Source organism: Mixophyes fleayi, chromosome 8, assembly GCF_038048845.1.
Source record: "Mixophyes fleayi isolate aMixFle1 chromosome 8, aMixFle1.hap1, whole genome shotgun sequence".
In the NCBI taxonomy this organism is placed as follows: Eukaryota; Metazoa; Chordata; class Amphibia; order Anura; family Limnodynastidae; genus Mixophyes; species Mixophyes fleayi.
Window position 1 is genome coordinate 31,908,304 of NC_134409.1, and position 72,089 is coordinate 31,980,392.

The 72,089-nt window shown below is 40.7% G+C and overlaps 1 protein-coding gene across 2 annotated transcripts; it reads right to left on the bottom strand.

The window, feature by feature from the left end:
• Window positions 1-12,237: 12,237 nt before the first annotated feature.
• Window positions 12,238-42,756, bottom strand: SOAT1 (sterol O-acyltransferase 1). 2 transcript variants are annotated; one of them, XM_075182309.1, is made up of 16 exons: window positions 42,514-42,756; window positions 37,440-37,575; window positions 27,380-27,438; window positions 26,462-26,610; window positions 25,651-25,710; window positions 24,375-24,482; window positions 22,432-22,714; window positions 22,260-22,338; window positions 21,473-21,554; window positions 21,102-21,147; window positions 18,954-19,083; window positions 18,746-18,843; window positions 17,961-18,059; window positions 17,660-17,795; window positions 15,837-15,982; window positions 12,238-15,642 (listed from the first exon to the last, which is right to left on the bottom strand). In XM_075182309.1, the coding sequence occupies exons 1-16, from the start codon at window positions 42,520-42,522 to the stop codon at window positions 15,586-15,588; spliced, it is 1,677 nt and encodes a 558-aa protein (XP_075038410.1). In that variant the 5' UTR covers window positions 42,523-42,756; the 3' UTR covers window positions 12,238-15,585. The 2 variants fall into 2 exon arrangements, with proteins under 2 accessions (XP_075038410.1, XP_075038409.1); XM_075182308.1 differs by lacking the exon at window positions 42,514-42,756 and adding an exon at window positions 37,738-37,797.
• Window positions 42,757-72,089: the final 29,333 nt, after the last annotated feature.

Sequence of the window (72,089 nt, forward strand, 5' to 3'; positions counted from 1 at the left end):
GCTCCGATTTGTAGATGGGTAGAGATAGGAGGGGTCTCTCTCCCCCTCTTCCACCCTTCCAGTCGGGGTCCCCCAGGGCTCTGTCCTTGGACCCCTACTATTTTCACTATACACCTCTTCTCTGGGTGAACTCATCAGCACCTTCGGCCTCAAGTACCACCTTTATGCTGATGACACTCAACTCTACCTTTCTTCTCCTGATCTCTCTCCCTCCCTTTTCTCCAGAGTATCCGCATGCCTCTCCGCCATCTCCTCCTGGATGGCCTCTAGATTTCTTAAACTCAATCTTGCTTTAACTGAACTCATTGTCTTTCCTCCCTCTCGTACCTCCTTCCCCTCTGACCGCTCTATCACTGTTGCCAACTCCTCCATCTCCCCTGTTCCCCAACTCCACTGCCTAGGTGTCATCCTCGACTCCTCTCTCTCCTTTGCCCCTCACATTCACTCTCTCGCCAAATCCTGCCGCTTCCAGCTTCGCAACATTGCCCGCATTCGGCCCTTCCTCTCCCAGGATGCCACCAAATCTCTTGTCCACGCTCTGATTATCTCCCTCTTGGACTACTGCAACCTTCTCCTTATCGGCCTCCCCCTCTCTCATCTCGCTCCTCTTCGATCTGTACTTAACTCGGCTGCTAGGCTTATTTTCCTCTTTCGCCGTTCCACCTCTGTCTCCCCACTCTACCAAGCCCTTCACTGGCTCCCCTTCCCCTACAGAATCCTTTTCAAGCTCCTTACTCTGACTTACAAGGCCCTTGCCAACTCCACTGCTCCCTACATCTCTAACCTTATCTCTATTCATACTCCATCCCTCCCTCTGCGATCGTCGCCTCTCTTCCCCTCTGATTACCTCTTCTCACGCACGTATCCAAGACTTTTCCCGCGCTGCTCCCCTGCTCCATCAGAACTTCCCCTAATCTGTCCTTTTTCAAACGAACATTAAGAGCCCACCTTTTCTTAAAAGCCTTCCAGTCTCATGCCTAACCTCCCACCGGTCGGCTACCTCTCTCTCTCATCCCTTCTTCCCTTCTCCCGCTTCCTCGACTCCGTCTCCGTTTCTCCCGTCTCTCCGTTTCATCCTTGTGTCTGTCTATCTTCCCCACCCTTTAGATTGTACGCTCCTTTGAGCAGGGCTCTCCTACCTCCTGTTTCGATCACTTTTAACTGCGCTCTCCAGCTACTCAGCTCTCCTCCTCTTGGTCCTTCTCCCCTCTGTCTCCTCTCGGTTCTCTCCGCTCCCCTCAGTGGCTCTTAACCTGTCATCTGTGCCCACCCTCTTGGGCCTAAGTTACCTGCCTGTATTGATTTTTCCCCTGCCTCTCGTTAGCGGAGCCTGAGCCCCAGAGTTATAGTGCTTACTGTTACTTGTACTGTGCTGTTTCACCTTGCACTGTGCCATTGTTTGTCCTTGTACGGCACTACGGATACTTTGTGGCGCCTTATAAATAAAAAATTAATAATAATAATTCATTCATTCAGCTATATTCAGATCTGTGCAGGTGCAAGCCTATTGCACTGCAGGACCTCCTCCCTTTTTTTCATTGGCTAAGCACTTCTGGAGCACTATTTAAACCTCTTGGATTCACCTGTCTGATGCCTGTTCTTCAAGCTCACTTCCTGTAGCCTGTGGTTCTGGTTCCTGTTCTCCTTGTGGTTTGCCTGTGTTCCAGTCTGCTCTCAGTCTCCTACTGTGTTGAGCTATCGCTGCTCCAGCACTGCTACTACCATCTCCAGTGTACTTCATCGCGACAGCTTCAGTTCTCTAATCGCTACCACTCAGAGCTGCTACTACACCTGTGACTCATCAGCTGTTACTACGGGTTACCTCCGTTACTTCAGTTTGCTCTCAGTCTCCTGCTGTGTTGAACTATTGCTGCTCTAGTACTTCTATACCATCTCTGATGTACTTCATTGCGACAGCTTCAGTTCTCTAACCGCTATCACTGTGAGCCGCAACTGCCTTGGTGACGCATTGGCTGTTCTCCCTCAGCTACCTCTGCTTTCCCGTGTGTGCTCAGCATACTCCAGTGCTGTACTTCCGCTGTTCCAGTATCTCTATCAATCACCATTGGATACACCACTGTGACACCCTCTGCTTTTCTTCGTTGTACCACAGGACATCTATTCTCCTTGTGCCTCATTTGTCTCTACCCGTGTTACCTGGCTCCTCCACACCGTTCTGCTGTTCATCCACTCACAGGACCGCGACCTGCAGGTTTGGTGCCGCTAAATCCATACCTCCTTGCGGGGGTTCCTGGTAAAAACCACCTGCCTGTTAGACTCCGCGCCTGTGGGTGGGCTAAGCCATGTCCAGCAGAGCATAGGGATCAATTTCCCACAAGCCAACCGTGACAAGGTGTCCCTGTGGCAGTTTCTCAATGTGTCTAAATAAAGTATTGAAAAAAAGGACCTTGTCTTTGGTTCGGGGCATAAACAAATACCAGAGTGATTGGGATGGAGCGGAGAGTGCCAGATACCAGTAGGAAGCGGCCTTTCGGGTCCATATATGTGGAAGAATGAGAGAAAGGGACTTTGCTATGAATAAGTATCGCTACCCCCAGTTTTTTTAGTCCCTTGAGGCGAAAAAAGACTGAGAACTGTTTACCTTGAAGCTGGGTGTGAGTACTGGTAAGGTGGTTTTATTGTAAGAAGACGATGTCCGCCTTTTCTCTCCTGCAGGCTCCCAGGACTACAGCCCATTTACATTAATGGAAACAAGTTTCAATGCCATATGAATGTGATGTAATCGGTCTCAAGAAGCAGAGTGAGTGCAGTGGGACGAAAACAAAAGTGGTTAATTCTTCCAATAGTAGGGGGGGGGGAATAGGGAGAGAAAGAAAGATAGCCACATTCGAGAGAGAGAGAGGGAAAAGGTGAGAAGGAAGCCCAAATGGGTGAGACCCCTTAAACATAGGAACCCAGGAGTTCAGATGTGCAACAGAGAGAATATTCATTGTGAAACTGCAAACTAAGAGGGTGCGAAGGGATAGGCCTGGAATCTAACTTGGAGGAGTCAGGACCGGGGGCCAGTATTATAAACATAAAATGAGCAGCATAGGTTACCATGGACTATGTGCAACAATTTGGTAATATAATGAGTAGCAAGTATAAGTGACATGTTAAAAATGGAGCAGGTAGGGAAGGAGGAGCTGAGAGGGAAGGAGAACGGAGGGGGAAACGAGGGAGGAGGAAATAGGAAAAGAATAGGAAGGGTGGGGGGGGGCGAGAGAGCACATTGTCTCCATTATTATTATTATCCTTTATTTGTTAGGCGCCACAAGATTTCCGCAGCGCCGTACACCATACAAACAGTACACTATACAGGGTGAAACAGTACAAAACAATAAACAAAAATACCACGAATTTCAGAAACTCCAAGCAGGTTAAAGCAATAAACATGGAGCAGAAGAACAGGTAGGGAGACAGGAGGGAAGAGGGCCCTGCTCATTTGAGCTTACACCCTAAGGGAGGGAAAACAGAACAGGCACAAAGGGAGCCAGATGAGGCAAGGGAGAGAGCGAGTGGAGGAGGTGAAGGGGTTATACGGATGGTTGGTAGGCTTTAAGGAAGAGGTGGGTTTTCAGTGCACGTTTGAAGGAGCACAGAGTAGGAGAGAGGCGGATGGAACGAGGTAGGTCATTCTAGTGAAGGGGGGCTGCACGGGAAAAGTCTTGGATTCTGGAGTGGGAAAAGGTGATAAGAGGTGGCGATCATTGGCTGAGCGCAGGGAGCGAGCAGGAGTGTGAATGGAGAGGAGGTTAGAAATATAGGGGGTAGTAGAGTGGGAGAGAGCCTTGTAAGTGGTGGTGAGGAGTTTGAAAAGGATTCTGTAGGGGAAGGGAAGCCAGTGCAAGGCGAGACATAGGGGAGGCAGATGAGGAGCGGCGTGAGAGGAAGATGAGTCTAGCGGCCGCGTTGAGTACAGAGCAGAGGGGGGAGAGATGGGAGTGGGGGAGGCCGGTGAGGAGGAGGTTGCAGTAATCCAGGCGGGAGATGATGAGTGCGTGTATGATGGTCTTGGTGGCATCCTGAGAGAGAAAGGGACGGATGCGGGCAATGTGTAGTTGGAAGCGACAGGCTTGGGCAAGTGAATGAATGTGGGGGGCGAAAGAGAGATAGGAGTCAAGGGTGACCCCCAGGCAGCGAAGTTGGGTGACAGAGGAGATGGTGGTGTTGACGACAATAGAGAGGTCGTGGTGGGAAGGGAGTCTGGACGGAGGAAAGACAATGAGTTCCGTTTTAGAGATATTGATTTTGAGAAAACGCGCGGACATCCAGGAGGAGATGGCGGTGAGGCAGTCAGACACGCGAGAGAGGACGGTGGAAGAAAGGTCAGGAGAAGAGATATAGAGTTGAATGTCGTCAGCATACAGGTGATACTGAAGACCGAAGGAGGAGATGAGAGCACCAAGGGAGGAAGTGTAGAGCGAAAGAGTAGAGGACCAAGAACAGAGCGGGATTTGGAGACATAGGGGAGGAGTGAGATAGGGCGATAATTAGCGAGAGAGGTGGGGTCGAGATTGGGTTTTTTAAGGATAGGGGAGATAAGAGCGTGTTTAAAGGAGGAGGGGACTACACCGGAGGAGAGAGATAAGTTGAAGAGGTGTGCGAGGTAAGAGCAGACAGTGGGAGAAAGAGAGCGAAGGAGGTGGGAGGGGATGGGATCAAGAGGACAGGTAGAGGGAGGAGAGGAAAGGATAAGGGAGCGAACTTCTTCCCCAGTTGTGGGACGAAAGGAGCTCCAGAGTTGGAGGGAGGTGAGGCGATGAGGGTGGCGGGAGAGGGGGAGGAGAAGGTGTTTAGTCTGATGGCCTCAATTTTGGAGGAGAAAAAGGTGGCAAAGTCAGTAGCGGAGAGGGAGGGCGGGACAGGAGGGGGGGGAGAGAGGAGGGAGTTGAAGGTGGCGAAGAGGCGGCGGGGGTTGGAGGACTGAGAAGAAATGAGGGACTTGAAAAAGGATTGTTTAGCGAGGCAGAGGGTGGAGCAGAAAGAGGAGAGGATGAATTTATAATGAAGGAAGTCAGCCAGGGAACGAGATTTCCTCCAGAGGTGTTCAGCAGTGCGAGAGCACCTTCAGAGGAAGCGGGTAAGTTTGGAGTGCCAGGGTTGAGGAATGAGGCGGCGACAGCATCCAGGGCAGTGGAGAGGGAGAGGTTGTAGAGAGAGGATGCCCGGTCAGGACAGGCCAGGGAGGGGAGGGTTGATAGGAGAGTCTCAAGAGAGGAGGAGAAGGAGGTAGGGTCAATAGCATCAAGGTTACGCCTAGTTAGGGCGGTTTTAGGCGAGGGGGGAGTAGGGGAGGAGAACAGAGTAAAGGAGAGGAGATAGTGGTCAGAGAGTGGGAATGGAGAGTTAGAGAAGTCAGAGAGATCACAGAGATGAGAGAAGACAAGGTCGAGGGAGCGACCAAGACAGTGGGTGGGGGAGGAGGTCCACTGGGTGAGGTCTAGAGAGGGAGAGAAGTTTGATGGTGACGGGGTCGGAACGGTTGTCAATGGGGATATTGAAGTCGCCAAGTATGATGGAGGGGAGGTCGGAGGCGAGGTGATGGGGGAGCCAGGCAGCGAAGTTGTCAAGGAAGAGGGACGTGGGGCCCGGAGGACGGTGGATAGGGGAGAATAGACGGATGGAGTGAACTTCGAAGGAGGAGACTGAGAGGGAAGGTAATGTAGGAATTACCCGAAAAGTGCAGTTAGGGAAGAGGAGGCGGCCCACTCCTCCTCCCGGACGCTCATCCGGCCTGGTGGAGTGGGTGAAGGAGAGGCCCCCATAGGAGAGAGCAGTAGGAAAGGCAGTGTCAGAAGAAGTAAGCCAGGTTTCAGTGATGGCAAGGAGATTAAGAGAGTTGGAAATTAAGAGGTCATGGACGGAGGATAGTTTGTTGCGAACAGACCTGGAGTTCCAGAGGGCACATGAGAAAGGGAGGGAGCAGGGGAGATGCGGATGAGATTGTCAGGGGTGGTAGAGCGAGGAGGAGGGTGAGAGGCGGGGTAGTGAGAGTTGGGCAAGAGAAGGGGGCTGGGGGAGAGGATAGGTATAGGAAAGGTATGGGGCGGCATTGTACAGTGCAAGAACAAAGGCGGAGGCGAAGACAATATGAAATGCAAAAAATACAGTGCAGTAAAATTAATGTAAGTGCAGATGAAGTGAAATAGAGCAAATAAAGGTACAGTGCTAATAAATTAAAATAAAGTACAATACAATACAGTACAAAATGATAAAATTAAAATGAAGTAAAAAGATTAAAGAACTTCAAGTAAATGCAAAATGAAAGAATAGTAAAGGAAGTAAATGAGGGCTTCAGAGAGCTGGTACCAGGTGTGAGGTAGGAGAGTCCAGGTTGGAGAGTCCAGAGACCGGGGAGGTGGAGTGCAGGGCCGATCACAGCAAATAGTCACTGTAGCAGTCCGGACCAGCGATCAGGATCTGGTTATGCAGAGGTCTGGTCGGTAGCAGAGATGGGGCCCGTGTACCAGAGCAGTGCCAGAGACCGGGGAGTGTGAGCCAGGCCAATGTGCGTGGATCAAACGGCGGGAGACGAGGCTGGTAGGCGGGCCATTAGGTGAAGGAGACAAGAACAAATATAAATAAATAGCATATTGGAACAGTATACAAATGTCAATATATTGTAACACTGAATTAGCGACATGGAGTGAACAACATGAGTTACCTCGATCAATGTGTAACAGTTTGGTAGTATAAGGAGTAACAAATATCAGTAACATATTCAAAGATGAAGCATAGGGGGAGGGCGTGAGGGGGAATGAATATGGAAGGGAGGGGGAAGAGTGTAGGATGGGATAGCAGGTTATTTCCACAAGGTGAGAGAAAAAAAAATGGGAAGTAAGAACAAATACGTGCATCAGTATACAGACTTCAACATTTTGGGAAAATTAATTTTTAACTAAAGGCGATAGAACTAAATATACTGAAAATAGTGCAACTACAAACAGAGAGAAAGTCAAATAGAGTCAGGGGCTTCATCTAATAGTGTGTTTTCCACACACACCATGGGCATCCAATTGTAAAGTGTGAGACCCAAAAAACAAAAACAGCTCTCCCTTCCCCTAGTGTAGTGGAGGAAATATTTTCAAGAAGAGTCACGATTGCGTCATGGGGAGGTGGCGTCTCTAGCTCGTCGTCTGGAAACCCTGGACCATTCAGGGTTTGGTGGGCGGTGGTAGTCACTTACGCGACTACCACTACACCGACAAGGCCTTACCCGACTTGATAAGGTAGAAGGTGCCAATGACGATAGGATGGGAACAAGGAAGCTTTGAAAAGAGGCCTTTGCAGTATCGCAATCGATACAGAAGCAGACACACAAAAAGTCATGTGACTTTCTCGGATGGTACTATCATTAGGGGGGTTTAATGAGTAATGCAGGGAGCCACACAATGTAAAACATTTTACAGAAACCCTTCTACTTGGTACATTTTCAAACTCCCTCCATTACTCATTAAACTCCCCTAATATTAGTACAGTCCAAGAAAGTCACATGACTTTGTGTGTCGGCTTCTGTATTCATCGAGATTCTGCAAAGGCCTCTTTTCAAAGCTTCGCTGTTCCCATCCTATCGTCATTGGCACCTTCTACCTTATCAAGTCGGGTAAGTCCTTGCCGCTCTACTTCGAGTTGGGGACATGTACCCCACCCTTGGTGGGGTTGAGCGTTGGGGCTTTGGAGAGCCAGATTGAAGAAGGTGTGGCAGGGAGGATGTCCAACTTAGCCAACAATTCCTGGACCTGAGCCAGATATTTTAAGTAGTGTGAGGAATTAGCAGCGAATACCTGCAATTGGAAGGGAAAGCCTCAACGGTGTCTAAGGCTGTGTTGACAAAGAAGTCTAGTGATTGGTCGCAGGTCTCTACATTTCCAAATGGTGGAGATCGCCAGATCCTGGAACAATTGTATGTTCAGTTCACGTAAGATAATGGTAATGGTAGAGCCATCTCTGGTAGCCATGATGATCCGCACCCTTTAAAAGAAATAGTGGAGGGGAACGATGATATCATGTGGAGGCTAGTCAGAGGAAAATCGAGCTCTAAGAGCTCTGTGAGCTCAGTCCATGTGGCAATCCGCATCTGAGAGGTCCGGAATATGGACAAATAGATTTTTAAGAAATGTTGGAAGCTCGGACGAAAAAATGTCTTCTGAAACTTTTGGACACAAATATTATTCCGTTGAGAGCGGTTTTCGGAGTCCTCCTGTTTTTCTTTTATAGCCTCTAGTTCGTTGTGAAGGTGGGACATTTCTCTAGTGAGGTCATCTGTTTTGGATTCAAGGGTGCCCGTTCTATTGCCTAGGGACACAATTTCAGACTTGGAAGTCGTTGACCGCTTTGGTGAGTTCCTGATGGAAGATTGCTTTGACCCCTTTAAGTAGATTAGTCATAAGCGCATGTAACTGTGGATCAAGCCCCAGGTCTGCCGAGGATGGAGAGTCTGAGGTCTCCGATTGGTCAAATTTCTTGGAGGCAAGTTTGCCTTTCGCGCCACAGAAGGAAAAATGAGTGGTCTGAGGCGGTTTCTTTGGTTTTTGTGACATATCTGCTCAATCCATGGAGAACGTAATCTTCGTACAATGTGGTGGGATAGGGAAGAGAGGAGGAGAAGACGAGTAGAAGGGAAGGAAAGTGATGCACTTTGTCCTACGGAAATATGACAGAGGTCCACACGGTGTGGAATCCATGTAGTGGAATTACATCACTTTTTTGGGAGCCATGGTAACTTATACAGGTAAACATACACAAGAGGAGCGGCTGTTGAAGATTTAAGGACTAGCAAGACAGGCTAATGAACATCACAGAGCATAGCAAGATAAATTAGGCAGACCAGCGCCATAAACAGCCAAGGTATTGCGATGGGAGGGGAATCCAAGTAATTTAAGGATATGTTGTGTGGCTGTCACACGCCAAACCCGCGTACGGGCACCGGCATTGTTACCTCTCTCCTATAAGCGGTGATCACGGTATCCTGAATTACAGTCCTGGTTCAGCCGCCACTATCTGGTCTCCTGTTCTGTGCATTTGTTACCTACCACTCTCTCTTATGACCTCCTACCTGTTCCCATTGGTCCTGGCACTTTGGAGCGCTATTTAAACTTCCCAGTTCCTGCTGTCTGATGCCTGTTCTTTGAGTTACTCACTCTCACTAAGGATTTGGCGTCCTTCGGTTTGACTCACCTGCTGTTGCTTTGCATTACTACTCTTGGATCAGCTGTAGCTTCTCTCCGTTGTGTCCACTAGAACTACCGCTGCACCTGTATTCCCCAGCTGTGTCCTGTGTTTCCATCCTCTGTTCAGTTAAGTCCTACTCCGCTACTACGTTATTGGAACTGCCGCTTTATCAGGAACTCTCCGCTGCTGCCGAGTTACCATCTACGGATCAGCTAAGTTCCACACCGATATTGCTTCTACTTGAACTGCCGCTGTACCAGTAATTCACCTGCTTTTGCTCAGAGTTACCATCTACTGAACAGCTATAGTTTCACTCTATTGTACTACCACTGTACCAGTATTCACGTGTGATGTCCAGAGTTTCCAACCATGTATTTGACCGTTCTTCTCTATTCAGCTCTGCTACTCACCTCAGCTCAGCATTACAATTAGATCGGCTTCCTGCTTATACCATCAGTATTTCTCTGACCTACTGTTACGCTTCCTCTATATCAGGCTCTGCCTATTGCTCTGCCACTACTCCTTCTGGGAACCGCAACCTGCAGAATAGGTGCAGCAAACTCCATACCCTCTTGCGGGGGTTACTGATGAACACCACCTACCGTTAGACTCCATGCCCTTGAATGAGCCTCACTAGTTGGCAGCTACAAGGGATTCACTAAATATTCACCAATTTCCGTGACAGTGGCGGGACCTTATTAGTCTTCAAATATCTACTATATGGCACTATATGTGTCAGGTGTCTAGATCAGTGGATCAAAAGACTTGCGTGGAAATTGGAAGTCTCAGCTACAGGTTTACTTTACTTTTTGGCCACCAGGTGGCAGTGTTGCCTCAGCTGTGGAATTTTGTAACAGCCAGTATCATCATCATCATTTATTTATATAGCGCCAGCAAATTCCGTAGCGCTTTACAATTGGGAACAAACATTAATAAGACAATACTGGGTAATACAGACAGAGAGGTAAGAGAACCCTGCTCGCAAGCTTACAATCTATAGGACAAAGATGTTCCGTTGTTGCCAAATCAGCAGACACCTCCAAACAAGCAGATGGTGATCAGGGCACAACCCAAGACACTGACCTGTAAAGGAGTAGTTTCGCATGGATTGGCAAACCCAGGTACCAAGGATCTGGTCCCCACCAGCTGTAGAGCTCCTGTTAGCTGTGGTGCTGAGGTGTTCCACGCTTATTTGTGCTCTCACTTGAGTATCTCTCAGTACTTAGGCTGTCAGTGGTCAGCTGAGTAGTGCTGTTTGGCCGCATCAGAAGAGGATCTGCAATGGCAACCCAGCAGAGTCGGCGGCGCAACCGCAAGCCCAGCCGGGCAGGAGTAGATGGGAGCCGCTCCGAGGGGTTGCAGCGCAAACACGGTTAGGTAAGTCGCCTATGGTCCTTTTTTTTGTATAAAAGGGGCACTTCACACTCGGGTGTTGCAGTGCAAGTCATACGGCCTTGTTAACAGGAGACCAGAGCACCGGTTACCTCCAGTGATTGTGCCCAGATGGGAAGAATGTGCAGGCGACAGCAGGTGGGGTGGTCGCTCAGATACCCGCTCAGGGGCCCCTGATGGCTCAGACACTGCAGCACTCTAGTCCCCGGTTGCAAAGTTGAACAGGCCCCAGCTTGATCATGGGTCGCCAAACCAGGCTTAAGGAAGTGACAGGGACTCCTGTTTGTAGCATTAGGTTCCCCCAGCAGATGTCTATCCGTTTGGGGTGCTGAATATCACAAATCCGCCCATTGGAGGATTTAGATAAATCCAGGACAAAGCTGAGCTGAAATACGTCCTGTCACTATGGCTGATAAGCCACGCCACCAGCATTACTTTATTTTATACCACAGAAAACAACATTTTAAATTTTATCATTTGATTTGCTAACAAGGCAGTACAAGTCATTTCATTTTAAATGAATCCCCTACACTTTGTTGTCCCCACAATCTACTGCCTTATGAGCAGTAGCGGTCAGAACTAACTTCTGTCAAATATCGTAATCTGTGAGATACAGTGCGCACCTAACAGAGGAACAGAGACTATTAAGATGTTCTGGAAGGCTGCTGCATATTTGCAAATTACATCTGTCAGACTTTAGTTCCAGTTGGAATTATCTTTTCCCCTACAATGATTTTCTCTTGAAAGCAAACAATGATCTGTATTCAAGATTCAGTAGTTCGCAGCACTCTGGTGAATTATGAGTAACGATCCTGACACAAGGGGGTTATTGTTACCATGCTTGGACTGGATATTGAGCCGGTAGATGGACTTTGGACACATGGGCTAATCCTGCTACTCGAGCGACAGAATTATAATTTAATTTAGCACATGCGTGGCCACATCTGAGGCAATCTGGTCACTCAAGCTGATCTTCCAGATCACTTCTGGTCGTATTGCAGACTGTTGGTAGAACCGCAAGCACTGGCAAATCGCAACCATAATCCAATGGCATTTTCACCCCTTGCTAATCACCCTCTATATTTTGAGTACATCAGTGGAAACCATGGTAATTTTGGACAACACACACCGATATTGGGCCACTATTGGGTTGTTGTGGGCCACATACACTACAATATTTTGTGTGTAGGCAATTAAATCTCTTTGCAAAGTACGGATGGGAAAAGAATGAAGAATTAACAGTGATTTTAGAACGGCTTTTCTAAACTCTATGGTTTTGAAAATTTGCCCTTGTAAAGTATTTTGTACATTGTGCAAGTTTTTATTGGTCTTGTTACATGCTGAGCCATACATCCTTCGAGGTGTCAATGTAATGTGGACTTCTCCAGCTTTCCACCAATGACACAAAGATATTTCCATCCCTGGTATTTTAGGAGATGAACCACATAATCTAACCTCAGAGCTAGGGTGAAGTTTTAACTATAGAATGGAACTGAAAGAGCTTTAATGAAAAATGTCAGTTTAGCCAACCTAAAGATAACATGTAATCCAAACAGAGATTACTATTTGTCCCTTAAATAAATCGTATATGGTTTTCCATAAGAAAAAGCTAGTATAGATTTATACTAGTCACAAGAATAGATCTCCTCTATAAAACAATCCATTCAATACTTTGTAGAAAACAGATTCAAATATTTATTTGCAAAGGTCCCTTTTCAACAATATGTAAAAGTTAACAATCTGCAGCAACATTTTTTTTTAGTTCGTTACATAGTTCTCAGATAACAGCAGTTACAGTAATGGACCAGCAGAGGGCGAGCTACACAAATAAACAAAAAGTTACTAGTTCATATGCATTGTTTTACAGCAGTTTCCTTGTTGATGTTGATTGTAAAAATAATTTATATGAAATCAGATTTGAGTAAACATTTGTGTGTGTGCCAGGCTACACTTTAGAACTTATTTGGCAATCTAGTGCATGCGACACATTTTCCCATAAACTGAGCATCTTTTACAGTAAATATTCTATGATTCTGACAATTACCTTTAGATAGATAAACCTACTTTACCAAAAATGTTACTTCTTTTGAGGACGGAATACAAAAAATATAAAAAAAAAGGAGAGACTGGCTGGCAGTGCCAGATCGCCAATATTATTACAGACACAAAGGCAGGAGTAAGATTTTACTTGACAGAATACAGGTGGCACAATGCGGCTACTCATTGGCGATGAGGCTGGCATGGTTTGCAGAGTTATAATGTAGTCAAATATGTTTATGTCTCAATTTCCATCCTTTAGGAGTCACTACCAGTGAAGAACTTCAGAATAGTCTTGCTTGAGCACAATGAAATTACAGAGCAGCTTGGTCCCTAATGGACTATATGAACCTCACCAGCTTAATAAAAAAAAAAAAAAAAAAACACAGCAATTTAGAGCTGCAGCCCCCTTTCTGCCTGTTTCTACATGAGAAGTCAATGATCGGAAACCTGAGTAAACGGTGGGTCAGAGAGAATTCTTTGCTCAAGAGTTTTCAAGCTCAGCTTAGAAGGTGGGTGGGTGAGTGATACACATATACGGATGGGATATATTATCTGTAAATCGGTTATCTAGCCATTTCCAAAAACACAAAAAGAAAAATGCAATAACTAGTGCGGTTTGGCGAGGGTGTCATACACACACAGACATGAGATTAGCAAGTGAGGTCCACTGTGAGGAGCACTGCTAAACAACTTAACATGGATGGTAATGACAGGGACAGTGGTGGGAAAGACATGGGCGCGTTCAAGGTTGCACATCATCTTTACCAGATCTGTATAAGACCATATTCAAACTTCTGCCTGAGCAGTCTAATGTGGAATGACCTGGTAACAAACTGGCTGCTATAGTTAGAGAAGACTGTTTCAGGGAGCCACTTACTTTATATCCCCAACAGCCTCTGATATGTACTGCTACATCTCTCTTGAGTAACACTGTAAAGATCACACCTGCTATGTCTTAAGGCCAAGGCACACAGGCATTTTGTTGCTTTTTTTCCCCCCGGATTCATAGTACTGTAGATTTAAGTTAAGATGTTGTGTATTGTCCACCACAGAATCTACATAAAAGCCTACTTTTCAGGCACATTGAAGCCACGACATAAACACTATACATCAACATAAAAGAAACAGTGTAAATCAAAAGTTTCTGCCTTATAAATCCATATCCAATTACAGGACTGAACCAAAGGGAGCGAACAGTACCAGCTATACTTCCGAACGAGCACTGTTGCAATCAACTCAACTCAATCCGCCTCAGTCGATGATATAGCCAACTTGGACTGATGGGCCTTCCAGACAGTTTATACTGTATGGTGTGACTGATGTTAGCGACCTATGCAACATATCTGCATCAATGTGTCTTGTAGTCAAACTGCTACAATCTGACTCTTGCCCCAATACATAAAAGTCCTTCATTTGGTCTAACCTTGTGCAATTGTTGTGCCATTTTTTTTTCAGTGGCCTAAATAAATTAAATAAAAGATCACTATAGATAATTGTCCCTCATCTTTTTCATAACCTTATATTCTATTTCCTTACCCACAAAATGTACATGCTGCAGCCTAGCAATACTGAGTATGCAAGTTCACTTACAGCCATTATAAAACACATCCCTAAAATACATTACATTTATACACAGATTTATCACATCTGCTTAATGATGGGAAGGTAGAAACACACAAGGGAACTAGCCAAAGCCTGCGTGGTATCTAACCAACATCAGAAAAACTTGTTTAAAGAACCAGTCAGCAGAGTGACATGGGCTGTAGGTAGATCTAATAAAGTGGAGAGTTAATGATTTAAGGAAAAAAAAAAAAAAAAAAATCCCACTTTCGTGTATGCACAAGAGTGGATCTAAAAGGGGAGTGGGCCTAGTATTGTAGTTGGTAAACTAGGCTTTCCTCCCCAGTGCCATCTTCCACCGTGAGGGTAGGCAGTGCTGCCTAGCAACAGAAAATACGTTAGCATGAGAGCATCGCTGTGGGCACAGCTATGTCTCTCAAACGCCATCTCCCACCCTGTACGTCACCTCGTTTAACACTTCCCACTGATCTATAGTGTCATCAGTGATGATATGCAGAACACTACTTTATTATAGGTTAAATAAAAAAATCTTTCTTACATGTTTGCTTAGTTAAGTTCATTATCTTGTACAAAAATAGATTCTAGCAATGCAAATTAAGCATCTTAAAAGGCCATGGCCTTTGTCAAATAGGGAACATAAAGTTCTCAAACCTTGGCCTTGAACGTAAGCTTCCTAAAAAGAAAAAAAAAAGAAAAAATCAAAACAAAAAGATGCCGTCATGTTCTTGCAAACAAAGACAATTATTATGGTTTTGTTGGTTTTTATAGTGCACTGAAGAGCACAGGTCTTTGGTAATCTAGGTGAATGGTGCAAGGATGTTGCTAAACTCATTATTGCTATATAATGCAGCATTTGTCTCCATTGCTGTATCTGGTAAATGTGGCATGGTGTAGGTACTACTCAGTCCTACTCATGCCATGCTGGCTTCAAATAGAAATACATTCAATAAAGGTATAATGTGCAAAAGGCATTAGTACATCAGTCTGCAGAGTATTGCCTATAAACGTCAAGGTCCTGCTGGATGTGTACAACCGCTATAGTACAAGAATGCGTCTTTCTTCTATCTACACCATGATAAAGAAAAATATGAGGATCCAGGAATTAGGCAGAACTTCCATTATAAACCATATCCATGTAAGAGGCAAATGGAATGTAAGAGACAACCGAAAAAGGAGAAAGTCTTTCTGGCCATAAATCCAACACTGGCATTGGTCTACATGGGGAGTTGGCTTGCTACACAAAATGAAGGGAAGAGGATTCCTTTACAGAAGCTGTAGTCACGGACGACGGATCATTTCCATTGCTGGTTCAAAAACATTCAGTAAGAAGTTGAGGATATCGGTCAATTCAATATCACAGTAGACAGTTGTCGTTCCGTCTTCACAAGCTCACTGGTTCTACTCCTCAAGGTGACATGTCCAAGAGCGTGGCTTTAAGTAATCCAGAAACGTGGGCTGTAAAAGAAACAAATCATTAAACAGCTGTTACCCATTGCTAGATTTGGTGGCATGGAAGTACTTTTTTTTTTACAAAAACAAAGACACATGTAAATGCCTTGATCACCCTTTTTAAATAACCGTTTATTAAATGTCTCCAGTATACGTCTACCCCATTCCTAGTTCACCCTCCCATTTGGTTCAATACTCACATTGTTGAGCTTGCAGTGACTGTGAGCGTACCACTCTTGAGAGTAAAGACAGAGAATGACACCTTGACCCAAAAACAGAGACGTCCACATGATCACATTCCAAATGGGTCCTTTCCGTCGGTCATGGACAATGAAGTTGAAGATCACTGGAATTTAAAAAAGTATAAGAAATTTAACTCATGTCCTGGAATAAAGGGGACACTTTACACCATCATGACATATTTGAAGAGGTTCATTATGTTAATCCTCTAGTGAAATAGAAGGATCACAGCCCCTGTTATTTAATACTGGTACTGTGATTTATTTGTGTAATTGAAAATGACAGCGATGCCAAAACACACACATAAAATTACATTAAACCCTCTACTTCCTCCCATACTTGTCTCTCCAGACTAGACCATGCATTTCCCCTGACTCAAGTTAATACGAGATACAACTGGCACTGGCTATGCTTTATGAAGTGCAAGTGTCATCTCTGCAACTATATTTTCTACCCAATCCCCAGAGACTTCTGTACTTTTAACAACTCCAGCAATACCTATGTACAACTGCCATGTATATGACATTATCTGACAGTGCTATCACTTGATGGCACCCACCCTTTGTATTGACAGCTATTCTCTTACAAAGGAAATCTGTTTAATATAAAAGATATTAGAAGCCACAGTTCAGTTCACAGTACAAGTGTGGGTGTCTTTTTATTATTAATTTTTTATTTTATTTATAAGGCGCCACTAGGTATCCGTAGCGCCGTACAGGGACAGACAGAAATACGATACAGGGTGAGACAGCACGGTACAGTTAACAAAAAGCACAGTAACTCCGAAGCTCAAAGTACAGCTAGATGAAAGGTGAGAGCCCCCAGCGGTGAAGCTAAAGGGGCAGAAGGGCAGGAGGACCTCACGGAGGAGACAAGGAGCTGGAGAGCAGAGTTAAGGTGGTGGAGAACAGGAGGAGAGGAGGCCCTGCTCGAAGGAGCGTACAATCTAAGGGGAGGGTAGGACGGACAGAGACAAGGGTAGAAGGAGGAAAGGGGGAGAACGCAGAGAGGGAGAGGAGGGAGGCAGGAGGAGGGCAGGATAGGGAGGGCGGTAGGAGGTCGGTTAGGTGGGGGGACTGGAAGGCTTTGAGGAAGAGGTGGTTTTTTAAGGCCCGTTTGAAGCTGGACAAGTTTGGGGATGTTCTGATGGAGCGGGGGAGCTGGTTCCAGTAGAGGGGGGCAGCGCGGGATAAGTCTTGGATGCGAGCATGGGAGGAGGTAACCAGGGGGGAGGTGAGGAGACGGTCAGTAGCCGAACGCAGAGGGCGGGATGGAGCGTGGATGGAAATGAGGTTGGAGATGTAGGGAGCAGTGGAGTTGGAGAGGGCCTTGAAAGTAAGTGTGTCTTATACAGCCCAGCACAAAACGTGTTGAAAATAAGTCTTGTGACATCACTACTGTCCAAATATAAGGTTATATTTTATACATTCTCATGTCACTTGTGTATTATAGTTTCATTATATCATGATGTTTTCTGAAGGATCTGCCACCATTGAGCAGGCCTTGCTTGTTAATAACATCACCAGAATTTATGCTTAGCTGTTTATTTATTTTGACACCATAAATCAATGTTGATACTGACACTACAGTAAACATTGAATCCACTTTATAAAATTCTACATGCACACATCACAGATCTATGTATGCAAATAAATGCAGTGTTGCACCAAGGTAGTTAATGTATGCTACTTACATGGTGCATCCATCACTTCTACTGACAGCTAGATATCTCCCTCTGTTCCTTTGTCTCAAGGTATGTTGTGATTAAAGTTGTAATACTTACTGCCAAAGCCCATAAAAAGGATGAAAAGAACTGGATAGAAGAATCCAAAGCAGATCCCCAGAGCATACTCATGTACCACAGCGGAGACCATGAACACTGACAACATGGCGGCCGCTTTGAACCGCCTGCCGAAGAACTTGAGGGGAAAAAAATAAAAACCAGTTATTAATTCAGTTATTTTTTTATGAACAGAAAACACAGATGTTTATTACGCATAAAATCTGCAGAAGAATAAACAAAACAAAAAGGTGCAGATCGTAATTTACATGCAAGCATAACTACAGCTGGTTTGGTGTCTCACCCAAAGGAAGTCCCTGTAGGCATAGTAGTACAGCCAATCATGTACAACCACATTCCATGTCCGGTAATAGTTGGCAAATGATGTTGAATTCCACCAATCCTGACAATACAGACGATTAGGCATTTAGAAAAACATAATATTTCACATAAAAGAATCAGGTTGTTCAACCAGGCACAATATAAACTAAATGGTGAATTCTGTAAAAACATCTTTCCAGGAGTGAAATGCATTTTAATCACAATAGAGCGCATCACATGTGTGAGAGATATAGACAAATTGACTCCTGTGCTCAGCTTAAAAAAAAAAAACCTTGACACTTCCGCATTAGCATGAAATACGCTGCGATTTCAATAAAGGAGAAGGGGGAGCGAAATAGATGTAGGGGAGATCTGAAGGTCTCCTCTGCCAGGATTAGATCCATTTAAAATGGATCTACAAGTAACTTTTCAATGTACAGGTATAGATTACATTTAAATTGATTTATAACTGCTAGCAATAAGGTGGATGCATAGGTTTTAAAACTAATTTAAAACGGATAATTAAACATTGCAATGCATTAATGATGCTGTTTGAATGATAGATATATATATATATATATATATATATATATATATTTTTTTTTTTTTCTCTGCAGGGCTGCTATAAAAAAAAAAATTGGTATTCCTGGGTGTGATACATGCTTATATCTGCTCTAGATTGTCTGAAAGAGTTACTTATTTCCATAGGTTATAACCGTTGAGACAAAGCTATTATATGGGAGACGGGGTGGAGATCCATCTTGTTACCTTGTAGAACATCCGGTCAGCAAAGCGGAGCATCTCGGCAAAGGCATTCAGCCAACAATGCAGAAAAGCGAAGAAGGCCAGGAAGAGAATCAGAACACCTGATTATAGAGGACACAGATCAGTGACATATGGTCAAAAGCACTTCAGTACCCATCTTCATAGTACACACACACACACACACACACAACACTACAGGGGGAATAAGTACCTGGCAGGATGGAGTTGAAAACACACAGGACCATAATTCGCAAGCTGTATGTTTCCTGGCTTACGTTGTGGAACAGTGGGATACAGAGCCGGACGAAGACGTAGTAGACATAGAAGAGGCAGCCAAGCACCTGTAACACAACACAGCAGATAAAAGAATAAGGGTCATCAGCTCTGCTTTAACAGTATTTGTGGAGTCATCAGTCTCATTTATAGGCCCAGAACAGATTTTAAACCACCAGGCTGCTCGCTTATAGAGGAGTGCAATTTGCGGGTCAAACGTACATGTAAAATACGTACCTCAAAATTGCACTATTATTATTTTGAGCTGTATGTATCAAAGAACATTTTATTTTTTATAAAACCTACACTCCTCCCAACCACTACATAAAGCCAGCCCTGTTCTGATAGCACTGAGTCGCCAGGGGTGTTGGGGTAATAAAGTCAAAACGGTATTTCGATATGTAGCACAACTGGTTCCAGTGGGCCATGGATGCCAGGGAATGAAGATACATGTAGAATTACGGAAGCAGCTTGTGGCTGCCACGGCTTTCTGGGACCACGTATCTTTGCCCCAGGGATCGAGAACCTGCAAGACATAAGTCTGGCTATAGGTGTATCTAAAGATACACCAGGGGATGTGCCACACTATCATTGGACACTTGGACTTCCTCGATCCACCACCCCAGGCATAGAGAGCTGCAAGTTCTTTATCTAAAAATTAGCGGTAGCACCTAAAACACAACTTATTCTGCACAGGACAACAAACTTCATTAAAGTATTTATTAACAAAAGTTTTTTTGTTAAATAAAAAACAAAAAACTGAAATCTCATATGCTCCAAAGACATTAGGAACAGTAAAAGAAGTTCAGCCTGCAGAACATTTGAATAAAGCTGGCCACACAAGGGGCGATAACAGCAAGTTTGGCATGTTTGCTCCAAAAATGTACCACATCCAGTAATAGTTAGCAATAAGTGATTGTGCAATTAGATTTTAGCCAAGTATTATTTATTTTGGTAGTTAGCTGTAATATACAGTTGCGGAGGGAGTTTACTATTGTTCCTGCATGTAAACTTTGGCAGCATTGTTCTCTCCTCAACTGGCAGAATAGGCACAATCTGAACATGTGTATGCTGCACAATCTGTGCTCACATCACACATGAATGACTACTACAAGAGCTGTAGAAAACAAGACTTTTTTTTTTTTAAATAAACAACTAAATTGCACGATGTAGATGTGTGCAGCTATTGTTTGAATATATCTCAATTGTTACTGTATTCTTGTTGGAGGTACAAGGGTTTTTAATGTTATTTCTTAAGCAAATACTCAGCTACTCAGTATTATCACTTATTAACGGACAGTGTTGTCTGAAGCTAGCTACACAAGTGACTTGGGCAAGATACTGTATATTATAGTGACCTGGGTGCACTTCTAGAAAGAGAATAGACTTGGAAACAGAGCGCAAAAACAGTTAACTTTAAGTGTTGCTACACACGCTGACGCTCTATATTTACAGTTATTAATGGAAATAAATACAGTATATGCTTAACTAAATAGGTCTATGCTGATCTTTCACGCCACTGCCACAGGGATATGTTCTTCTAGCAGAGAAGACTTTGCATTTTTGCCATCAGTGTGGATTGGTGGATTCATACACATAGGCAGGGTCAGTGGCATCACATATGCCCAAAAGACTGCAGTCTTGGGGGTATATTTACTAAACTGCGGGTTTGAAAAAGTGGAGATGTTGCCCATAGCAACCAGATTCTAGCTGTCATTTTGTAGAATGTACTAAATGATAGCTAGAATCTGATTGGTTGCTATAGGCAACATCTCTAAATGGTGATGATGATGATGATCTCCACTTTTATAAACCCACAGTTTAGTAAATATACCCCTTAGATTTTTGTGTCAGATCCAGTTAGGACGCTGCCCTAAAATTGTGGGAGGAGCTCCAGCTGTCTAATGGAGTGGGGAGCCAATACTTGACTTTCCACTGCAGCTCTTTTAAAATGTAAAGTTAACAGTAAACAATTAATTTTACTTTATAGGTCATATTTGAAAAATTACATTTTGTTATTGGTAGCCATTTTAAAGCACACAATGATATATATTTTGCATGTCAACATAGAAAAGTTTGGAGTTACCTGAAGGAATTTGGTGGCAACATACCCCCACCGTATGGATGGATTCCTATAAAGCAAGGGAACAGCGTTTTGTTTTTTTAAACGAGAAAAAAAAAAATATTGAACAAGTGTACATGGTTTATACAGTAGCGTCAACACATGTTCAATGCGAACACACACACACACACACACACACACACACACACAAACACACAAACACACTTCAATCATAGGAACTTAGATGTAAGAGAAAACAGACTTATCCTGGAACACACTGTCAAACCTGAACCTGTCAGCTTCATGGAACAAAAATACATAAACTGCCAGTGGAAGTTTTAGACAAACAATCATAATATGCTGATAAATAGTACAAAGCTGACAAAGTAATTTACCTTGGATAGTGGTCTCTGTATATCAGGGTAGGAGCAAATAGGAAATACAGGTATTGAGTAACTTGTGGGACTGGAACAACCGCTAAAGGGAGAAAATAATGGACAATTAAAGGTTTGACGGAAGACAATATATATATGTTATGTCATAGGACTTCAAAGCCTATAAATTAGCCTCTTATTCATAACAAACTTCTGGGTAATAATAATTTGCATGGTAGCCGCAGAGACAAGGCTTTACCCACTGTGGTTCTAGAGCACGATATGCGCTTGTGCCCAGACAGAACATTCACATACAGACAGCCTGTTTGGTCTCACAGATACAATTGGAAGAGTTAGGGCTACACTTTCTAGGGAAAAGATGGAAAGAAGTCCTACTTATTCTGGAAAATAGACTTCTGGTTAATGTCATTTATAGGGCAGCCCTACAAAGTTTACAAACAATCTTACTGTATTTAGACAGCGATCAACACAAATCCACTTACTTGCCAATAGTGTAAAGTTCCAAGTACAAATGCATAGTAGCACCATATAGACCAAAAGCAAACACAATCGTTTTTACTATGCTTATAAAAATGTTTGAGTGTTAATTACTCATGAAACCACTCTCCTTATTTCACCTACAGTTTGAGTTTGTTTTAGTAACGAGATAAAATTCAAAGCAAAAAAAGAATACTAACGTGCCAAAATTATTTTATTATGCTCACTATGGTAGTTCCTTGGTGTGGATATACGGACCACTAACCAAGTCTGTAAGTTAATATCGGGATTTTGGCAGCTTGCCACTCACTTGATTTTTCCATGACAGAAGAGAAGATCCGAGGGATATTTTCTCTCACAAATGAATGTGCCTTCATCATCAGTCGAACCTGAAATGAAATTATGGAACAATAAGCAAAGGTTTTTCAATAAACGCAAAAATGTAAATACATTTATTTTTCACCTATAAAACGGTACTGTACCTGCTCCAGGATGACAATAAACCGGGATGCAGGGGGTAAACTGTACTGCAGAACTATGTAGGTTGGACAGAAACCAAGGCCAAACATTTGAAACATTAGGTAAAGGGAGCCAAAGGAAAGAGAGCGGATGGTGCGATGAGAAGAAGTCTTGTATCCCTGGGCCCACATTGAGAAGAGCACATATGGGATGATCAGTGTGCTCAGGAACATGGATAGCCACGTGGAGAACACAATAGAGAATTTACCAAAGGCGTAGACCAAAAGATCAAACTCCAAAACAAGTCTGCAAAATGAGAAATGCAAGTCATAGAAGAGCAATGGAGTACATGCAGAATTGTGCAGATGATTTGAATGATATGACAAACTATGCAACACATGAAAGATTCCTTGGACCAGATAAAACCGCCTGTAAATATTACATCTACTGTAGGAAAACACATGGCTGGAGAACACTAGGCTAAGACACAGTGTGGAACTGAACATGTCTACTGAAGAGTCTCCTGAGGAACCATGTCTGTCCTGCTCACTAGAAGACATATTCCCTAGAAGATATACAAGTAGATCTAGAAGTTAAAGTTGCAGGCAGATACAGACAATCCAATAAACATACAGAAGAAAATAATGTGAAAGTGGGCAAACCCTTTAAATGTACAAAAGTTTTCATATAGGACATATTTAAAAACAGCTCAAGTGTAAATGTAAAGGTCTGTGGAGGTTTTATAAGGCAAAAAGCATTGGGGGGGGTGGGGGTGGTTCAGATAATAGACCTTGCCCACTTTATTTAAATAATCACCTTCCCAAAAACAAAATCTCAGAACTTGATGCGGTACATAACAAGGCACACAGACACTGGGCTCACAAATCCATAAACTTCCCTGTAACCATTGGAGCATTTGTACACCGATAGGCGTTTAATACCACTAAATGGCATCTGTGCAACTGTAAAAGAGTATGTGTTATGATTCAATTTATTTCTACCATCTTTGCTGCCATTATCCATTGGTTATTACCCAAATCCACTCAGAGCAATTTGGTTGTTTTTTTTTTTTTATCAGTTTATTTATTTTTAAACTAAATCAGTAAAAGTCAACAACAGTGAAATAAGAGATTGGCATATAACACAAAGACTTCACATAGATGTTTTGGGGAGGAGGGGGGGGGGGGGGGGGCAGGCGGCTAGTTATGAAATCAAATTTATCTGTGTAATACATAAGAGTAAATCAAGGAATGTCATGCTATATATAGACAAGGTTGTTGGAATTACTAAAACTGTTTAGCTTGAGATACACAATGCCAAATATCACTAAATGACAGATCACGTAACACAAAAGGTTTAATGTTAAGGCCATGCTTACACACCTTATCTCATACTCTAGAACAGTTGGGGGTGGGGGCGGCTGCCTGTGGGGGCCTGGAATCTGCTTTGGGTTTATTTATGCTCCTCTGACACTCAGATGTGCATAGTACAATTGCACACCGAGACATGGATTCCCAGAAGCATCCCACACTTAGCAATGAATATCCTGCAGACTTCCATATAATCTCTATAGCTACATCTATATTATGAGCATCTTATGGTACAGTTCGTAGACTATGTACACTTTAACATAATTTGTTTTATTTTTCACTTTATGAAGAAACATTTCAGCCCTGTTCGTGAATATGGACAGGCAGTTGGATTGGGACATTGCCTATGACAAACACCATAATAAACTACTTTCTTAAAAGCAGCTGATAATGCTGCGGACTCCCAATAGCCATCCACACTTTCCCCACCAACAGAAGTTATAGCGCTACATTATGTGTCATGTTTCCCCAAACCTCAGACTGTAAGCTCATTTAGGCAAGACCTTCTTTACCTACGATATACGCTATTGTATGTAATTCGCTTTACAAATAACTACATTTGTAACAAGCTACCACTCAAACTTAAGAATACTCACCTTCCCTTGTCAATACAATCCACAACCAATGTGCTAAGAATGAAGAGGATGAGGAGCGCAATAAACATGTGGTAGATTGTACGGAAGTGATTGACCTCAAACAGTTCACTGTAACAGACAAACACATGATCATTACTTTTTATTGATAAACGTTACGACTTCGCACAGGGAATTGAATTCAGCTCCATCTCACACAATAATTCAAGTATTCCCAGTCCTGGTCGGTCTGGGAACATTTACATACTGCAAAATCATATGGATCGTAGCTTTTACCCTATACCGGAGGAATAATAATCAAACATATGGAAAACTAATTATTTACTATGCCTTAGAGCACTCTTACATAACTAAAATTAAACACTGAATGGATGCAACATTTAGGGGGGTATTCAATTGACGCCGTGATCGCCGAAAATGGAGCGCTCGAAAAATATTACCGTTAATACGGTAATTCCTCGCTGAAATCCAGCAAGTAAATTACCGTATTGACGGTTTTTACGCGCAGCTTACCGTATTAACGGTAATATTTTTCGAGCGCTCGATTTTCGGCGATCACGCTGTCAATTGAATACCCCCCTTAGCCTGTTATTAGGGTAAATGTAATAATAAAAAAGGTGATCTTGAAAATATTCTGCCAGCATCTCTCCAGTGTTATCGTGGGAGGGGAGAGAACAACTTGTAGTGGATAAGATGATTGGAGTTTTTCAAGCAATACAGTGTTTTTTTGGGCCTTGTTGAGATAGGGGTAGGGGATAATGATGTGAGGTGGAGAATTAGAGGCAAGCAGTAAGTGAAAATCAAGGCCACAGGTCACAGTTAGGCAATAGGCTCACAGTAGCTCATTATATTTCTCCCTCTTCCCTATTTGTCAGTGGCTACGAGGCGAGACACAAGCTCAGATAGAGGTCATTGACCTCTGTATTAGTTGCAGTACACCACATGCTAGCAGGTCAGAAGACATGGGGCAGAGTATAACAAATTCTTCCTTCTCCCCATTCGTGTTCAGTCATACACCTTGAAAAGTCAGTTATGTGCACTCAATGATCTCTATGTGAGCTTCTGTCCATCCTCCATTTAGCTGTCAAATCCCCCAAAAAAAAAAAAAATATGAATGACTGAATTCAAGGTCTGGTTCCCAGGCCCTTAGATAGAGCAAGTAGTGTAAGTGTAGTAGCATGAGGCTTCTGTCCAACTACTGCAAGAGGACTGTGATGTGAAATGCACCTCTATAGGAAACAAACTTCATACACTCAACATGCTAAGAACATGCACTTACTCTAGTAGAGAGCGTCTTGATACAAAGAGCTTCCCATGCTCAGGTGGCGGTTTCCCTGTCCTGAAATAAAACAATTTCATTCTTAGGTTACTATCAAGGTGTTAAACACAGAACTGTAAACAGAGATTAAAGTGTTTAAAGATTAGAACTCCAGTTAACCCAAAAACATATTTAAAAAGCTTAAAACCTAAAGGTTATAATAAATACAGCGTCAAACCCCTTTACAGATGCCACCCTCACTTAACACCAGGTATATTCCCTGCATCAGGCAGGCATAGACATTGCTTTAGGACCACCCACAGAGATCTCCAATATCCTTCTAAGTAGGTGGTACATTATCCTATATATAATAGAATGACATAGCGACATGTTATAATCTGGCAGTTTTTATAAAATTATTTATTCACTGGGCAAACTAGTAACAAAAGGAACAACTTTCAGCCCCCCTTGCTCCACAACAAATTTGTGTATAATTATATATATATATATATATATATATATATATATATATATATATCTCCTTAACTTGGTCAGGTTACTGTGTCTGGATTCCTGACCCTAGGTATCTGTTGAGCCCTGTAGTGTCCTAAACACACCCGCTTTTTGCGACTCAATACTGGAAGCAGCATGTTGTGTCCGAAATAAGATCAGGAAGGATTAGACAGCAATGAATCTTCAGATTTGGATTGGCCTATGGTTTAAGTATGGCTTCACAATAATAATCCTATTTACCACATCTATACACTTTGTTCATTTAATAAGAGCATATTACCCAAGCAAGCACGGTAACGTTACATATTACATAGGTTACCTTGCTTTGTGACCGTCCTTTTCATCGTTTCCAGGGTAGAAGTTTGTGGACGCAGCAGAGGTTTCGAGAGCAGTGGATTCCTCTATGAAGTTGTTTACAAATTCATTGAAGTGAATGTCCACTTCCTTCATTAATTCATTCTTCAAAAGCTATAGATGTTAGGAAGAAACAATTCACATATAATATTTCTAGGCGTCTAAAACTAAAAGCCAAGAAATATACTGAATCCAGAGACAGAGATATATAAGAATATAAAAAACAAACCACTTGTTGACTTGCAATATTTATATTTTAGTTAGATGTATAAAGTATAATAAAATCATATGTAGGGTGAAGCATTTATCAGACTATTGCTGTATACATTTTACAAACCTGTTTCTAGGGCTATTACAGTATTTGTCCCTATACTGTACTATGAACTGCTTGAACATAAGCCCACATCATTTCTCATACATGACATTCACCAATTAAATAAGCTGCACGCCGTTCAGTATAACCTCTATAATAAATTATTTTAAAAAAAATATATATATATATTGTTTTACTGTTATATAAAAACAATCTTCCATCCGTTACAGAACAGCACAGAGCATGATGGAACCTGGTAGGTTAGAGTACAACATCCTCCCCTTCAGATGAAGGAGGTAATTGCAATTTGAGAAACGCGTCGGTATTACAATATTTGATAATGTATATTTTTCAGAACGGAAGATAACTATCAATACTGTTACAATTCCTATAAATCAGTAGACTAATACAAGGATACTGCTGGAATGAGATTCTTTGGAGAGTTTTTTGTTTTTATCATTTTATTTAGGTTTAGAATCATAAGGAAACCGGTATTTAAAATCACTTGACCGCTGCAGTTGTCAGGTCAATGAATGTTCAGGACAAGCGGGGAAGGGGTAGGAAGTTTACCTCGGCTTTCCTCTTCAATTCCATCTTTTTGTGGATAACATGTTCAAAGTCCATAAAACCTGTTCGTAAGAAAGCACAAGTTAGGTCACTGTACACTGAACACAGACAAACAGTATCAATGTAAACACGCGCTTCAGAGAACAAGGTCATTTGAGAGATTCTGCACAGAGAGTTCTAGCATCGTAAACAGGAACTGAAATCTCTCATTTCTCTTTCTTTTGCAGAAAGTGGGAGAGGGAAATAAGGCGGACGGGCAGCAACACACTGATGGTAATATCAGAAAACAAAAACACTGTTCATATAGACAAGTTTATTTAGATTAAAAGGAGATGCATCTTAATCACTGTACAATGTTGTGCATTGGATTATTGATGTGGCCTTTTTTAAACAAAGATGTCCATGAATTCTTGACCATCGCAAAATGAAATATCAGACCGCAATAAACATTGCTTCCAGCGACTATTTTATCATGTAAAATACAGGTTTGGTTTCCCAAGACAACAGCTTTGTAATTTATAATCTCTATACATTCCTAGACATTGAACTGCACTTATTTTACACGGTAAGAAATCTACACACCACATCTTGTATTTATAGTATATTTGTTCAGTATAATATTCCATTAAGAACACAACTTACTGCTAGTTGTTTTCTACAATTGTAGCCTACCTACAGGGATACTTATTAAAACTATTTTTATATCAACTGTGTATGCTCAATACTAAGGGCTATCCATTGATGATCATAGAAGTAGCAAAAGAGAACACTATTTTACTCAATTGTTCAGCCTTATAGCGAGAAGCATGTCCAAGCCAATTGTTCGCAGACTTGTGAGCGCTTACTTCCACACCCTCACATCCCATTCGCCCAACATAGTAGTTAACTAGATACGAGAGACTGTAGTAGTGATGCAGTGCTGTGACTTGCACTAGGATTTGCACTAGGATTTGTAGGACTGAGATTAGTATTCGTCGTATAAGGATCCATTCTCATGTCAGCAAACTTCACAGCAAAAGAGTTTGGAAGTGGTCTAGTCTGAAAATGCAGCTGCCCAGTGCGGTAGATACCTAAAAGCTTACAGTCAGACACAGAGTGAAATCCCAGTTGCGTTCTTTGACAAACTATGCTGCGTAAGGCACTAAAACTAGAATATAAGCACACTCTGGCAAGTACGCTGCTCTGGTGACTAAAGAACTAATTCAGCACAGCCAGTCTTTTTACCAGTCTGAAAGAACAATATGTCCTTGCCTTGTCTAATAAATATAGTTTGGGGTTTTTGTGGTACAAGGTTAAATCTTAACTGTTCTGGGACACAGTGGAAGGAACACAGACATTTGTCTGTTGAAGGTCACTTATCACTGGAACACCAGGGAATGTTTACATTACATATCCATCCACAAGACACGGATACACTTATCAACGTCCAGGTCTGGAAGGTTAGAAAGAGAAGATGATATATTTACATAATCTGATCTATGTTAATACAGATGTAAGGAAGTAAAGAAACTCAGCACAGTATTGATACGCTTTTCTGCAGGTTTGTGAACAACAAGTCTTTGACCATTCACAAAGTGGAAGAAACTTAATATCTCAATTCTTTACCACTGTGTCATGTGCTGAGCCAGCAAGAAGCACTCAGTATGATCTCAGAGATTACTGAAGCATTTCATATATTTACACCACGGACCTTACAGATTTGCAGTCAGCCAGAACAAAATTACTTTTATCTTCGTCTCAGAGTTGGATCCATTGGACTGCTACTGATTGGGACTACCATTCGGGGGAATAAATAGAGAGCATAGGTGCTACTAAAACAAAATTAGCAGCACCTATTCTCAGGCAAAAGGTGTCAAGTGCTCAAATGCATAAAAAAAAATTAAAAACAACAATGCTACAACAAGAAATAACAGATTTCTTTATTTAATCTGCCCATTTCAGTGTTGAGGCTTTGTGTACTGTCTGACAGCACATGCTTGAGCCATCAGCGATAGACGCCCAGTTAAACAGCTATACGTGTATGCCAAAATATTCTGCCCACTCACCCCTATCTACACCACTTCCCTTTTTGAAGGAAGGAAGGAAGAGGAAAGGTCAAAAGGAGCAGAAGGAACCATAGAGGACCACTCAAGGGTTTCTGCTGTGTTTAAACAAACATAATGTATCCCAACCATCTTACATGCATTCATTTTATACTTCATTCAAAAAAATATTTACACCATATTAATATAGGGAACAGTCTAGATATACATCCTAAGGGAAGAAGAAGTGAAAATAGTGGTAGGGAAATAAAAGGAAAGAAGTGGAAACACCACACACTGGAGTTACAACTCTAAGTTGTAACAAAAAGCTATATACAGTAAAGAATGCAACCCACCAAAAACAAAAAAAAAAAAAAGGGGGTAAAGCAAAACTCCAAACAATTAGCCTAAGATTTTTCAATAAAATATATATGTTATTAAACTGTAAGGAGCCATTTCAAGTGGAGGTAAAAGGTAAATAAGGTTAACCCGGTGCCATCTAATTAGCACAATTTTAAACATAACCAGAGACTAATTTGTGCCGAATGCTGTTCCAACACTTATTACCTGCTGCCGCAACTTGACAGCAGAGTTAAGCAAGTGAGCTGGATCCTGCTTTCATGGTGCTGCAAACGACAGGCGTCAGCTCTCCTACACAGTAACAGGTAGTCCGCCCTCTAGTAAAGGTCTACCCGATTCATGATTCATGATTCATGTTGCACTGATATAAGATATATCCCCAGGGATAACTAAATGTTGTTATTCTTGGCTTACTTAGTGCAAACTAAACAAACATCCCCCATTTACCAAAACAGGAGGAGAAACAAAAAACAAAAAAAAAACACATAATACAATTACTTTAATGAACTCTTCCAAAGCTAAATGCTGATGTTTTGAAATGTGTACATGAAGAAAGTTCCAACATGTTCAATGAAGACATGTCAAAGAACAGCTGTCACTCTGATGCTCTTGAATGGCTAATGCAGTGACTGCAAATGCTGGTTATATACCCATTGTGTTAAGTTATATTTGTATGTTAAACATAAAATTGGCTTACTGTATAATTTAAAAACCAAAAACAAAAAACAAACAAACCTGGGAGTAAATGTATGAAAGTCCGATTTGTTCAACTCGCCGGAAATCGGCGGCTCTGCAGCTAAAATTTAAAGCGGCGATTGCTTGTAAAGGCGACATTTACCCCCAGGTTTTAATGAAAACAGCAAAAAAAAAAAAAATAATATGATATCCAGTCTTTGATTTGGATAGTGAACTTTGTAATATCAATATTGACCCCAGCTCCAAATTCGGAATACTTGCAACCAAACCCAGCACACTCTACATTGATTTTATATTGATGTGTGTTTATTAACACAGACAGAAAAACCTGTTAACCTGTCTGTTCAAATGTCTAGTGAGAGGTCTGCCAAAGGTCTATCATTCACCACTCTAATGAATAACTTGAATGAACTGAAGGTCTGAAAACATCTACAGGCACAATTCTGGTGCCTGCAGCTTGTAACGTTATTGAGCCTGTGTAAAAAATATAAATTACTTTATTCGTACATAGTAACCAAGAAGACCTAGGTAATACTGCTCTGGAGATGGGGGGGGGGGGGTGATGAATGAATTGCATGGGATGGAGATGGAAATGGATAATTCAGAAAAATAAATTAAATGAATTTGCATTGTGGGGGAGAGAGGGTGCAAAATAAATTGCATAGGACAGGAGTGGGATGAACTGGTGGGTATATGGGACTGTGGGAAGTTAGTTGCAGATTGCAAGAGGAAGATTTAGAGAAGTCCCACTACCTTGCCCATTTAAAAGATTCCAGCTAGGATTTGAAAGAACGCTCAGCACAATCCATCACTGTACCAGTTTCCTTGTTTAAAATGGCAATGTAAACAAACAAAATATCATTTTGCAAACAATCCTACGGAATATCAATCAAGATACAACTTTTCCCATAATTTGACTAGTTGGTGGCACTGTTTAATTATGGCTCTGTCCCATCAGGAACAGTTTTATTACGGTTTGTTCCCAATTGTAAAGCGCTACGGAATCTGCTGGCGCTATATAAATAAATGTTGATGACGAGACACAGCATGGATTGAATTTGAATTGTTGCTGGTTATCAATGAGGAAAACAATCAGATCTTCGGTGGATTTTTCCTCTTAACAATGACACTGGTATAGAGCAATGATGAAGAGTTGGAGATGTGCTGTGTAATCTGACTCTAGCAGTTCTAGTTAACTGGAGTAAAGCCAGTGTGTACAGCAGCAGACCACAACAGTGGTGTTACAGGATTGTAATCGCATAAGCCAAGAGGTTCATCAAGATACAGAAACAGGACAAATACAGTAGTGTCACGTGTCTAATCTAACCTACATTTTTTCACAAAATAGATAAGGGAGAGTCAGCTTTCTACTTTTACATATCTTGGGTTCACTGCAGTTCAGCTTTGGGCTGATGGTATTCAGACTATTAGTCATGGTGAAGTCATTATGAGGACAACAAGGATCACAGCGAAGACTGTAGTCAGATCCACATGACACCCAGAATCTCTGACACAAGAGTAGTAAAAAGCATAAATGGTATTATGAGACAGAAATGTAACAGAGGAAAAACAGTTATTCATTTAATAGCACGTCAAAACACACGTCACCCTCAGCAACCTAAATGTCATGTAAAGCTGCTATTAATATACAACAATCCTTTACAGAGATCTTTCCAGCTAACTGTAGGTTAAAAACAAGAATGTTTGTGATGTCATTTTTCATTCTTCTCCATATAACTACATTGGCAAAAGGTCATCTTTCTTATATACAAGTGAGATACCAACTGAAGCTGTACAAGGAGGTATAAGGTATAGTACTCCAGTAAATGTCATAAATACAAGCAGGTGACAAGGACACCGCAGGTCATGCTCTATAGTTCTCTTAACCCAACATAGAAAATAAGGTCTGTATTGAATTTTAAAACAAAAGTAAACATGCGATTAAAAACTGCAAGGGACTACTGAAAGAAGGAGGTTCCCAACATAAAATGTTATATATTCTTGAGGTTAATGCGAGATATGGCCAGGCTTACCTGGACTGCATTAGGAGGGTGAGCAGACCTTTCACATGGTACAGGGAAAAAGAAAAACAGTTACGATGAAGACATTGTTGGACAGATGCAGTACTGGTGCCAAACTGAAAAGGGTTCCCCATCACACTGAGAAGTGTGATAGAACCCCCCCCAACCACAGCTCATTATATCCTTCCTTTAAGCCAAAATATCTAGGGAAGTCACACCATCATGCCAAGTTACAAAATTTCCACTAGGATTTCATGGATTACTTGACATTAGCCTAATCCATCACTACATCTTTTCCAACTTAAAATGGCATGTCCCAGTTTTATGTATGCTTTGTTCTTCCACACTGGCTGAAGCTGCAGAGCCCTTTAGCACTTTAGAAATAAACAATAAGTCTTCCATTACTGGTCTTACTATACAATCTGTAGTTACAAAAACCTGTTTACCTGTCTGAAAACCATAGATTGTATCACCTGTAGATGCAGATGAACCACCTGTGCCACACCGACCCAGGTCTTTATACACAATATGCTACTGTGTGTCCTGAAATAAGTTTCATGGTTTCCACAATTCCTGTTTGTAATCTGGCACATTTGTGGATCGTACAGTTTGTTACTGATTAACAAGAGCGTTCTGTATCCTCATGTAGTGGTGTTGCATTTTGTCTAATCTGAAGTCTTATCTTGTCCTTTCCCATTTTCAGCGTGTGTTCCAGAAAGATTACAAAATGTATCCTGGTATTATGAAATGAGTGGATTGTGCAAGCTTCCTGCAACAGGCTAAACTGTTGTATTGCTAATTTTAGACCAGTTTTGTTTTTAATACCATACATTTTACATTGTGATCAGAAATTATTTCTTATTAGTTCGCTTTAGTTTGTAGTTGTACACAATGTTGAGTAAATAGAAAATAATGTGTAGGGCACAACCTTACATTAGAATAAAACATTTAAAGGGAACACTTAGGGGTACATGCGTGGCTTCTGGCGAGACAGATGGATGCTCTTGATAGATGTTGGGTGTGGGTCATACTTCTCTGTGTTTTTCTGGGTGACCTCACACTATTCATCTGTATCTTTTCAATCGTTTTACCTTTGGAGCTATTGTCTTAGGTGCACAAGTCCCAATGGTACCATTTGACATTTCTATATCTATGGGCCCAATTTAGAGTATGCTTAAATATGTAATACTCATATGTTAAGATAAGTGCAACTCAAGAGAGTGTATATATGTGGCAGGAAAAGAGCTATTGGGAATCATCAACTTGATGGTGATGACCATATTATCTATACCAGGAAAAAAAAAAAAACCAGAAGGCAGAAGAATTCAAAACTGAATAATAAAATAAACCATCATCCAGTGGTATAGTCTGAGCCGATTACCACTAAAGCAGGGGGGGCTACACAAACATGGGGTTGCCCTGCAAAAAGCTGCAACCAACACCAGGCTTTGCTAGCCTAGGAACATTGTAAAAAGGAGGGGGGGGGGGGGGTGGGGGGGGAGGGGCAGACCAAGCACTGAGCTAAAATCCTCAGGGAATTTGCCCCCCCCATCCACCACCAGCGTGTGCTGAATGGCACTAGGGCTCTTCCTGGTACTCAATGGGCAATGACCGTCAGGGTACTAACTTGCAAGTCAAAATATGCCAAGTACGGTTGTGAACCTACAAGCACAGGTACGCCCTGTAATAGCAGGTTTTTATATATGGATTGTCAACGTGGGCTCGACCACCAGGGACAAAGAGCACATTATACGAGTCCCCCAGGAAATGGAAATCTGGGACCCCCTGGCAGTTGGCATGTAATAGGAGATAAAATAATTGGGTCCGAATGAAATGTTATTGTTGCAGACCACAAATTTCCATTCAACACACTCAAAAGCTTTCTTAGTATAAAACTTGCTACCACTCAACCAGATTTAAGAGAAGTATATGATAGGTTTCTAAATAACCATTTAATATTTACATTGTTTGTACATGAATCAGGTCCGATTTGGATCCAAAAACATCAATATAAGAGGAAATCACAGCCAGCATTTTAGCAGCTTTCAAGTCTTATTAATTATCCATTTATCTAACATTCAGTGCAACCGCACACCATAAACTTACAGCAAGTTTGAGCACTCAATTAAATACTACATATAGGTTTCATGAGATTACACTGTTGCAAAACATTAACCCCATTCCTTGCGCTATTGGTGCTTTGCCTTTATAGCATAGAGAGGGAGTTGTTTTATCAAAAGCCACTTGCAAACTCAGGACATACCTTTAAAATATGCCTAGGGATAATGCAGTGTGTTGTTTTTAGGTACACAATGCTTGGAATTTCTCACTGTGATTTCTAGTCATGCAAACAAGTTGAGTAAGCAGTAAGAAGTAGGTAAACTAGTAAATAATATAATCAAGCAAACTTTCCAATGTGTACATAAAGGAAAGAACAGTAGTTTCAAATGAATACAAACAGAAAGATAGCAAAGTATTCTTATATGTCCCAGTTGTTTCTCTTACCCTCTTCTGAATAAACTATCAATTTTTGCAGATAAAATCTACACACAAGTCCATAAGAAAAGCTGTCATCAATAGAGCCAAATCTATCACGTATATTACAACAAGGCCTATATATTAAACACATTAGCATCATTAAATAAGATGCAATTAGATTAAGAAAGTTGTTGATGTAAAAATGATCACAAGGCTTCGGTTGTCATTCAGCTATATAAAATTAGGCACATAAGAAATACACCTGCTGTATTGCTACATGTTTTCATAAAATTGGTATGGTGCCCAGTCAAACAAACAATGCCAAGCCAAAGGAACTTTATCGAAGTAAAAAAATGCTTTCTGTCAGGAGCTCAAACATCGTCACAAGACCAAGGAGTGGGGAAGGGAGTGAGATAAACATGCTCAGATGGGTGTGACCATATAATACAGAGAATTAACCTGCACTCACATTACAATGTCTAGATGGGATTTCTTTTGGGTTTTTATTGCTTTTTTGTTTTGTTTTTTTAAAGTTGGCTGAACCCAACAAGTATATGTAGCACTTTCCATACCAGCTAGAGAAGTTATATTCATAGTGGCTGTGTACCCATTGCAGGCTCTTGTTCTACATTGATAAACCTACCCTCAATGTCCCTCTACTTACATAGACTGGCATTGGACACTGCGATCCTATTGCTCTGCTCGTGTGTGCTGGAAGAGATCTAGCCGGGTAAGGACTGAATGGTCCGATCATTTCACTTGTGACTGGGGCCAGTTAATACAGTAATGTGGTCACTGCATTTACCAAAATGCCCCATAATGATCCTATTGCTTTTGATAGGATCACTATCAGAGATCTCACATGCAACATCACAGCATGTTTCTAACATAAGAATGGCTGGTGGGCATCAGATAAAAGTGCCACTAAGACAACAGTTTTAGCTAAACATTTCACTTGTAAGAAGCTACTAAAACTTTTGCATGTACATCTGTTTTACTTCTATGTCTAATACAATGCAAATATTACAAATGATCTTAAACATAAAAGGTTTATTTTGAAAACAGTAAGTGTATAGATTTGTATTTCATGTCAGGGTAAACCAAAGAACTCCCATGCCCAAATGTCCCCTCACGATGAATTGGTTTGCAAAAATATACAAGCACTGTGCAATTTGCACAATTTTAGGGGCCTATTTATTAAACCTTCAATTGGCGTCTATTCCCCGAAAACAGCAGTTTTTGGGGAATAGACGCCAATTGAAGTGTTTGCCTCATCTATCAACAGTGCATCGCAGCAGATATCATAGATATATGCTGCTTTGCACTTTTTTTCGTAATACATAGCAGTCCCCATAGATTTCTATGGAGACTGCAATGTACCACAATTTAACAATGAATAGAAATGGTTTTACACATACAGTAATGTACGCCAACTCAGGCTGACGTACATTACCGTTTCTGCTATTTTTCAGCACTGTTCAGCTCTGCTCTGAAAAGCAGAGCTTTACAGCACATGTGTGGAGGGATCACATGATCCCTCCCTCCATCACACTCCGCTCTCTGCAACAGTGAAGTGTTCAGACGGAGCACGCGCACAAGGCTTCTGTGGACCGCACAGCAGCTTCGGGAACGAAGAGCCAGTGAAAAGGTACGTTTTTAACATCACAGGAACAGCAGTTTTTCGCGATTGCTGCTCCTGTGAAGATTTTTTTAATAAATATGAGAAATAGTTCAATCCTTATCAAAGCGATAAAGGAATGAAAACTACTTTTCACTTTATGCGCCCGTTGATAAATGTGCCCCTAAGAAAGGTAAAATGCTCCACCTAATTTCTGCAACTCATGTGGACATATGAGAATACCCCAAAAATATTTATGGATCATTCAAACGTAATGGATTTGTGATGGGAGGTACCTCTCATCATTCCAAAGTGATGTGGCTAAACAATAAAAGTGAAGCAGGAAATTTTTTTTATGCTAAACATTTTTAATAAAACATTTGTCTAATATTCTATGTTGATTTTTTGATCCTCCTCACAGTCGTAAATAACCCACAAGGTTTTTTCATATTGCATACAGACATTATCCAAAATAAGTGTGCTGCAATCACCACAGCTAGTTCTGTACATATATCAGGTATGGGATCCATTATCCAGAAAGCTTGGACTTATCGTTTTCTAGATAAATGTTTATTTTCCCAATTCCATGAACTTGTCTTAAATATACTAAGCTATATCTGACTTCCCCATGTGGCCCCTGGCATTCTCCTCCTCAAAAGTTCTTTAACACATCACCTCTTACTGTAGGGATGAGGCACTTGATACCATTCCTATGTATGACAATAGCACAAAATAGCAGCAATTGTTCACTTTTCCTGTTAGAGCTTTCTGGATAACGGGTTTCAATATAAGAGAACCAATACCTGTATTAAATTATACCTGTGTATAATATATGGACACTGTTAGATCTCATTCTTATATACTCTTACCATTACTCACAGCCCTAAGGGGCCTGTCTCCTTCTGCTCTTCTTATTACATCCTCATTTTCCGGTGTCATTAGTGGCTTAGACACTAAACGGCGACTCCGCAAAACGCGTTCCTCCGACATTGTCAAATCACTGGTCTAGAATAAATAAATAAATGCATTTAAAGGACATGCTGACCACATAAATACCAAAAGGAAAAGAAAACTAGCACTGTACAAATCTGAAAGAAAAGAAAATAAGGGATAAATTTAAAAATAGTAATTATAAAAGCTTGGAAGAGAAAAATATCGGCACTTTACCGAGTACGAGTCAGTCAGAAAGGTAGAAGCTTGTTTGGTTATGTGTTCAATACAGGATGCAATCATGTGTCATTTTGAGTAAACACAGAGTTAAACAAAGTGCTTTTGAATGTCAGCCAGCCTGGGCAGTGACAGGCCATCTGCAAACAAGTTTCTGCACACTGGAAGACTGCCACAATATGGAATTTACACCTAATATTATGAAGAAATCTTTCCACCAAGATGATATACAATACCAAGAAAACACAAATTACTGGATGACAATCAATACAAATCTTGACAGAAAGGACAATCACATCAGATAGGTATTTTCCAGAAATGTGAGGGGAAACGTGCACACACCACACATTTTGTGCAATGGGTCAGAGTACACATTTACACTTCAGATACAGGCAAATCATATAAGCTATTGAACAGAACATGCACCTATATATGATCAAGTTACAAATAGGAATCTCACGACGGTGCATTGATTGGTGCACAGGATGATAATTCTTGTCCAAGCAAACAGTGCATAAGATGTAAGATCTGCCTCAGTGGTCAAAGTGGAAATTTAGAAGTGGTGGTATGGTATATGTAAGTGAATGGAATTTGATAGTTTTCAAATGAAGGCAGTAGGAGAAGCAATGATATGGCATACCACCGTATGCCAGCCCACTTCATCCACTGATCTGCATTGAGGAGTTTGCCAAAGGCTTCAATGCAGGTCTATATGGAGGAGTCAAGTAGTGCTGCTCACAAACACTAGATGCAACTAGTACAGTGTTGGCCAACCTGTGACACTCCAGATGTTTGTGAAACTACAAGTCCCAGCATGCTTTGCAAATATATAGCAGCTTATTGCTGGAAGGGTATGCTGGGACTTGTAGTTTCACAACACCTGGAGTGTCACAGGTTAGCCAACACTGAACTAGTAAAACGTTTCATAGTTATAGGAGTGCATCCCATAAGGAAGTATTAATGGCAAGTCCCAAATCGACAGAAAACCAGCATATGGCTCCAGCTATCTTAGGTGAAGGTGGGGAAGAGACAAACATATACTGTGAAAGGATATTGGGGCACCCAGAGGAAAGAGAATATAATAAAACCCAGGGCTTCAACAATGCTTACCACTGAGCCACCTAGCAAGACATCATTGAAAATGTAATAGCTATTTGTTTTGTGGATTGTAAATGTTCATTTCATTTCTTCTATAGCTTTAAAACATGTAAATCTGCTTGGTGTATATCTATCTATATCTTATAAGCACTTGGTACATTTTCTGTAAACCTTCAATAGAGGAGAGTGGGAGCAGCCATATTATTTGCCCCCAGCTGAGTACAATTGTGCATATCCTTGTAGTACACCATATCTCTGAATTAGGTATCCCTGCTAAGAAGCGTTAACTGAGCGGTATAACCTATGTTTGAGTGTAGCTTGCAGGTCAGTTACTATTACATCAAAATAATATAAATCTATTAGCACTAGCAACAGAAGAAGGCATTATAATCTATCTGGTTAAAAAAAAAAAAAAAAAAAACAATAAGTGTAGAAAATAAATAAACCAACTGAATTGTAGAAGAGAGAACACTTGTTGTTTGAGTCCCCTTCACCCAGGGCCCCTGAGCACATCACTAAAAATATCACCATACAGAACAGATAATTTTAAAGAAGCTAAACAGATTATATCAGGAAAGCAATCTGTAAACTGACAGTGCTCATACATCTCATGTAACCATCACCAATGGGTACAGGTGCAGGAACACAAGGAAGAAGTTATATATAATAACATGAATATTCCCTGCTACTATCACACTGTTCCCATCATCAGCATGTGATGCTGTATACAAAGATAATAAAGTGAACACTACTTATCCTTTAAGCTTAATTGTTGCAGCAACTGAGTTACATGGACAGAGGTGAAGAAGCTATCTCAGCCACACTGCACAACTTTTCCTAAACGGAAATTGTATATCTATCTAGTAGCAGACAATAGATAGCTAGCTATCACCTTGGCAGACACCTGACTGTAAGTGTAATGTCAAATTGACCTGAAGAAATAACAAGATAAAGAAGCACTGACACATTATCATTCTGATAACTGTTCAGAAAAATAGGTTCATACTAAGGACAAACTATCATTTGATCACTTCTCAAGGTTTACAATAAATCATAAAACACCCAGCAGATAAAGAGTGGAGTGACTGGGCTGAGATCAACACATTCAAATACACAAAAAGGAAGAACCAATCCGCTTACAGTCTACCGTTAACAAGTGGCTTCTCAAAGCCAACAAGACATTCTTACCAACCCGCAAACCAATAGGAAGATATCAGCAGAAAGAAAGCACAGGGCAAGGTACCTATTGCATATTACACTAACTGGCATTTCGGATAGATAGAGATATATATATATATATATTTATATTTTATATAGAAAATTTTGATAGCCGGGTGGCATTAATGATATTGAAAAATGTTGGAGGTTATTGCCAGGACTGACACAGCTGGTGGTCAATGGTGTAGCACACACTGCTGCCTGTAGTGCTCACATAGTCCCTGTTCTAATAGGCGAAACAATGATTTATTCTATTATAATAGGAATCTGTTGGCCTCCAAGATTCAGGTGGCATGTAAAAGCAGCCAGGAAATCGGTGCTAGGGAGACCACCACACACACACCTTGGGGATCCCGCACTGCAGCCAGGAACAGTTTTGTTCAGTTCTAGCCAAGAGATCACTAAATATAAGATTCAATCTGAATGTTTCTATCACACAAATTCCATGATGGAAAAATATCCACCCTTCAAGAAAAATAAATCCTCCTCCTAAATGATGCATCATGTGTGGTCTAAACTCTGTAATCCCAAGCTTATTGATCAGGCCACCCACATACCATTATCATGGCATTGATTGGGGAGAGGTGGAGTTTCCTTTCCTTTCCAATTCAGCCAAAATAGAAGCAGATGGATTAGATTTTCTGATACCTTCTCTCAGTAACATTGGAAGTCCTGATGTATTAAAGTGTGCCTAATTATGGTGGGTGCACTTAACGGAATCGTCAACCTTTGGATAATCCCTGCTATTTAGGGCATGCACCCACTGGTATCCCTTAATTTGGAATCCCCGTCCACTTAGAACCCCATAATTATCTTACTGCACCAATGTACAACCACCAAGAGGAGTGAGAACATACAGCGCTGATAAACCCAACCTATCTGAGCTTTTCAAGTTACTAGAACAAGGGATGAGAAGGGTTAGGAAACAACTCTTGGCTGTATTGGTCACTTCAATCTGGAATTGAATTTATTATGTACATACTTCTTGCATTTCGGATTACCTGCCAAAATTTGACTGCTAGTGCTCACAGCTCTCTCCTCTCCTTAATGTCAGCACCGAAACTGCATAGGTGTAATCAAGGAACAGTGGAGGGCCTGGTAAGACCAGCTTAAGAGGTACATAGGAGGTAGAGATAGGTCAAAATATACATCTCCCAAAAAATGTAAAACATTGGTTGTTACTAGCAAAATGCAAAGTTTAGAATTTAATTGTTTGCTATAACTTACTGCACGTGTTCACTTTGTTAGTAAATAAACCACTCTGCCTTACAAAGTAGAATGTGACATACCTGGGAATAAGGCAAAGCATTTGTCTTGAATTAAAGGAAGACCTTAATATAGTATCAGTTACAAGTGTGACATTGCAAGACCTTGAAAACCTCATTAATAAACAAGTTTCACAGGGAAGGGGGTTGGCCCTTAGTCCTTATTTTTGTACTCATTACATGAACCGTATTGTGACATACAGTACTTAAAGGACTTGTTTCAGAATACACTATGGTAGACGATTCACTAAAAATGGGTTAAGGGTTATAAAAACATTCACTTCTGTTCAGCAGACAGACTCTCCCCTTATTCTGGAAGAATTTTAATTTTAGATATGCAATTCACTTAATAGTAATTAAATGCCAGTCCCAGAGTTGCAGACCATGTATTTTATATTCAAATGTTCTCTTAATTCATCTAGATAGAAAAACTGTGTTAGTTCCAGTTATAACTTTGCCATTTTTAATATAAGGCAGCTTGTATGTAATGTTTAGTGGTCCTTTAACAAAAAATATATATATATATTAGGTTACCCTTGTGTAATGATCCATCTTCACTACACTATCCAGGTAAACAATGCATAATAATAATAATCATAATAATGCTTAATAATGGCATTATCATATAAAACACATCTTAAGTCTTGAGCATCTAATATTGACTTTGAAACCCACAAAAGCTAACAGGATATTCTACAGAAAAGTTTACGCAGCATAAACTGAATATCATTTACACAAAAAAAAAAGACCAAGATTACTCTTATCTGCCACTTGGATCAAGAGGAAATTGCACACTTCCAGTGTAAGAGAGTCTTCGCAAACACAAATAAGAAAAAAATTAAACATATAAAATGTTTGAATATTATTGCTGTATCTACACTTAAAAAAAGTGGGGATTCAAGTAAACCATCCCACCAATAAACATGCATTTGCAGCCATATAAAATAGACCAGTAACAGATAAGATGAAGACTTTTATTTCTTTGTAACTAAATTTTTAGTCCCGAAAATGTAAGATGACACTGACTGTAAGGTAGTAACCTCAGATAACCTATATAAGGGGGATAATTCAGTTTTCCAAAATGAAGCATGGATACAACAGCACAGAATGGCTGCTAGCAGAACACTACACACAATTCTCATTCATTCATAGCATGTGCCATAAGAAGCGAGTGGGTGCTCAGGGAGGACAATACCTGGCTCATTCATGCAATATCCTGTGATGACCCGTGATTTCAGCTTCCTGAGGTGATGGTGGTGTGTCCACTCCCCGGCAGACGAGATGATCCCTCTACCGTACTCTTTAATTCTGACCCATCCCTTCCTGCTCCTCTCACTTAAAGTAACGCTTGTGACTCACTGAGCCGCTCTGCACACAGATTATGCACTCTATGGTCTCGTTGGTAATGTGAGAAGAATGTGATGCGCTCCGGTTTGGTCAGCAAAGCGCAGGCGTACTCGAAGGAACGCGATAGGAGTTAGCGCATGCGCAGTGAATAAATTAGGCAGCCTGATGATGATGATTTGGTAGATACGGTGAACGTTAGGTAAGGATACATGGGACATTGTGGCAGTAACCCGGAAAGAGCCAGAGGTGAGCTTTCCCTCGTCTACATGAGCTAAATCTATACACTATGGGCTAGATTTACTAAGCTAAAGGTTTGAAAAAGTGGGGATTGTTGCCTATAGCAACCAATCAGATTCTAGCTTTCATTTATTTAGTACCTTCTAAAAAATGACAGCTAGAATCTGATTGGTTGCTATAGGCAACATCCCCATTTTTTTCAAACCCGCAGCTTAGTAAATCTAGCCCATGTCGGTTATTAAAGGCGGTTTGTTAGTTTACATCTTGTTTTTCTTGTAATCCTTAAAGCATCTAAAATAATATTTACATAGGCACTCTACATCTAAAAAGATTATCTTATTTACGTACTCCTCAGGCCTTATTTATTAAGCAAAGTAGCTCAAATAAAAGGAGTAACTTTGCACTTTGGCAAAACCATGTTGCATTGGAGAGGGAGATACTATATAGTACTAATATAGTTGGGGTAGGGCATGTCCTAGATCAACTTAAATTTCTGTGTAAAAATAAAGCTATCAAGTATTTGTTTGCTACATGAAAAAAAAATATTTAACTTATGTGCAAAATAATAAACTAATTTGCACCCCTAGCATTGTAACTTACTTACTTTTTTTAACCCATGTGCTTCATAGTCCAAAAATATACTGATATCTTAATTATCTACTGGATCCTAGTGTGTGGAAGGGAATTGAGACTATATGCTCCAATGGGGCAGGAAACTGATGTGAATTTTAAAATATTCACTATGCAGTGCCACATCAATAATAAATAGAGAAGAAGGGTATAATTTGAAAATAAATTTGAACACCTCTATCACATGAAGTTTGCTTAGCTTTTAAAAGACACCCTTGCTATGTTTTGGGTACAAGATGCAGTAAAACTGGTGTAAATGTCTAACCCTACTAACACTGACAATCTGGATTCAACAGGAGTGTAGATTTTGGGGACAAAAAATACAATGATAAAAACTATACACTAGTCTTCGCAACTAAGGCTAGTAGATAAAGTGTGAATGTTATCAACAAAACAAAGCAAAAGCCAAGCAACACAGCACTCCACTCCTATTAAAACTACATTCTTACTAGAAGCACAATCAAATTAAGTTTTATTTTCTAATAAAACTTAGATCGTGTGTAATGGGAAGATATCATCCCTTCCTTTGACTGCAAGAATCATCTGGGTGTCTACATTTTAAATGATCCCTATCTCTCTATAACTGTGATTAAAAGGACTTTAATGCTTTTTCCATAACTGATTTACATGCACATCTTCTGTCTATGAAATGTCTTCCATCAATTAATTCACTTGTACGTTTGGAAGCATATTAAAAGCGTGTTCTTCTATTTGTAGTAGTAAATAATTATTCTTGTTTACATTGGGGTACAGGGCAGGGGCGGATCTAGACTATTGATATAACCGGGGCGATTTTAGGGGGGTGATTTAGGCCCCGCCCCCTTTTTGATTTCTAAGCCGGCTGCACAATATGTGCAGGTCCGCTCGGCAGTGGCAGTGTGCTGTTAAAACACAATCAGAACAGCCGGGCAGCACACTGTCACTACTGGATGGAGCTGCACAGTGAGCAGCCGCCGGCAGCAAGCCCCTGCTAGGGGGAGCGATCGCCCACCCCCCTGGATCCGCCACTGGTACAGGGTCTGTACCAGTCAGTGGTACATCCTGGGTGGGGCGATTTTATCGCCCTAACTAGCAGCAGAAAGCCTACCTGTAAAATGGGTCCTAGACACCGATCAAACCGGGGAGGGGGCGGGGCCAAATGCGGGCCAGCCAGTCAGAGTAAAGGAGGGGCGTGATTATGCTAAATCCCCCACACCACCACCTAAAAATAAAGTCTAGGTCCGCCCCTGGTAACAGTACAGTATGATAACCCCCTTTATGTTCTCTGTCCATTTGCTGTTGCTGGGAGACTGACTTTTAGCTGTCAACTCTGTTTCTTTCATAAAACTTACCTTCACAACATCTTTTTATTTACTTTTCACTATTATAGTCTGATGGTTTATGATTAATATTACTTACTAAGAATATTATTTCTTATTTGTGTAATATGTTGATCCTTTATTTCATTGAATTAACATTCCTCAATGTATATATTTGATAAAAAAAATATTGTTATTTTCAGTTTTGGTTGGAATAACCTAAATAATGCCTGGTCCCATTGGTTACTTACCGGACATCGGTTGCAGCTCCTCTACATACTCCATCATACTCCCACAAACTCTGCGTTGCCAGTGGACAACAGGCTGCCTGCCTGAAAAAAGACTGGGTCGTCAAGAACAAGGAGAGTGTGGCAGACGATGCTGTACGCTCCTCGCTCCTACTAACTTGATCATTCTTCAGACAGGCAGTACATTATCCGCTGCCAGTTGTAGTGTGCAGGAGCAGCTGCTGGGGCAAACAAGACGTAAAAAAAAGATCCCACTGAAGATCAGACATTATTTTACTTGGGGTATTCCACTCAAAACTGAGTTCTCCATTTTGGCTGAAATTGTTGTTCTCCTGGCTAGATTAGTCCATTGTCACTAAAAATAATTAACATTTTCTGTTTTTCAAGGCAAACAAATTCTACACTTGCTTAACCCATTCACACATTGTAATGATGTAAATTTATGTCTGTAAATGTTCATCCTGATAAACTGTTTCTTCATGCACCAGGAAATGTAAATTCCACTTATCAGTAACATTTCATGTGCCCCAAAACTTTTTTAAAGTGGAACTGGAGGGGAGGTACAGTACAAACTAGAAGAGCAGTAAGGATAGGGGGTATATTTACTAAACTGCGGGTTTAAAAAAGTGGAAAGGTCGCCTCTAGCAACCAATCAGCTTCTAGCTCTTATTTTGTAGAATGTGCTAAACAAACAATAACTAGAATCTGATTGGTTGCTATAGACAACATCTCCACTTTTTGCAAACCCCCAGTTTAGTAAATATACCTCTAGGAGTCATTTTGTTTGATTATTTATTGTTGTCTTTTGGAACCAAATACATCCCATTCCCTGTCCCTTATATTTTACTTGATCAAGACTTGCAGCCCTACACCCATCCATTATGATTATAGCCTCATTCTCCTTCTTTAAATCCCTCCCTAATTATAATCCTTTAGTCATTAGTAAATAATTATACCATGCAGCAAGGAGTTTAATCAAGAAGTGTTTGAGATATTTTAAATGCATTTTAGTCTTCTTAATCTACTTATCTCAATATATTCTTTATGGTATAAGTGTAAATTACTATGTTATTAATAGATTGATCATGGGGATAATTTATACCTGTGTAGAAAGTAGGAATGAGTAATTCCAGGAATATATTTGAACAGAGCTACTCCCTGCCTATCGGAAGAGTTTCTGTAATGAGATAGACTGCAGCAAAGGTCTGAGCAGGATGCAACCAGGTCTGTGTGATAGGGGCAACCGCCCAGGGCGCAATGCTGAAGGCGGTGCAGTTTATGAATATTTTAGGTTCATTTGGTTAAAATTGAGGGCTAAGGAGGCTGTATTTTTGTTTTTCACCCCAGGCACTAAAATTTTCATGACTCTGAGGCATGAAAATGCTGTGAAAGGCTAGTGCACAATCTGACTCCTATGTTCCATAGTTTTAGAGGTCAATCAAAGAGGGCGGGAGCTCGCATAGATCATTGATCGTTATGAGGAGATTGGTTCAGTGCAAACACCTGATATATACAATATAAACATATAAATTGGGCGCGCACCTTTTCACATATGCTGAGATGGTGAATTCCTTATTAATTCTATTCCAAATCACTTCCTCCAATAGAATAGCAATCTATTTTCTGTCTCTTTTCTCCTATGGTCTGATGGTTAGACTCATAAAATACAAAAATAGAGAGAAAATAGTGCAATATGTTTCAAAATAAAAGATAGTCCAAACAGTTCCCAGAATGAAGTAGCTCTTCCACCCTGTGATGGATAAATGGAAGCACACCAAAAATTCTTGTGGAAAGCTTTTCAATATAATCAGGCATCTCAAAATATCCTCCACAGATTTCTCCTCCAAATCGAATCACAGAGGGATTCCAAAGTGTATATAGCAAAATAAAAAATAAACAAGACTGCTCACACCTATCAACCAACGCGTTTCAACTCAAACAAGAGTCTTTATCAAGGTCCTTGATAAAGACTCTTGTTTGAGTTGAAACACGTTTTATATATGTTTTACATATAGTGGATGCTCCATTACATGTACTAGGCTGCACACTGAGTGAAGCGCCATATTGATCAATTACTTTATTTGTAGATCAGTGCAAACACCTGTTGTATCAAAGCAGCTGACAGAACTGGGATGATGGAAAGTAGAACTTACTCTACCTAACTATATCATTAAAGGATTCAATAAAGGAATTAATGTAGATAAACCAGTATGGTGCGACAGTGGTAAGCATTGCTGCCTCACAGCGTTGGGACCATGGTTTGAATCCAACCGGGATCCTACTTGTGTAGCGTTTGTATGTTCTCTCTGTGATTACAGATGGGTTAATTGGCTGCTTCTAAAATGGACCTTAGCGTGTGTGGTAGGGAATTTATAAGCTCCAATGGGACAGGGATTGATGTAAATGATTTAATGTTCTCTGTACAGACCTGCGTAAGGTAGTAACGTTATATAAATAATAATAATGAAAGGAAGACAGTTATGCATTTTTGTAACTGCTAGTGACAATTGAAACTACCATTAAGACAATACACATTATATGCAGTTATATATGAAACAGCATTTATTAAATAAGTCATGCAGATAAATGAAGCATACTGGCCCTGACTCATTAAGGCACACAATACAAAGGTATATTGTGGGGGGGTTTAAAACACATGTAGATCGGGCATACGCACATCCGTATTCAGCAAGTACCAGATATGTACCTCTGGTCTAACAGACAACACACTGCAGGATACTTCCAATACATATATAGAATGTAAAGTCCCAATAGAACACACAGAAAAAATAAATATTCAATTTTTTGTCAACTGTTTAGTAATATAGGGCCTGATTCATTAAGGATCTTAAGTGAAGAGGTATCTTATTTCAGTCTCCTGGACAAAACCATGTTACAATGCAAAGGGTGCAAACTAGTTTTCTGTTTTGCACATAAGTTAAATACTGACTGTTTTTTCATGTAGCACACAAATACTTGACAGCTTATTTTTACACTGAAATTTAAAGTTGATATTTGTGTGCTACATGAAAAAACAGTCTTAACTTATGTGCAAAACAGAAAACTAGTTTGCACCCCTTGCATCGTAACATGGTTTTGTCCAGGAGACTGAAATAAGATACCTCTTCATTTAAGATCCTTAATGAATCAGGCCCATAGTCTTTTTTCAATAAAATATATTTATTAGGAAGCTATGAATGACTACTGTAGATAAAATACATGTTTACAGATGGTCCTGATTGCAAACACATGTTCTAGCGTGCATACGTGACCGTCATCACTAGTGATCGGCACTTGCTCCTGACCTGTGGCTGGTGCAAGTGATACAACAGAAAAACACATACCTTTGAGATGCCCAAAGCTGGAATCAGACGTTGCTGCGTGCACTTGAGCTTGGCACGCCTTTTCTGTACATTGACTACATGCAAACACCGAGTTCCCATCCCCTGTTCTGCCAATGAAATCGTAGGCTGTAGTAAGGGTCCTCCTGTGCCCTCGAAGATAAATGAGATGTTGCTCTGTCCACTGGCGTATACTCCGGTTCTGGGCTTGCACAGTGATTGTACGCAAAATATAGCACATATCAGCATTTACGTTCCTTAATTAATCAGGCCCACTACGTTTTTAGTTATTACATACTTCTAGATTAAATATTTAAACAATTATATATAATGTACAGTTTATATAGAGAGAGAGTAATACTATCTTATAAATACATCACTTTAAGCTCTATTATTATTGAAGAACTATTAAGACTTTGGTGTAATATTATTTTAATCACTGATTTTGAGATTGAGTGAATTTGAAATTATTTTTTCATCTGATGACTGCTTTTACAATTCAGTCCTCATTAAATGTATTCTCTATCCATAGTTTACTTTATCTACTTATCATCTGTAATAACTTAATTGTCACTTGAATCTTTCAAATCGTGCATTTCAACATATTAAAACTCATTAAACTCTTAGGGAAATTAATGTAATCAAATATTATAAATAGATACTATGATATAAATATATATAGATATATCTTGCTTCCTTTCTCCTGTCAAAAATGGAGTGGATTGTGGCCATATTTAAATAATGCTGGTGTGTGTAAGTCTTTAAGATATCTTGTATTGTTTAATCTTATTTTAAATGAGAAAAAGGACAGCAAAGATAATATTTGCACCAAATGACAGGTAACAGTTTTGAAAATGTTTATTTGCTAATTGTATATGGTATGTTATGATTTCTGTAATAATGAAATATGTTTATTTTGGGGTTTTATAATTAAATGTTAATAAACATTTGTGCTGAATGACAGAATAGTTGGAACGGAAAGCTGAGACAGAGAATTGGTTTCAGATATTTGAACGTCAATGAATGTGACTTCACAATAATCACTATAAATGTATGTTCACACATGTATGTAACTTTAATAAAATTAAAATGGCTTTAAAAAGTATTCATTACCTTTGGAATTTTTCTCCTTCTTATTTTCCTACATCATAGATTCAAAATGGATATTTTCTGTAGTTTTTAAACAACACGAAATGCTATGTGATCTCAAATAATAAAATACTAAAGCTTTCTCTTAATTCAGAACATACAAGAAAGCAGGCAGTAATATACTTTTCACACCTACTGCTAAAATATACCTAAATAAATCCTGGTGCAATCAGTTGTCTTCAGAGGTCAGATAATGATTCAATTGCAGCCCACTTGGGTACAAATAAAGTTTTTCAATTGATTTCAAAATAAATTCACCTCATTGTATGAGGTCCCACAGTTGGTTAGTGCATGTCCAAATAAGTCAATAATTTGTGAAGATCTAAGAACATTCAGCACAAATCCAAAAATAAGGTTATTGAAAAGCATCAAGCATCAATAGATGTTTAATATCCCTTGGAGCAGTGTCAAGTCCATCATAAAAAAAAAAAAAAAAGATTTTCTACAATGGGCCATTCTCGTGCGAGAAGGGGCCTATGGCAACGTTGACATCAGAGATGGAAGAAACTATCCATTGGACAACTATAGCCTGGGCACTTCACAAATCTTCCTGTCACGGTCCTGTAGAGTTGGATCCTTAGTCTGCCCAATTTAACACTACTTCCAGCAAGGCGCGGAATCTAACGGGCAGATGGTGTTCACCAGGGACTTCCGCAAGGTGGCTTGGTCTTTGCTGCGTCTGCACCGCAGGTAGCAGGCCTTACTGGGAGTACCAGGCGAGACCTGTAGGGGAAGTCACTGAAACAATTAGTAATAGGACACCGACTGCGGTGCGAGCGGGTTAAGGTAACAGGAGGTGTAATAATCTGCGGATAGCAGATATGTTGCTGGAAAGGTAGATATGTCACCTGATTTGAACCAGTCTGCGGGCGGCAGGTTTACATGAGGTGTAATAGTCTGCGAACAGCAGGTTTACCACTGGAATTGTGGAGCACATACAAAAGGTGTAATAGTCTGCGGACAGCAGGTTTACCACTTGAATGGTGGAGCACACACAGAAGGTGTAATTGTTTGCGGCCAGCTGATGATCCCAGAAGAGGTCGAAAGAATGAGCCACGTCTAGCACCTAGGGTAGGCAACTAAAAGAACAGGCAGTGAGCTGCTGGAGGAAGTGCCTTTTAAGTTTGGAGCCAAATTAGCCAGCCAATGAGGAGGCAGCAGAGAGGATAAGGAGATTGGATCTGCGCATGCGGGCAGCAGGGAACAGGTAAGTGTTCCGGGCTTTGGTTATGGAAGCCAAAGTCCGGCGCATGACACTTCCCTTTTTGGAAGGGTGACAGTCTTGCTTAGAGTTAGCCAGAAAGTATAGAAGGGATCCAAATAATAAGTGGAGGAAGATTCTATGTTTGCTGTCTGTTTGCCTTCCGTTTAGGATGTAAGCTCTTATGAGCAGGGCCCTCTTCCCTCCTGTCTCTACCTATTCTTCTGCTCTAATTTCCCTATAATTGCTATGCCTGGAGCTTCTGGAGTCTTGGTATTACTCGTTTATTGTTTACTGTTTTACCTTGTATGGTCTACTGTTTGTATTGTGTATGTCGCTGCGGAAATCTTGTGGCACCATACAAATAAAGGATAATAATAAATGGGGACAGGTGGGAGCTAGACTAAGCTCTTTGGAGGGGTGCTGGGAATGGCTCAGACAAATCAACTGTGTCAAGAAGGAAATTGCAGGGGAAAGGCAATGTGCAGCAGGTGGATGGTGTCAGCTGTATGTGAGGCAGACTGTAAAATGGAATGGGAGAGAAGACAGTGATATTGTCTAGAATGGGTGTTTGACACTATCACTGTATCCATCATCTCCTTTTTCACACCTTCATCTCCTTATTCCTCTACATTTTTCTTATCTTATTTTCTTTCCACATCATTTAGTTATTTTTCCTTTCTTTTATTCAATTTCTCTCTTGTTTATGGTTTTTCATATAGTTTTCAATTTTTCTTTATTTTATTTATTCTACACTTTATTTTTAGTTATAACCATTTATTTTAAAACTCACACAGTGGAGTCCACACTAATGACAGAGAAAAAACCCAGGTAAAGTATAAAACCACCTCTCCCTCTCTCCATAAAGACCCATCCTGATCACCAATAGTAACAAAGGATACCACTACATCATGGAAGCCTCCAACAATCCTCTGAAAAGCACTACCCAGAATTCCTGATTTCTCTGTCTAGGCAGAAGAAAATAATCATGTACCACAACTAGCAATCTTAATACTTTCCAATCTGGCTATAGTAGCTGATCCACTGGTGGTCACTACACTTAATGTGTTGAAATAAAATATTTATTATATTGGACCCCAGCTCAGATTCTCATGGGTAAAATGCAAGACTTGTGTCAGACTTACAGGATCTATCTTCAAGGATCTCTCCAAGAAAAAGTTTGTAATTAATAATTAAACATCTGCTATAATTAGGTCCAACTTCTGAAACCTAACGAACCCTTCCAACCAGGTATTCAATAGAACTTTTAAATATGTTTAGAGGTATGCAATTTCACAATAGAATGGCCCTGCGCAGCCCATTTCCCACAGTTAGTGATCTTGAAGGGCAAATTACCCTGTTGAAGTCCTTCTCTGCTTCCAAGGTCATTACCACAGCAGGGGCAGCAACGTTGTTTGCAGCATAAATTAAGTTTATAGCTTTCCTCATATTGTCCTCAACCTAGCTATTCCTAACAAGTATGATTTCATCTGGATGGACCTCGGCTAGTATGTTGGCGAGTATTTTGGTGAACAATGAGATATACGTTTAAGAGTGTACCTGGGACACAGCATTGAGTCACACACCTCCTTGGTATCACTAATATATCTGCCATGGTGGTGGTACCTTCTAAAGTTTTGCACCTGTTGTTCAAACTATACAGATCAAGAAGAAACGGGGAGAACAACGGCGCAATATTTTTTATAGTAGACTGCTGAATATCTATCAAGACCCAGTACCACAGCACTTGTAAGAGATTTATCACCTCAATGATATCTTCTTATTTCATAAGCAGTGAGCCAAGATAGAGTCTGCCTTGTCATTCCTTATAATATTTCTGTTTGATCCAGAGAAGGCTCTTGCCCACTTTGTTGAACATGCATTGATTGAGCTGCTGCCTAAAATCAAGGAGTTCCAGGTATGTTTTGCACCATGCTATGCTGTAAGATCAAATATGTGGCCCTCATAATAAGATATACAATGTTTTAAGGCTCTTTGCTCCCACTCCACCAAACTGATGGCTTTGTAAGCTTCCCATCTGATCATAGCTTTGTGTCTGAGGGGGCTAACTCTTGAAACTCCTTCAATGCATTGCCAATCTATTTTACGTAGCAGGGTGTCACATTGGGATGTCAATGAAACCCCTTGGAGGTGGTCCAGACAAAAGTCTTCACCTCCTATTCTCCATTCCAAATTAAAAATGGTAGATGTCAATGATTCCACTTGTCCCCTCTTATTCTCCATCCCCATTGAGCCTCTGACCTGTGAGCCAACTTGGATATGGGCTGCCCTGTACACTGATTATGTGTTGCTAACGATCACCAAACCAAACACTGCTCTCCTCTATTCAAAGAACTGCATATGTATGTGTCTCTTTCAAATTTTAAGATTAATTGGGATCAATTTGAGATCTCGACGCAAATCGTGAAGCTGAAATTACTGCGTCTCTTAAGGGAAACCTAACACCTACGAGCAACTCTACGACCAACTTCCCAGGCTATTTAAGGGTGTTAAGAAGGACATGCACGACTGGGATAAGCCGTTTTCCTCATTGGTTTGCAGGATAATGGCAGTTAAGATGAATATCTTCCCGAGATTATCATACCTATTCCAGACCCTGCTAGTTAGACTGCCATCATATGTTCTTGGAGACTTGCAGCACAACATTTCCAGATTTATCAGTGTATACTTATTATTATTTAAAAATTAAATTTCCTCAACAGCGGTAAAATATAGAGTCCACCGATAAAGACGACATGTGTTGGAAGTATCACAGCACCGAAGACCAGTTGAGCAGCTATGCCCAGTTCCTGCTATGACCATATACCCACTGAGCCTTCAAACTCGATCCCAACTGATCTGCAGCTGCTAAATCACAGCAGGTTTACCTGCAGACCACCCTACTAGCATCACACAAGAACACCTCTCCCCATATTCACCCTGCTAGTCATGCTGTACCCCTTCATATACTATCACCACAATTAGTACTTTCACCAATGCCAAGAGAACACCTATAGGTCACCACACCTGCTGAATCTCAACTGACTATTTTAGAGCACTAACCTCATTAAGGTAGAGCAGGTCTGAATAAAATTCATCACACACCTGTCTTTACACAAGGGCTAAGCAAAAGAGCTGTAAAACACCTAAAGCTAGAACAAAAATACCCACATATTGTGACTCACCTTCCATGTGCCTGTTCTACAGCACAATTCAACTCCACAAATAATTCACTGAATGAGGAACTGGAATACCAAACGAGGAACATCACCCAAAACCACTTCCACATGCCCGGTCACCCACATGATTTAAAAGAAAACATGATTCATCAGACTAGGCCACCTTCTTCCATTGGTCCAGTTCTGACACTCGTTCCCATTGTAGGTACTTTCGGCAGTAGACGGGTCAGCGTGGGCACTCTGACTATGCAGCCCCATACGCAGCAAGCTGATGCACTGTGCGTCCTCACATCTTTCTATCACAGCCAGCTTTAACTTTTTCAGCAATTTGTGCTACAGTGGGATTGGACCAAACAGGGTAGCCTTCACTTCCCAATGCGCATCAATGAGTCATGACCCTGTCATCGGTTCACCGGTTATCCTTCCTTGGGCCTCTTTTGGTAGTTACTAACCACTGTCTACCAGGAACACACCAAAAGTTCTGCCATTTTAGAGATGCTCTGACCCAGCTGTCTAGCCATCACAATTGCCCTAGTCAAGGTCTCTCAGATCCTTACGCTTGCCCATTTTTCCTGCTTCTAATACATCAACTTCAAGAACTGACTGTTCACTTGCTGCCTAATATACCCCACACCTTAACAGGTGTAATTGTAACGAGATAATCAATGTTATTCACTTCACTTGTCAGTGGTTTTAATGCTGTGGCTGATCAGTGTAGATAAATAGATAATCAGTCAGTCACTCCAGTCTTTGCTGGCTGTGAATAATGGAAAAGAGAACAGCACATGCCCCTAACATGGCAGCCTGCTGCAAAGTAATGAAACAGAGTAATAAGTATTAACTATAGATGCTCAGGCTCGGTTCCCCGAGAACCTAACACCCCCGAACTTAGCAGATCAGAGTACCGAGCGGTACTTTCACGTGCCCTCGGAATTGAAAATGAGGTAAAATTTCATTGTTACGTCGTTGGATCTCGGATCTCACGAGCTTTGGATTCTATAAGTACCGCCCTCCACGGGGATCCAGCGCCGTTTCACAGAGGGACACAGAAGGGCTAGCACAGTTCTTGGCAGTCTGTAGAGCAGTTGGGCAGCGTCATAGGTAGAAAAGAAAGAGGTAGCAGTAGTCTTCAAAGTCTCCAGTGACATTCAGGAGAGCTCCATTGCTACAGTGCTAATTGTCATTGCTCAAATAGAAATAATAGGTCTGGCAGGTTTGGTCTAAATCTGCAGTCACATTGTACTGTGTTATATAGGTAACACACAAAGAGGAGAACTCCATTACTCCATTGTTAATTGTCATTGCTGAAATACAAATAGGTCTGGCAGGCTTGGTCTTCTAAATCTGCAGTCTTTGTTTGAAAGTGTATGAAAATAATATTGTAACCTGTGAGGTGGTCAAAATTGACTGCAAATCACTTGAAATTAGTGTTATTGAGGTTAATAATAATGTAGGGGGGAAAAAATGCAAAAATATGTGATTTTAGAAACAACAAAAAATGGATTTTAGAAAACAAATCGGGATTCAAAACCAAAACATGCAAGGGGGGTTTTGCCAAAACGAAAACCAAAACACAAAGTTAATCCAGATCCAAAACCAGAACACGGGGGTCAGTGAACATCTCTAGTATTAGCACTTCAGATATTTTGTGTTACACAGATTTTTAGAGATATATAGATAGATATTAGTGTTCATTTGGAAATATACTTGTTTTTTTAACAGTATAAAAAACATTTATATAGCACCAACATATCGGTCAGCACTGTATAGGATTATCGAGGATCCTCACTCCCAAGAGTTCACGATTTGAACACTTTAATTCAGCATGTTAAGCACCACCATGCTGTTTCCAGCCCAAAAAATTACACTTAGGTGCTTCTAGCAAAACACTGCTCACATATATTGAAGTCAATGTCTGGTCAGAAGTTTTAGTCACAAATGAATAATGAACTATAAGGGTATGCTACAGTTTCACGTTTTATACCTCCCGGTACGATAATAAAACAATTCATAGAATATAGATTTTAGTGCCCTTTTAGCCTAAAATCTCTATATCAAATTTCTCATTACTTTCTTTTTAAGATGTGCAAGTGGTGAAAATTAGTTTACATATTATTGGCCTGACCCTATCGAGTACAGAGGCGGAACTAGCTAACTACGGCCCCCCGGTGCAGGGAAGAAGGGAACCGAGGCCAACAGCTCAGTAGTTCCCCGTGCAGTGAACCCCATTACCTCCATGGGCCACGGTGCACAGCACCTGCTGCACCAATGGTAGTTCCTCCACTTATCGAGTACATCAATAAGATGTATGACTGGTGCAGCCCAAAAACAATATTGTTTACATGTGGATTATCACAATAAACCCAAAATATTTTTTGACACTGCACAGTCTACAGCCAGCACAGCAATTGAGAACACAGGATACAGCACTTGGTAAGGGCCTGACATGTTTTGCAATGATGTGTGTGCTTAATTATAGGTATATCCACTAGCATAATACTATATCATTTAAACAAAGTAATTAAAGTAATTATTTTAGGCAGTGTCAGATAATATACTCATGAGTAATTTCAATACACAGTTAACATGGTTAAAAATGAAATTCATGTACAGAAGAAATGTAGTATATATAGAGATACATAAACTAGAAAATAATCCGAAAACAAATATATAATATTTAGACTTTGACATAAAAAACACTTCTTGCTTCAACAATACACTGCAAATCACAGAGGTGGACGCAAGACGTATATTGTATCACTGTGCATTGTTACGGCTAAATCCCACATGGGACTTGAGCTGGGTACACACTAATGCAATTATCGTGCAGATCACACGATATGCGATCCTTAGGTCAGATATTACAAGAGTGTACATTCCCACGATCATGTTTTATCTCACTTAAACACATTGCATCTGTTGATTTAGTTTTATAAACTTCCTGAAAATCATGATCAATGATGGAATGGCAAATGTGGAAGTGTGTACGAACTTAATTTCAGCAGTGTGGGGAGATATCTGTAGTGTATAGAGTCACGATCCTTTCAGCAGATGATTATGCAAGATGAAGATCACAGATCTGAAGGTAAATTGTGTAGGTGCGTACGCATGAATCTGCATGATCATCAGGACTTTCAGTCGTTGGTAGAATCGTTACAGAAATCGCATCTGAAGCAAAATGCAATAGTGTGTACCCAGCTTTAGCTGCTCCTATCCAATTAGAGTGGCTTTCTCACGCTCTGACCCATCAGAGTGAAGCCTTGACCTTTTTAAAAAGCCAAGTGGAGCTGAGTTTCATAAACATTAGTTGGTGCGCCAGATTTTAAATTAAGGATGAGTTTGTTTTTACCTACTGTATATTAGCTTAGGGTGGAAGGAAAGTGATTGCTACGTGCATATTAACCTATGGCGGCCTTAACCCTGTCCTGACTGCTTTAAACCATCTACACTATGATTCTCCTAAACTTATTCTGATAATCGGGGTCGCCCATAAGAATAAGATTCAGAGTTCCCTTATCTTTGTCCACCAGACTCTCTGATTGTAGATGAAATGTGTTCATTTTCAGTTGCTTTAAAATTATTTTGGGCAGAGAGAGAAACTTTATAGTAAACCATTACACCTGTTTTACTGTGGTGGTTTTCCATCAGGTGGGTGGTAAGCTTTGAACTGGGAATTCCCAGTTACTGCAGGTCAGAAGATCAGCTGTAGACTGTAAACGGTACTGTAAATTTTACTGTACTGTAAAAAGAATAATTTATAGGAACAATATTAAGTAGTAGAACTGTATATCAGTTAGGGGGTTGTACAGTGATCCTCTCATTTGAGAAATGACAACACAGCATGGCACGCTGGTAGCCGTACATAATGCACGTCTCTGATGGCACCGTGACTATATGGTTATGGCGAATGGAGCTTTGGGCCTTCAGGAGCAGCAGGTTTTAATTATTGCTGGCCTCAAAATATTACATTTACAGTAATAATTGTGATGCCGTGTCACAGGCTTCAAAACATGTCAGCCCCCCTGACATATGACCACTTGCTCTATCTACGGACGGTTCTACCAATAATTCCCAGTAAAAAGTATTCTGGGCATTTTAAGAAGATATATGCCTGCAATATATGTTGCTAATCAGAACTGGATTCAATCCAATAGTCCTCTATAAAGTCTATATATTCATATTAATCTCTGGCATGTCTGAGGCCTTTGCCAATTCAAAACAAACCAAAGTGCCATATTCTATCCATGTGTGGCTCAAACAAATAACAATATACAGCAAAAACAGGCGGCATGAAGTAATAACAAACAGGTTATAATCATTTACTTGCCTTTTTTTCAGGAGTGCATCTTATAAAACATTGATATTTTAATCACAGAGTGACCCTTTTTCAAATCTGCACAATCTTGAAAAAGGGTTTGTCTGTAACTCAAACATTGGTGTTTTACAAGATGCACTCCTAAATAAAAGGTAAAAGATTAGTATTAGCTTCTGTTATTATTGTGTGCTTCCATTTCAAACAAGCCTTGGATTCATCTCTCCATGGACTTTATTGTGAATATACCAGTGTCACAAGTGGTTTGGATCACCGTTTGATCGACTTAGTAAAATGGGTCACTTCATTCCCTTTTCACAGATTTATCCAGTGCAAACATAGCCAACTTGTTTATTAATTATATCATGAAATATAAAGTAGTCTTAGAACTTGTTAGGTACTAAGCCTCTGAACACCAGCCGGACTGGGCAACACTTCCTGCATTGGGACAAGCTTGCTTACAATAAAAGTCCCCATTCATCCACAGGCACTACACAATTCATTTTTGTTTAGGAGATGCATGCAAAGTTCTTTTTTTCTTCTAACTAAAGTAAACTCTACTATCGTAATTCAAAATTCAATTGACTAAAAGTAATTCTCTAAAAAGAAGTCTGAATTCATGACTACTGAAGATCAAAATTGGGGAAAGAGTGTGGCTTTCAAATATATTAGCCTTCAAATAGCTTTGGCTAACTCAGGCCCCAAAGTCATCGGACCCTATAAGGTATATGAAATCATTAATAAAATCACAGTACAATAGGAAACTCCATACCTCTCTTCTAAAATCAGCCAATCTGAGTTTACCTTCTACTCCAAGAAGGATCCCCACATATCAGGCAATCACAATTAAAGTCATAATGAAATTACTTGATTATTCAACATTACTCAGGTCATTGCCTACCAGTGACAGCCTTGTTACAACCCTGGGGAGTACAGCCATTAGCACTATGCCAATATACAGTATACTGTGTATATAAACAAGTTTATCATAAAGAAGTTAAATGGTAAATTGTTTCCTAATGGTCAACCAGATCTCAGTCCCGTATAGTCTAACCTGTTGAGGAAGTGTAGCAAGTTTGAAATGTAGTAAAACAACTGTGATGACACAGCTAATGGGAAAACAGCAAAAAAAAACAAACAAACAGATGTTATTTAATGTTAATTGTTTTCCAGCTTTATGTACTTTAATTATTTTTATGATTGTGATGATAAATATTTCAGCTCATATTTAAAATTTGCTTGTGTTGATTACACAACATAAAAATACACAAATATGCAGGAACATTGTTTTAATGCCTTATGGAATGTTGATATGTTCATTAAAGTACAGTAATCCATCGATGCATCCAGTCGTAAATTCAAGCTATGCCGATGTGTCTCCTGAGATCATGGTATTTTTCCATTAGGAATAACGTCACAAAATAATAACACTATTCTCAGGTTTTTAAATGGCTAATAAAATATTTATGCAATGATTGAATTAATGATAAATATACATTTAATTCAATTCAATTGAGCAATGTAGGCAAATTAACTGACATATTTATACTTAACTTATTCAGACCAGGAAGTTCTCTGTGCTGTCTCGAGAGAAAGCCGCCAATGGGGGTTCTATATGTCATTTTATTTTGTAGAAGGGGAAAGATAGAGCTCAAGTGATTGACTATACTAATAGACTTTTGGATTCATACAAAAGTATATCACAACAAGAATAATTACATTTATTATTGACCCATAGACACATTATGCCTAGTCCCAAAACAACTTCCATGCCTGAAAATAATCAAATGAAAATAGATTTGACCTGAGTTTTAAATAGCTGAAAATCATCAAATTTGATTATGTACATGTATCAGCAAATTGAACTCTGATCCTGTCGCTTGGATCAAGCAGTAGGATCTATGACTAGCATTCATTTTACATTGTAATCTTGCATGTCCTTGATCAGAGCCACAGTATTGTGTCCTAAAGATTTGGGAGAAGGCTTAGCTACTGCAATAAGGCTGAGGTTTCTCAATCCACCTCTTTTTCCAGTGTTGCCATAGAAAGTCAGGATTAGACACTCTATGACAATTTCAGTTTTATGGTTTCAACATTAGTAAATGTACAATACATTATAGCACTTGTAACTCTAAACTGAGTACACATTGTAACAGAAGCCCTCGAAAAGTGCTGAATGGCAGAGCTATATGTCCCAGGCTTTCTGGCTTGTGTGCATTAAAACCCCAGGAAGATATTTTATGTGTGTGTGAAAAGCTTCCCACAGTGTTTTTCTCAGCTGCAGTAATATATGGTAAGAATCCCTGGGGTTATGAATGGAGAGAGAGAGGGCAGGCTCCAATGATCAGGCCTATTCTGGGTCTTTTGGGCCAACAGCCTAAGTGTAGGTTATTTGCACTGCATCTGTGTGGAGGTGTTTAAAAAGCAGTAAGAATGGACATGTAGTCTCTCATACCTGGGGAGGGGTTTGGATATCTCCTGTGAGAATCTGCAAAAGGTGAGCAATGACCTATATGTTTTGTATATGTGTGGGACACAAGGTTCTTCACAGGAGAAAGAATCTTGTGTGTTTACTTAGTGCCAGAAAGGCAAGGTGTTTATTTTGAAGATATTTTGTTTTGACTGAGACCAGTTGTACTGTAAACTCTGGACTTGTGTGACTTCTCTGCTGCTGTTTACTACCATCTATACCAGAACATGGAACCTGTTCCCCTAACACGGTCACAGCATTCATAGTAGGAACACAGACAAACCTGGTGACCTTGGTTGGGGGGTGGACGCTCCAGTATTTCTTATCACACACATGGTCTACCAGGATACCAATGTTATAGTAGACAGGAGAAAATGGGTAGTATTACAGTAAAAAGAATTGGGTTTGCCCATTTTTGGCACAGTTTGTATTGAGAAATATAGACAGAAATGATATCACCTTACAAATAATTTAATATTTTCTATTGTTTTTGTGTGTTCATGTGTGCATAACCTGAAGTGTGCCTGTGTCAATATATATATATATATATATATATATTCCTGATCACCCGAAGGCAGCAAAAGTCCAAGTGCAACTGAGACGAGTCCAGAGCCCCTCAGTGCAGTATCAGCAGGCAGATTTATGTAGAAAGATTTCTTTCCTAGCTAGCACACAATTGTTTCACAGTACAATTTCAAATTCCCTCCTCGTATGAAATTCCATACCTCATTCATACCTCTCTTCAAAAATCAGCCAATCTGAGTTTATCTTCTACTCAAACAAGGATCCCCACATCTCAGGCAATCACAAATGGAGCCATAATGCAATTACTTGATTATTCATCATTACTCAGGCCTTTTCCTACCAGTGACATCCTGGTCACAACACTGGAGAGTACAGCCCCCATTAGCACTATGCCAATATACAGTATATCGTATATAAACAAGCTGATAATAAAGAATTTAAAAGGGAAATTGTTTCCTGGTGGTCATCCAGATCTCAGCCCAGTGTAGTCTAACCAGTTGCGGAAGTGTAGCAAGTTTGAATTGTAGTAAAACAACTCTGATGACACACAGCTAATGGGAAAACAGCAAAAAAACAAACAAACAGACATTAATTAATGTTAATTGTTTTCCAGCTTTGTCTACTTTAGTTTTGTTTATGACAGTGACAATAAATGTTTCATTTTAGAATTTGCTTGTGTTGATTACACAAAATCAAAATACACAAATATGCAGGAACAGTGTTTTATTGCCTTATGGAATGTTGATATGTTCATTAAAGTACAGTAATCCATCCAGTTGTAATTTCCAGCTATGTCGGTGTGTCTCCTGAGATCATGGACACTGGCATTTCTCCATTAGGAATGACGTCACAAAATAATAACACTATTCTCAGGTTTTTAAATAGCTAATAAAATATTTATGTAATATTTGATTATATAAATATGCTAAATATACATTTAATTCAATTCAATTGAACTATATCGGTAAAATAACTGACATATTTATACTTAACTAATTCTGACCAGGAGGTTGTCCATCAAAGAAAGCCGCCAATGGGGGTTCTATATGTCATATCATTTTGTAAAAGGGGAAAGATAGAGCTCAAGGGATTGACTATACCAGTGGATCCCAAACTTTCTTAGTTTGAGGCACCCTTAGGGTCCCCATATTTTTTTCAAGGCACCCCTAAGCCAAAATAATTACCAAGTAGTCACCCCCCTTGCTTACCACTGGCCCTGGCCACGGCACCCCAGGGAGCCACGGCACCCAGTTTGGGAACCACTGGACTATACTAATAAACTTTTGGATTCATACAAAAGTATATCACAGCAAGAATAATTAAAGTGGTTATTTGTCCATAGACACAGTATGCCTAGTCCCAAAACAACTTCCATGCCCGAAAATAATCCAATGAAAATAGATTGGACCTGAGCTTCAAATAGCTGGAAATTATCAAGTTTGATTATTTACATGTATGAGCTAATTGAACTCTGATCCTGTCGTTTGGATCAAGCAGTAGGATCTGTGACTGGCATTCATTTTACATTGTAATCTTGTGGTTTAGCTACTTTAAAAGGGTGGAACTCTCTCAAAACACATTTGCTTTTTTCAGTGTTGCCATAGAAAGTCAGGATAAGACACTGTATGAACATTTCAGTTGTTCGGGTATCAACATTAGCAAATGTACAATACTTTGTAGCACTTGTAACCCTATATCAGGCCCATGCCAGGTCTTCTGGGTCTCCAACCTAAGTGTAGTCAGATTTGCACTGCGCCTGTCTGGGTGTGTTTAAAAAGCAGTCAGGCTGGACATGCAGTTTCTCATAACTGGGGAAGAGGTTGTGTGTCTCCCGCAAGACTCTGCAAATTGTGAGCAATTACCTATATGTTTTGTATATGTGTGGGATACAAGGTCCTTCACTGCAGAGAGGGTCTTCCTGTGTGTGTTTAGCTAGTGCCGAACAGGCAAGATCTTTATTTTTTTGGACCAACAGATATCCCTGTGAAAAGCACATTACCCTGCTTATAGTTGACTAAAACTCTAGACTCTGGTATAAGGCAAAACATTTTTCAACAGCCTTATCTACATCCACAAATCAAGAAGCTCCATTTCAGCACCTCCTATCTCTAGAGAATCACCAATCAGTGACTGAGTGTTACACACTTACCTGTCCCCATTCCAGCGCCGCAATCTCCGCTACTTCCGGGTCTCGGCAGCGCTGTCACATGACCCTGCAGGGCAGAGAATTCAAAACTGCACTACTAAAACCCTGCTCTGACGCCTGGGCACCTTCAGAGCAACTTCCTCCAGTACCTGACTTAGCAATTTCCTGTGATTTCCAGTGTACCGGTCCCAGGCTTGCTGACCACATTATCTCTCCACTCCAGTGTACCAGACCCAAGCTTGCTGACCACGTTATCTCTCTGATCCAGTGTACCAGACCCAGGCTTGCTGACCCGTCTATATCTCCGCTCCAGTGTACAAGACCCAGGCTTGTTGTACCATGCATTTATCTGTATCCTGTGTACCAGACCTCGGCTATCCTGACCACGTAGTGGTTCATATTTACCTTCCAGTTCCCGTGTGATTGCAAGCTATTCCGCATCCTTACCTCTAGAGGCAGACCAGTGGACCGCGACCTGCGTTCCTCCACAGCGAAGCCCATCCCGCCTTGCAGCGGTTCTTGGTGAACCCCAGGGGGTTCGTTAGACTCCGCACCACCGGTTGGCCAGCGCTGATTTAGAGTAAGGCAAGTACTCCATATTTTATTACCTTTATTACTGCACGTTACACAACTTTTACACTGAGTGGAGGGATATTTAAACCTACACGCTGACTGGGGAATCATATTGATATATACCTGAGGAAGCCTCTATCTACGAGGTGAAACGCGTTGGTAAAAAATTAACACCATCTTATTAAATCCGTATCAAAGGAGAGCATACTCTACTATCAACAATACATGTCCAATTCATTGCCACTACAACTACATCCGTGGCAGGATCATCCGCTTTCAGGATGCGAGTGGCTGTGGACTAACAAACAGAACAACAACTGGAATCACATGGGACCTACTATGCATGTACAGGAATTGTAATGTGGAAGACGGCACAGCCTACCTACAGACTGCCTCCTGTACAACACAAGAGAAGAGAGTAGGAAGCTTCAGAATCACTACAGAGAGGATAACCTGCTACAAACTGTAAATGCTTTTATCCACCTCTTGGGACCCTTAAGTGTGCTACGTTGGCTACCGTATAAAGGAACCTTGAGACTCTCATTAACTGTATCTTACAGACCATAGAGATCGGGGACCTACTAAAACTTTAATATCAGTGTCTATAGATCACTTTGATCTGGAATTATAAACCGTTCAAGACTCCTTATACAATGGAGACATTCATACTAATAGGAGTTTACACCCATGTCAATTCGAGCATATGTTATATCACCAAAGAATACATAGGCATGTAATACACGATTCTGGCCAGAACTGTATATGTTATATATCTTTTTAATAAATCCTGTATTGCAGTTCCTATTGCTAGAATATAATATTGTTACTATCTCATACTGCATTGCACGAAATCACGTAACCAGTGGTGCGCCAGGGGACATTGATTGTATAGATCTTATAGTATTGATGGTCGGGATACCATTACCCCCCAAAGGTAGCACCGCTGGTTTCTCCACTTATTTAGCTACCTACAGACGGACAGCGCTGGGTTTATTTCTTCTCAAAATGAAGATTTCTTTGTTTTTTCTGTTTAATAAAACAGACTGAGGCCAGTTGTTTGCCGAGCAGCTGCATGCAAGCCTCATATCACCACGACCAATGCCAAGCGTCGGATGGAGTGGTGTATAGCACATCGACACTGAATTGTGGAGAAGTGGAAATGTGTTATGTGGAGTGACGAATCACACTTCTCTGTTTGGCAGTCAGATGGGCGAGTCTGGGTTTGGCAGATGTCAGGAGAACGTTACCTGCCTTACCTCATTATGCCAACTGTAAAGTTTGTGGAGGAGGGATAACATTATGGGGCTGTTTTTCAGGGTTCAGGCTAGGCCCATTATCTCCAGTGAAGCTCAATCTTTATGCGTCAGTATACCAAGTCATTTTGGACAATACTATGCTTCCAACTTTGTGGCAACAGTTTGGGGAAGGCCCTGTTCTATTCCAAAATGAGTCTGACTGTGCCCCAGTGCAAAATGCAAGGAGTACAAAGACATAGTTTGATGAGTTCAGTGTGGAAGAACTTGACTGGCTCGCACAGAGGCCTGACCTCAACCCCATTGAACACCTTTAGGATGAACTGGAACGGAGATTGCGAGCCAGGCCTTCTCTTCCAACATCAGTGCCTGACCTCATAAATACTCTACAGAATGAATGGGCACAAATTCCCATAGAAAGACTCCAATATCTTGTGGAAAGGTCTTTCAAGAATGGTGAAAGCTGTTATCACTGCAAAGAACGGCGCAACTCCATATTACAGTATATGTATTTGAATACAATGTCATTACAGTCTTTATGGTGTGATGGTCAAGCGTTCGAATACTTTTATTCATATGATGTATATTGTAACAAAAGGGACAGTTTTCCACATACAATTAGAGATGAGACTGGTGGTTTCCCTGAGAAACTGCCGGCTGAGGATACAGACAGGGTTAAGTCTGTACTCTTTCACACACACACACACACACACACACACACACACACACACACACACACACACACACACACACACATAGCACAGGAACACAGGTGGAGCACCTGGGTCTAATTAATTAAGGGGAAAGCTAGGGCATTGCTTGGGAGGAAGCTTAAATAGATGCACCTGTGCTGTGGTTGGTGTGACTGGTGCCAGCAAGCGGCCAGTGTCCCGATATGGGACTAAATGTTTAGCCAGCGTTAGGGCTGTGGGACTTTGTAAATATTTTGAATATTTTTGAATATTTTTGGTTTGTTTTTTGGTGTGATTGCTGACTGCAGAAGCTGCATGATCCATCCTGACAAGAGAATAAATGGCAAAGTGGTTCAGCAAAACCTGTGTAAGGAGCATTTTGTAGGCATGCATTTCACAAGTGATGTCATCGTGGGATATGCAAAAGGACAGCTAGATCTTGCTGTTCCCCAACCCAACAAATCCAGGGCGGTTAGTGTAAAACCTCCTTGCTACAAATATATTTACTGCATGCAAAGGTATTGCAGTCTTTAAACACAAAAGCAAATGCAAATGTATACAGTTTATTTTGTTGTCTGCAAGTATTGGAAAAAGTCTGCTTATTACAAATGTATATTTGCTCCATATCTGAGAAACTGCAAAGGTGTTGCAATCTTTAAACACAAAGCAAATGTATAAAGGTTTTTTTTTTGGATTGCCAGAAGTGCAAAAATAGTTTACTATAAAGATATTTGCAAATGTGAGGAATACATCAGTGATTTAAACCTTAATCACAAAGCAAATGTGTAAAACTGTTTACTAAAAAAATCTTTGATGCAAATGTGAGGAATTTATAGGTGATTCAAGCCTTAATCACAAAGCAGATGTGTAGAATTGTTCGATGGTTGTAAGTGGGAACTACAGGTGACAAACAGCCTTCTTCACAAACAAAACTGTTTAAAAACAGTAACATAGAAGAACTCTTGAAGGCTTTGGTAAAGGTGGCCACTACACAGTAGGAGCAGCATGGGGCAGTGCGGGAGGTAGCCGCTGCTCAACAAGCGCAGCAGGCTCAAATGCAGCAGAGCGCAGAAGCCCAGATACAAAATACTAAGCTTTTGCATGAAGAGCTAGCCCAAGTGAGGCAAGTGGGAAGGATTAGGGACAACAGCGCTGCTCTAAATAGTTATTATGTAAAGCTGCCAGTGTGGCTCTGTATGGGACGAATTCCAAATTTCCCAATAATAAAACGAACAAGAATCAATAATGACCCACGGCGCTGAAATATATGAAAGATAACTAAAACCAACCCAATGCTCTCCAAAACAGAAATTCAAGTAAAGTGTTTGAAAAATAAATAAAATAAGTCCAATGCTCTCCACAACAGAAATTCTAATAGAGGTTTATTGTATAAGCTAAATAAGAAAAAAAGCAGGGGTTAAGCCCAAATCCACGGTAATCAAAATTTGAGTAATGAATGCAATTTACAAAATATATATTATAACTGAAAAATAGTTCATGGGGTAAATCTAGAAAAATCCAAAGAAACTCCAGTGGAAATGTACAAAAAGGCAAGTGTAATGTACAACTCAACTTAAACCATAACTTTAACATTCTTAAGGTAACCAAACTCCCATGTATAGGTGGCTAAAGATCTTGCACTGAAACGATAGACAGTCCTTTTTGAGATCAAAAACCAGAGATGAGTCTGGTATGAATAGCCCTGTTTAATTTATTTCAAAATCCAGTAGTAATTAACGGAAGATTAATAATATTCTTAAAAGAAATTATGGGATCATTAAAGAAGATCAGATTTTGCATAATGTAAGGACAATGTCTTGGTTCCGTTGGAATTGGATCCCAGGTCTGCCGAGTGTTGCACTACGTCCAGAGAGGCGCGGAATCTAACAGGCAAATGGTCTTCACCAGGGATAAGTCCTCCAAAGATTAGGACTCCAGAAAGAAAAAAAAAAACCTACAGCACCTGGTATTCCCATCCTGTGAATTCCTGCTACCTCCCCGCAAGGTGGTTTGGTCTTAGTGGAGTCTGCTCCACAGGTTGCGGCCCTTACTGGGAGTACTAGGCGAAACCTTTTAGAATAGGTCAGTATAGTAGAAGACAGGAACAAATGGAAAATATGAATACAGCGGAGAAGGCTCAATTGAGAGCGGAGGAAGCCACAAGAACGGTAGAGCATAGCTGGGAGCAATAGCCTTCTGGTGGCAGGATGATACCACTGGAATGGTGGAGATAACACAGGAGGTAATGGGAGCCACGTCCAACACTTAGAGGTAGGTGACCAAAAGAACAAGCACTGAGTTATAAGAGGAGGTGCCTTTTATAATAGGAGCCAAATAAGCCAGTAAATGACCGGGCAGCAGAAGGAATAATGCGCAGACCCAGCGCAAAGATGGCGACCGGCCAGGATGGAGAGCAGCTGTCAGCAGGAAGCTAGTAAACACACCAGTCTTCGGGTATGGAAGCTGAATGCCCGGCATATGACAGGCAAACCTAGAATTATTTTTAATAAACAGAGAATCTTAAAGCATATCTTATCCCTGACTACTTTTACAAATAGTGAACCTCTTAAAATACAATAAACACTTGGATTCCAGCAAAACCTGCAAGTTACTTTCTCTGCAACTGGCCTCTTTGTATAATTTTGTATGATAATTTTATAGATGACAACAGGAAATATATTACCTCTAGGGTCTCAAGTATTAAGTTTCCTATCAGATAATTTAAAATTTGTGAAAAAAATTTGTGGTCTATATCTTACAGTGCCCCTGGAGGTCTAAATATGAGGAGAGGACCACTAGACCTCTTAAAATGTGGTTTTCAAAACACAGAAGGAATATTATGAATAGTTTAATAATATATAGGGGCAGATTCAATTTGGTGCGAGGGACGTGATGTGTCTCCAGATCAGTCTGCGAAGACACATTGCATCTAAGTTTTTACAGAAATCTTTGCTCATTTTCCCTTATGTTCTATAGAGATAACAAAGGAAAATGAGCAGAGATTTTTGTACCTGATTAATCTGCTATGTGTGCAGTCGGACAATGAGGTTATGTCAGGCGGCACCGCATGTCTTATCAGGGGTAAACATGCAGGATTCTTAAGGGGGGGTTTCCAATATATATATATATATATATATATATATATATATATATATATATATATTTGTTATTGGGTTACAGGGTGAAACCAGATACTGCCCACAAGCAATATTGTATGGTGTTTTTATTAATAGACCAAAGACTCCATTTGTGGTGAGCCTGCAGGGTATGCAGAGCTGTGTGATTATATATAAATATTGTATTATAGGATTAAAAAAGTAGAGGATTACTCTCCCAACGTAATATAGATTCCATGTACATTGTATTAAATATACCACGTTGGTAGTATTAAAACTAATGAATTCATTAGTTGTAATACTTCCAATAGAGATGCTCCCATAGCCCTCGCTAAACGTGAAATGCAGTTGATATATCGCTTACAAACCCTTATTCCGGGAGGTTTAAATGCAGACTTCGAATTAAAGTGGTTTCTTAGTGAGGATTAATTCCCTTTTCTATTTTTCCCTTTTTACTTATTTGTATTAGTAAGCACTATATTGTTATCTTTTGGAATATATACACATTCTTAAATTTGATAGGAGATTATAGAATGGATGGGTGTTGTTCCTGATATATCTATATAGCATCACATTGCTATATATGCAGACACTTGAAAACACCATTATGTTTCCCTATTAAACACTTGGAACATCATAGCATTATTAGAGACACCCTAAACATGGGATATATTTCATTAGCAGATGTTAATATACAGAGATCTTTTTAAGGATGACACTGTAATTGGCTACTGTCACTCACCGGACTGTGAGTGCTTCTTCCCGGACATTTAGGAACCGTGGCCGTCCTCCATCCTGAGGGACTGCGCATGCGCAGCCCTTTCTATACCTCCAGTGTATGTTCCTTTAACTTAATTGGCAGATCAGGCAACCTCCCTATATTAAGCACCTGTGGTCAACACCACGTTGCCTGATCTTGGAGTCTCATTCCCCATGAGTCTCTGAAGGTGTTCCTGTGTTTCCTTGTTCATTCAGCCCTGCTGATTCCCGTGGTTTCCAAACCACTTCTACCTCTGTGGTTTCCAAACCACTTCTGCTACTGTGGTTCCCATACCACTTCTACCATCTACTATATCATCGTGACTGTGAGCTGATTCCTATCCGCTGCCTCCGTGCACTACAGTCTTCTAATCACTTCAACTCTACCATATATCATTGGGACTGTTAGCTGATGCCTATCCGCTGCCTCCGTGCATTACAGGCTTCAACCACATCCACTCACCTGTTCATGATTGTGACTGCCAGCTGATTCCTATCCGCTGCCTCCGTGCACTACAGGCTTCAACCTGCAACTCGTCTGTGTTTCATCATCGTGACTGCTAGCTGATTCCTATCCGCTGCCTCCGTGCACTACAGTCTTCAACCTGCAACCCGTCTGTGTTTCATCGTGACTGTTTGGCTGATTCCTATCCGCTGCCTCTGTGCGCTTCAGTCTTCAGTCCTTGTCTACTCTACCGTGTTTCCTTGAGTCTGCTGCCTATTGCTACCCGCTACTCTCCGTGATCATCTGTTCCAGTTCAACTCTGCTCCGGTGTCCCATCGTTACTGCACCTGCTGGTTGCTATTGGTTACCTCCGTGTTCCCGCAGAGACCCGCTGCTGTTACTTCTCAGCGCTACTCATCCATCTACTGCTGATCCGCTCTCCACACCTTCCTGTGTTCCCTGCTGGTCTACCTACCTGTGCGCTGCACCTGCTAGACCCCTGCTTCACCCATCCAGGGACTTGTATCCTGCTGGCCTCCTGCCCTTCAGGTATCTCTGCACTCCTGTCTGACTGCCTTCTCCTGAACCACGGTATGCATACTTCCCATTGACTGTGCTGTGTATTGCATACCTTGCTGGACTGTGTTGGTTCTCCTCTGGAGTGTACTATCCGCTGAGTCTATTGCCATCATTGACTGTGTTGGTTCTCCTCTGGAGTGTACTATCTGCTGACTCTACTGCCATCATTGACTGTGTTATCTCATGCCGGATTACTTCAAGAGACTTTCTATATTGGCAGTGTTGTTCAGTCATTTATACATTTATATTGTGCATATTACTGTGGATCAAAGTCAAGGTGCCCGTGTATATATTGTGTTGCAGTCTCTCCCCGTGCACCTCCTCACATATATATTCAGTAGTACAACTTGCTAGTGGCAGACCACTGACTCCTGTTTACAGTTTCACCTGTTCCAGTATCCTCTCACATAGCAGTGGTACAACTTGCTAACGCAGACCACTGACTCCCCGGATACCTCCACTTGGATTCCATTCCTTCACTCAGACAGCGGTACAACTTGCTATCCGCAGACCGCTGAATCTCATCACCTCCTCGTTTCTGTTGGACATTCCTCCTCACTATAGCAGTGGTACAACTTGCTACCGCAGACCACTGACTACCTTCACGTGTCCTTTGTCCATACAGTTCCTCGTGTATTACTACCTCCATATTGCCAGTGCTGCTAGTCATAGACTTTCCTGAGCATCTCATCATCTGCTATTTCCTGTTCCGTGATCACCCTGCTACCAGAGTACCATATTACCACCTATACTGCTCTGGTAAGCCTATCACCTGGTGATCCCTGGGTAAAGACTCCTAGTGCCCGTGACAGTAAGATCAGGCCATGACAGACCCAGATACGGAACCTACTGCTAAAGAGATGCTGCAGCATCTGGTCAGCCGTGTGGAGCAACAGGATGCTCGCCAACAGCTGTTACTTCAATGTTACCAATCGTTAACCTCCCAAGGAACATCTGGACAGACTGTTACAGCTAGTATTGAAGCTCCTGTGCTTTCCTCCGTTTCCCCAGTGCCATCCCAGGTGTCTACAGCTCCTACGCTTCACCTGCCTACTCCGTCAAAATATGACGGGGACCCCAAAACTTGTAGAGGTTTCCTTAACCAATGTTCAGTCCATTTTGAACTCCAACCTCAAAATTTTTCTACCCATCGTTCCAGAGTGGCCTATCTTATCTCATTGTTTTCTGGACAAGCCCTGGCTTGGGCCTCCCCTCTGTGGGAAAGAAACGATCCAATTCTACAAGATAGTGCCAAATTCATTTCCACGTTC

Coding starts and splice junctions, on each gene's coding strand:
- SOAT1 (XM_075182309.1), bottom strand. Junction 22,715..24,374: donor GATTGTATTGACAAGGGAAG/GTGAGTATTCTT, acceptor CTCATTTTGCAG/ACTTGTTTTGGAGTTTGATC. Junction 15,983..17,659: donor CCTTTTTATGGGCTTTGGCA/GTAAGTATTACA, acceptor TTTAAATTCCAG/TGATCTTCAACTTCATTGTC.